This window comes from Pinus tabuliformis, chromosome 4_2 (genome assembly GCF_031772625.1).
Source record: "Pinus tabuliformis cultivar Carrire ecotype Pingquan chromosome 4_2, CPIR1, whole genome shotgun sequence".
NCBI classification, from domain to species: domain Eukaryota; kingdom Viridiplantae; phylum Streptophyta; class Pinopsida; order Pinales; family Pinaceae; genus Pinus; species Pinus tabuliformis.
In genome coordinates this window covers 107,812,038-107,884,126 of record NC_142304.1, presented here as the reverse complement: position 1 = coordinate 107,884,126, position 72,089 = coordinate 107,812,038, and positions in this window count along the sequence as shown.

Below are 72,089 nucleotides of genomic sequence, written 5' to 3'. Positions count from 1 at the left end.
CGAGGATTTCTTGGGTTGACAGGGTATTATCGCAAGTTTGTTAAGAATTATGGGAGAATAGCAGCACCCCTAACAACATTATTGAAGAAAGATGCATTTTCATGGACTCCGGAAGCAACAAAGGACATTTGAACATCTTAAAGAGGCAATGTGCCAAGCACCGGTCTTAGCTACACCGGACTTCACAAAAACCTTTATTGTGGAATGTGATACTTCAGGAAATGGAATTGGTGCTATTCTAATGCAAGATGAAAGACCCATTGCTTTTGAAAGTCGTCCAATCAAGGGAAAGTTTCTAAGCAAAGCTATTTATGAGAAGGAAATGTTGGAAATACTCCATGCACTTAAGAAATGGCGACCCTACCTAATGGGAAGACACTTGAAGGTAAAAAAGGATCATGATAGCCTTAAATAATTTTTAGAACAAAGATTATCCTCTGAAGAGCAACAAAAGTGGGTCACAAAGATGTTGAGTTATGACTTTGAAATCATCTACAAAAAAGGGAAGCAAAATGTGGTGGCAGATGCACTCTCAAGGAAGGATGAGGATGTGGAAGAGTTCTTGTGCACTATTTCTATCATCCAACCAGATTGGATAAATGAAGCAAGGGAGGAATGGAAGAATGACGAAGAAGTGTGGGCACTTATTTGAAAGCTACAACAAGATTCCAGTACGTCTGATACATTTAGCTGGAAAAATGATTCGTTATGGTACAAAGATTGCTTATACCTCTGTAAGAATTCCCAGCTAAAACAAAAGATTCTTATGGAATTGCACACTTCTCCCTTAGGAGGTGTTGTTGGGAAAAGTATCTATTCAGAATGCCCCTATCCCACTCTAAGGTGTGATAGTGCCTTAGCAACAAACAAGGAAAACTACTTGAGTATTCTTCTTTATGAAATGTAAATGAAGAGAAAGGATGTAACTAACCTGTGTCTTTCGCTAGTTTGTTGATCCAATCGCTCCTCTCTTCAATAGCTCCCAGCTCCCTTACCGGCCCAGCTTCACCGAATTCCTTCAAGATAACAAGAGAGGGAAACTACACGAAGATATAGATATACATTCATAAAAAAGCTCAGGATCAGATTAAGCTAAACATGCAAATATAACAAAACATCACTGATATACAAGCATGTAGAAGAAACTCAAATAATTTTATTGATATGATAAGAAAGTCTAAGAGGAGATACAACCAAGTGAGTCCCGATCCAGCATCTACCTCCCAGCAAAGGAATCCCATCCTCACCTCCAACAAAGCATAAATCACCCAATGCACTAATCTCAATCTCAAACCAACAACAATTCTCTGCAAAGTACAAAATTCCAACCCCCTGGATCTCTGGGATGAGGGATCCATATATAGATGTAAGCAGAGAGGATGAGTCAGCTTATTTTTTGACTTGTGGCTTCTCTCTTTCAATTCTTGCTTCCACTTGGAGGCTGAGAGCCTCTTACTCATCACTGGTCGAATTCAGTGAGGCAAGTGTCATTGGAGAAGATTCTGGAAGCTGCCATTGTCTTTCCACCTCGTTGAATGACTTTGCCATTTGTCATTTCCCACTCAAAGCACCCTGGTAGTGCATTCACCTTCATTGAAATGCACCTAGCCAGTGTATTTGGGTGCTTTGCAACGCAGGCAGCTAGTGGAGCATCTGAATTGATCCTGATTTGACTAGTTTTGAGCAGTTTCTGGTGGAGAACTTTTGGGAGAAGTTGTAATTTGTTGACCTTGTTTCTTTAGGAGCCGGAACAACATCTTTTAGGGACTTAGGATCCCTTGGTTTATGGACATTTGATGCTTATAGCTGTAAGGCACAAAAATGTCTATAACAGTTGCCCCCTAAAGTATGAGGCCGTTTATCGGGTGAAATGCTTTATTAGGAGGATCCGAAGTTCTTTCAATGCTGCGAGGAGACCTGTAATAAGATACAATACAATACATCATCTTCATACTATTTTCATTATCTAGCTGAGGCGGGCATTCCCATGCTCAGCTTTATAAATTATTTTTTATGTACATAGGACAGACAATCGTTTGATGGTAGACTGATGATTCCGATGAAATCATCATCCTTTTGGTAGGATGATTATCTGTTTTGCAATGTTGTACATGTCAATGTCTTTATTTTTCCTGAATATATATCGCAGCCCGTATGGATGAAACTAGATACGGGGTCTTCAATCTCGTCCGATCTTCACTCGAAGTACAAGTCGACCCATGTGAGAAATGTTTTGGAGTCGAACATGGAAAGACATCGCTTGATTACCAGTCAATGATGTAAACTGTTAACAAGTGCGAGAGGAATCACCGATAATGATGATGACCCTCAAGGTACCGCAGTACAATTCACGTGGTGTGAATAAAGGACTTGGCGTCGAACACCACGCAAAATCTTTCGGTCGAAGGTCTTTGATGTATACCTGTCGCCGGAAGTGAGAAACTTGCCATTGAGGCATGCAAGCTTCAAAGTGCTGAAGGGGGTGTTCCTAGATCAACTTCTTGGATAATGAGATGATGTCGACAAGAAGTGATCCGTCAAAGGAGGGCCTTAATGTATCCCACATCAGTGACACGGAACGGAGCAAATGATTTTGATGGAGGTGAAAACGATCTGATGATATATGGTTCAGGGTGGCGGTCATGAAAGAATGAAGTATAATGTATGGTAATGGATGGGACACGGTTGACTTCTCTGGATGACTTCTCTTGAACATATCGGCGACACTTATATGATAGATTGGTGGCATTTACCCCAAAGGTGGATGGTATGGCGAGACCATGGTGATGTGACCGGTGAATGAAACAACCCAACCCGACTCAGGCATGGAGTGGAAGTGTCATGTTCAAGAGCGACTTGCTACCAATAAAAGTTCTTTGAGTTTCTTCCCAATTTTTCCCCAGTCATTTTTGACCAGTACCTCTTTATTTTTGTCAAGCTTGAGGAGGATAACATATGCTTGTTCTATAATTTGCCCTTCGGGCAAACCCATCGCTATGTTTTAACGAGCCTAGCGATAGTGAAACTCTTTCTCGTCTAAAGACAAGTTTGTCGCTATTAATGTTTTTAACGAGTCTAACGACAAAGATAACTCGGTCCTTTTCATTTTTAGAGAGTCTGAAAAGGTACGTAAAGTTAACTCCGAAAGTCCTTTTTCATCATCTAATCCCTTAATTTCGAAAAAGTATAAAACAATACAAAAGGGATGAATTTTCAATAGTTTTAACGAGCCGAACAAAACAAGCGCTCGATATTTTTGTGCAATAATCCCTCAGGTCCAAAAATATTAAAATCTAGAGGAGGGATAGCTCTTCCGGTCGCTTTAACGAGCTGGAAGGCCAAAACTCGGCAATATTTTCATATTTTACGAGTCAGATGAAAAGAGCTTAAAGAAGACTCGTCTTTTGGGGAACGAGTGATAAAATGGCTAGCAGCTAATTCCAGGTAAGGGTTGGAATTTTCCAAGCATGGCAGTGTCACAAGGATGGCTAGTGAAATCACTCTTCACAGCTGTTCCTCAAAATGGGTAAACAATCATATGGAGGTGAATGATCGGCCAATGGAAAAGTGGAGGTGACGGGGCAAACACGACCAAGGCTTTAATGGCTGATAATGTTACATTCACAGTGGTTATTTACCAGAGGATAGTTCATTTTTTAATGAGCTTAAACGCGGGTTGAAACACTTGCTCGATCTTATGTTTATTTTTTAACGAGCATGAACTATGTGCTAAAACTGCTCGATCTTATGTTTATTTTTTAACAAGCATGAAATATGCACTAAAACTGCTCGATTATCCAGTCGTATGATAATAATGTCTCATGTAAGATGCCATTTTTTATGGAGCTTGTGCCTTACAAAGCTTTGCCCTGCATCCTTTCGTTATGCAAGTTCGGAAACGACTAATCCTACGAGTTTAAAGGGTTAGAGGTCCTAAAAATTTAAAAAATAAATAGCCACCCCTTGCTTGCACTCCAAAAGGTTTGCATGCCCCTAGGTATAAAATATGATTTCAAGGTTACCTCTTCTTTAGTCCGTTAAAACATTTGTTTTAATGAGAGAGGCCTACCTCTTTCAGGTTACCAAAGATTGTCTCATTTGTGCAGCAAACAAAACACTTCTTCGGCGATGTCTACCGAGATAGACAAAGGTGAATGACAACGAGCGCCAAACACATAACTTTGACAAAAGAATCTTGTTCTAGAACAACCCCTCTTCCAATCACGGATGGGGTACGGACTAGTCATATTCTCCCGCGGAAACCTACCCTATACCCAAAGTTTTCATGCCGAAGCAGACCAGGACGCATGCCCCCTGGGTTCCAGTCATATCCTTCCGAATTACTCACGCTCATCGGGAGGACAGACCGTGGGTTGAGACATTTCTTGCGTGAAGAGACCATTTAGGGATGGTATATGACTATTTGCGATGCATGATCCGGGAAATGAAAGGTGGTCCACGAGCTTGACCACTCTTCCTTCGTGCGGAAAACACATTACTCTAAAGAGTGAGGAGACGATGGCTCCCATGCAATAAATATAGTCCCGTCCAAGGAGTAGGTTGTAATCCAAGGGTCCTTGAACGACCATCACGTTCATTTGAACGGTCTTCCCTTTCAATGTTATGAGTACATTGGGGAGGATCCCTAAAGGTCGACTGGTTCCTTTATCAAAGTCTGTCAGATTTCTCATTTCAGGCAAAAGCGATGGCGAACCAAGCACTTTCCAAGAAATAGAGGAAAGGATACTCACAGATGCCCCCTCATCAATGATGGTGCCAGCCATGACCATTATGTATATTTGGACGATAATTCTGAATGGTATGCTTGCTGGCAAATGGGGTCTGCCTAGTTGGTTCCAGTCGAAGGATACAACTAGGTTGCTTGGTGGTGGGACCGAGTAGACGGCCGGGTATCGCTCTGACGAACTTCCTTCCTGCGATAAAGGAATGGGTGGATTGCCCCCGTGCTCGTCGGAGTCTGTGTTGATGAAGAGAATTTGGATGGTGTCATCTTTATCCTCTGCAGTGACTGTATCATTCGAAGATAAAACCTCTTAAGGCAAGACCGGGTCAACTGTCGCCTTGAACTTTTGACTTTCGTCGGGTATGGATTCAGCTGGTTCATCTACAATGACCGGCGCTTCAGCTGACCACTTGAGCGGGCCAGCTGGATTTTCAACTAACGAAGGACTCGGCAAGAGTTTTTTATATCCAGGAGGACGTCGTAACGGTGATACCGGATGATCATCCAAAACTCTTTTAGCTTCGTCTAAAAGGGACAACGGTGGATGGCGTGATCGCCTTCGCACAGTTTACAAGGAGATCTAGCTCTCCCTTTTTGTCCAGGGACTTCACTTTCGCTAGTTGACAGTGTTCTTTCAACATGGCTATCAGAGGTTGACACCACCGGATTGTGCAAACGGGGAGACCAGTCCCTTAGTATCCGAGGGATGCAGGGACAATCTCTGTGAAAGTGGTCTCCCTTGCAAATGACACATGGTGATTTAGGCCTGGTCAGTGTAGTGTGTGGATTTTCATTAGACGACACTCGTTTGCCCCTAGTCGCTTTTGGCTCCTTCTTCTTCTTCTTTTCCTTCTTCTCCTTAGGAACTTGACTTTTGGCTTTGCCAGCCTCATCAAGCGAAGAGGAAGGAGGAGAGGAAGAATTAGAGGAAGTAGAAGGTTGGTGGGTAACTCTGGACTGGTCTAACTTCTGATTCGACTGTTCAGGAATAGTGGTGTTCTGAACGACATTGGTTGAGAAGAGCCAGACCGGCAAGCTGATTGTCAGTCCTAGAAGCGACAATGTAGCCATATGTGGCGCACCAACATCTCCCCAAGAGGAGAAGGGACTAGGATTTCCACCAAGGGGAATTCCTTGGTTGGTAGGCTCCATTTTCTCAACCTAAATATCAACGCAGGAAAAAGGGTATGAATATTCCGTTTAAAATAAATTTTAACGACGCTTGGACACAACTTGCTTTTTCAATTTTAAAGAGTCGAGAAAAATCAAAAATCAATTTTAGAGGGTGTGTCAAACCAATTGCAAAACCACAGAATACTTTTTAAGGTACGGGTGGTCAATCTTCCCGAATGTTGTGTTCAATGCATTGCAATCAGTAGGGCAGCCGACACGACTTCCTATGGATAAAGGTTTTATGCCTATAGGGGTCTCCCAATATATACTCGATGGTACGTGGGAGCACAATCCGTACTGGCACTTTTCGTCTCTCAGGAGGAATCACCCAACCATCAGTGAGGCCGACAGTAACCCGGTTTTACAACACCGGAACACGTCTCTAGCCTAGACCTCTATGTTGTGCGTTAAGTTACAAAGCATTGTTAAGTTCATTCAATTTATTTTAGGTTGATCTTTCTTAGAATTTTTCCTTTTTGGATCACCACGAGATGTAGATACAATTCCTAAATGCAGTCTAAAGATGATAAGCAAGCTTTTATCTCTTTTCAACAATGAAAATCCTAGCTACAAGGGGAAAAGAAAGACACAATCTTTTCTCAAAGAGCATAGAGCACACTGTAAATGCACTTTTCCTAAATCAAACCATACAAACTATCAATATGCAAATGCACAAATGCATGTATTTTTTTTCACTTTCTTAATATTGATGCCTAAAAAGAAAGCTGTTGTACAAATTTGAATTCGATTTCAAGTGAAAAACACAAACAAGCTTCTTTTTGAAATCAAAAAGACGATAACGACACTTTATGATTTTGAAGTAAACACTTGTTTCGACACTAGAAAAAAACAAAATCATTTTCAAGTATAAGAATACTTCCAATGGAGCCATGTGCACATCAAGATTAGAGAAAAAATGATGTGGAGGCTCGAAATGCATGCTCTGACAGGTATCCAGATCTCAGAGACCAAATGATCTTACTTTGAAGGGATCAAACATAGTTGAGGAAGAGAGTACTGCTGCAACTTAGTGACTGTCTGGAACCATGTCTCAATATAGCTTTGATATCCTTGGTCCCTTTGCTGATCTGAATCATTCTTCATGTCACTTTCTATCATGACTTTCTCATCTTCCTCCTTTTGCTGATCTTTCTCTTGAATACATGGAAGATTTGATGGTAACCATGAGGGAGCTTTCTCCATCTCTGATTCTGATCTCTTCTCTTCATCAAGTGCAGCCCATGGTTCTTTGATCTTTTCTTTTGGATCTTCTTTTGCCTTTGGTCCTTCAATGCTTTCAAAATGATCTCTTTTTTGCAACACTCTTCCTGAGCTTTGGTGAAGATCATTGGGCTCAAGAGGAGTTGTTTGGATATGTTGTGCCTCAGATTTGCAATGGAGTTGAGCTACTCCATTGCATGGCTTTGGAAATGGTACGGGTAGATGAGTGGAGGTGTGAGTTTGAGATGGAGATGGATGACATTGCGGTTGGGTAGGCATTTGGGGTTGCCTTGGTGGAGGAGGAGGCGATGGTTGTGGATGAGCAGGTGGTGGAGAAAAATGAGTAGGATGAGAGTTATACTGGGGCCTCCACTCCTGGTAAGGTGCGTTCCACTGAGGTTGTGGCTAAGCATAAGAGTGAAATGAATGAGCAACTGGTTGGGCATAATATGGATCTGTGAAGGAACAAGGAAAACATGACCAAGGAGGAGGTGTAGACCAGGAAGGATGAGCAGGGGGATCCCAAGAAGGCATGAAAGTGGCTTGATAAGGGTCATAAAAGGTCTCGGGTATCCCTTGCATCCCCTGCTGGTAAGATCTAGGTCCATGTGGCCTCCTTTGGTTCATATAATAGAGTGATTCAGTGGATCCCTTGGCTCTCTGATATGCAGCTTTGATTCTGGGCAAGGAAGGGCACCGATCTGTAGGATGGTATTCTTCACATACAAAACACACTTCTAGGAAGTGCATTGGACATTCGTTCCTAGGATGCTTTTTAAGGCACCTAGGACAAAAAATGACCAAAGCCCTCTTGGCTTCTTCTTGCTTCTTTTGGATCCGCAAGGTATCCAGTTGCATGGCAAGAAACTGCCTCATATCACTCTTGAAACCTTCGATCTGATTTTCAAATTCATCTTTGGACAAGGGACTGCTCCAATCATTTCTGCTTGTAGCCATTTGCTTCAGAGGAGTGTTTTCTTCTTCTTCTCCCCTAGAGGTTCTTCAGATATGTCTTGATGTCCACCCAGGGGTTCTTCAATCACAGCCATCGAAGAAGAGAGAAGGATGTGTGAAGCAGTGGGGGTGTTTTGCAATCATTTTTCTAACTTATCTCTACTCCTACAAGGCATGAAATAGATTGAACTGCAACTAACTATCTTGCGAAATTGAAATGAAAGCAGGAAAGGACTAATCTATTTTGCTCAAATGAAATTGCAAGAATGAAATGCTAGTCTACGCTTGCGGAATTGAAATGCTAATCTACGCTTGCAGAATTGAAATGTGGAATTGAAAGGCTATTCTAGGAAAGCAGGAAATGCTAATCTATGAAAGCAGGAAATGCTGATCTATGAAAGCAAGAAATGCTAATCTCTGAAAGCAAGAAATGCTAATCTACTTTTGCATAAATGAAATTGCATAATGGAAATGAAATAAACTACTTAGCAGAAGGTTGTAGTAGAAAATAGAAGAATAGCAACAATCACCAATACTCTGCCGCTTCCCCGGCAACGGCACCAAAAAGATGGTGAGCTCCAGTATTGTAGCAATAATGCTACAACTCCTGGGGCTTCCTGTCTCTTAATTTTATCAACCCGGTAGTTCGTACAAACTTGGAAGCGGCGGTGCTATATGCACAAGTACTAGCTCTTGTCGCAGCTGTCACTTGGTCAGCTGGCACAAGTCCGCTAGGGCTCAAGCCAACTTCTATAGGCTCTCAGAAGAAGCTTGCTAATTGATGGACGAAAGCTATTCTCAAAGGAAAGCTACTTTACTTGACAAAAATGAACTGAAAGCAAATCAAAGCATGTAAACCTAGGAAACCCTAATTTGACTAGTCTAACCTCTACAATGCAAAGAATGTGAATAGAACTTCTACCAATGCTGTCATTACCTCTAATAAGTGAAAATGCATGGATCTAAGCTACTTGCATCATAAAAGACATGTTTTTGTATTTTTCCTTTAAGTGTATGGAATGATTGTGATTTTGTGCTAACTAGGGTTTGGTTGTGCAGATGGGATGGAGAAGGAAGGAAAGCATGGGAAAGGTTGGGGAGGTTAGGAGAGGTCCCTAGGGATCCTTAGCATCCATCCACAGAGGTTCCTCACGTTCAGAAGCTCAGCAACCGAGTGAGTGGCCTCCTACAGGATGTCTGCAGGGGATCCTACAGGATACTCAGAGGTTTCTACAGGAAGGCTGTGCAATTCTACAGGATGATTGGCCGTGGAGGTTTTGGGAGATGATGGAGTGTTGGAGTGGTGTGGGAGGCTAAGTGAGATGGAGATGGACCTGATGATGGCTCAGGAGCTGGAAAATCAGATGAAGGAAGAGTGTATGCAATGGTTTGATGATTGGAAGGATGGAACCAACGAAAGTTGAAGGAGATGGAGCTATGTGGGAAATGAGAGAGTTGGAGGGTAAATGAGTGAGACAGAGGTTAAATAGAACTTGAGGAGATGATGAAGGTACCCTGCATATTGTTTACAACTGAACCAACAAGGACATGCAAGAAAACAAAGATCTAGTTATGAAACCTATGACCTAGTTACTTTACTCTAATCTGCCCTAACAGCAAAGGAAATGAACAGAAGTTTATTTGCAGTGAAACCATGTGAAACAATTATGAAACTAAGAGATTATAAACCTAAACATGCATCCAAACTGATATCAAGTTCTGCAAATGAGATTCAAACACTAATGATTGCATGGTGAAGCAAAGAAAGTGTTTTTGTTGGCAGCAAGGTTACATTGGTCCCAGCTCATGATTCCATTGAAGGGGAGGTGAGATCCAAAGTACTTGGTAGCCTTTTTCTGAATATATTCCCTGTGATTAACCTATCAAGCAAATCTGAACATTAAAAACCTTTTCTAATCATCAAAAGCAACCTAAACAACAACACAATATTTAAATCTAAATAGCAGATTTTATTATGAGAATGCAGCAAAGACACATAAGGATGAACAAGGGAGGTACTGGGCGCTTGAGATGGGCCCAACCCCAAGAACTACAGCCTCCCAAGAAATATTTAGAGCTGGTGCAAAGCTGGATCCATCTTTATTAATCGAGAAATGAAAAGTACATCAAAACTGTCCATAAGGAGAGCTTGAGAATGAGCTGAAAGCAAAGCTAATCCATGGCCTAAAATTTGAACTACAAGCTAGCTAACTAATGGCTAAAACAAAATGACTAACTAGCTACAAAAATGACTACCAACTAGCTAACCAAAATGAGGCCCCAAGCCTTCTTATTTATACAATTTGAGGACCCAACAGTCCTCCTAAAAGTTAGGGACTTGGCTGCCCAAGACTTGTAGTTAACAGCAGTCCAACTTGACTTGCTTGGCTGCCCTTGTGCTCATTGATTTGGTGGCCTTTGAACTCCAAGCTGATGGTGGAGAATTCGAGGTAAGGGCCCATAAATGAGGGGGACACCTTCCTACAAATCCTCTAGCTTGTTCTCCCACGAATTTGGCTGCCAAGTGCTCATTAAGACCTTCAAATTTGTCTCCAAGTTGACCAACAAGGCTACACAAAGCACCCATTAGGCTTGTTGGCATAATGACTAACCAAATTCACTCTATTAACATAAAAATAATCAAAAACATGCAATAAACAAATGAGAATGGTGGATTAAGTCAAATTAGGAAGTTGAATGAGCCCAAATAATTGTACATTGTTGGGGCTCATCAACAATACGACTAGTTTACTTCTGTAATGGGAAACTGCAAATGATGTAACAAATACACAAAAACAAATACAGTTTCTTTTATACAACTGAGGTAGAATTAAGGCAAAGAAAAGGGGTTTTCAGATAGGTACACACACTTATAACAGGCTGCAAAAAAGAGAGATAAAACTGAACACAAGGATGCAAAGAACCACAGCTGCATAGGGCAAAGGCTGATCAGCGCACCTGTTGCACAAAGAAACTGAATTGCAGCGCAGGTAGCCCTCTCGGGACCTGCGTTGAAATGCAGAGTCTCTTCACAGAGCCTGCGCTGAAGCAGAAACGAGAATTGTCTCTGGGTTCTGGGTCACGGTTTGCAGTTTGATCTGAGGTTTTTGGCCGGATAAAAGCTATCAATAAGGTACAATTAGAAGGATGATTTAAAGGAGGACTAAGAGCTATCACAAAGGGCAGTTAGAGCATTTGTGGATCAGCTTGTTCAGATCATAAACAGGCCCAGTGAGTGGACTAGAGTGGCAGATCTCTACTTTGCATTTGTAAATGGCAAATGCAGTTCGATTCGCCACTCCTAAGTTTATGAGAAGAACAACAATAGAAACACAAATAAACTAACTAGATATGATCCCCAGCGGAGTTGCCAATTTGTTGTTGGGAAAAGTATCTATTCAGAATGCCCCTATCCCACTCTAAGGTGTGATAGTGCCTTAGCAACAAACAAGGAAAACTACTTGAGTATTCTTCTTTATGAAATGTAAATGAAGAGAAAGGATGTAACTAACCTGTGTCTTTCGCTAGTTTGTTGATCCAATCTCTCCTCTCTTCAATAGCTCCCAGCTCCCTGCTCCCTTACCAGCCCAGCTTCACCGAATTCCTGCAAGATCACAAGAGATGGAAACTACACGAAGATATAGATATACATTCATAAAAAGCTCAGGATCAGATTAAGCTAAACATGCAAATATAACAAAACATCACTGATATACAAGCATGTAGAAGAAACTCAAATAATTTTATTGATATATAAGAAAGTCCAAGAGGAGATACAACCAAGTGAGTCCTGATCTAGCATCTACTTCCCAGCAAAGGAATCCCTTCCTCTCCTCCAACAAAGAATAAATCACCCAATGTACTAATCTCAATCTCAAACCAACAACAATTCTCTACAAAGTACAAAATTCCAGCCTTTGGATCTCTGGGATGAGGGATCCATATATAGATGTAAGCAGAGAGGATGAGTCAGCTTATGTTTTGACTTGTGGCTTCTCTCTGTCAGTTCTTGCTTCCACTTGGAGACTGAGAGCCTCTTACTCATCACTTGGTCGAATTCAGTGAGGCAAGTGTCATTGGAGAAGATTCTGGAAGCTTCCATGGTCTTTCCACCTCGTTGAATGACTCTGCCACTTGTCATTTCCCACTCAACGCACCTGGGTAGTGCATTCAAGTGCGTTGCAATGCACCTAGCCAGTGTATTTGGGTGCTTTGCAACGCAGGCAGCTAGTGGAGCACTTGAATTGATCCTGATTTGACTGTTTCTGAGTAGTTTTTGGTGGAGAACTTCTGGGAGAAGCTGTCATTGGTTGACCTTGTTACTTTAGGGGCAGGAACAACACTTTGAGGGAATTTGGATCCCTTGGATTATGGACATTTCATGCTTAGAGATGTAAGGCACAAAAATGTATATAACAGGAGGGCACTCAGGATTTTAAAAAACTTACCACAGGGTTAAGAAGGAATTTTTTTGGGATGGCCTTAAATCAGATATTCAAAAGTTTGGGGCAGAATGTTTGGTTTGCCAACAAAATAAAGTTGAAACAATTAAGACACCGGGTCTATTACAACCTTTATCCATTCCAAGCCAACATTGGGAGGAGGTATCAATGGATTTTATCACAGGTTTACCCAAGTCTGAGGGAAAGAGTGTCATCATGTGGTAGTTGACAAACTTACCAAGTATGCACACTTTTGTGCATTATCACATCCAATTAAAGCTAGTACAGTTTCTAATGCATTTATGGAAACAATTCAGAAGCTACATGGAAACCCAAAGATTATTTTAAGTGACAGAGATCCCATTTTCACTGGAAATTTTTGGACATAATTATTTTCTTGCCTTGGTACTCAGTTAGCTCATAGCTCATCTTATCATCCTCAATCTGATGGGAAAACTGAGATAGTAAACAAATGTTTGGAAGGATATCTTCGTTGCTTTGTATCTGATAAACAAACATAATGGGTCAAATGCTTGCCTCTGGTTGAATGGTGGTTTAACACTTCCTTTCATACAACAACAAAAATGAACCCATTTATGGCACTTTATGGGTATCAACCACCATCCATCACATCATATTTAAGAGAAAATTCTAAGGTTCAGGCAGTGGAACATCACATCGAACATCAACAACAAGTCCTCCAACTCTTAAAGGATAACCTCGTGTTGGCACAGAATAGAATGAAACAACAGGCAAATCAACATCGCAGTGAATGAAGTTTTGATGTAGGTGATTGGGTATTCCTATGGCTACAACCATATAAGCAAATGTCCCTCAAGCAAGATAAGAAGGATAATAAATTATCACCAAAGTATTATGGTCCGTACAAGGTGTTGCAAAAGATTGGTACTATGGCATACAAATTGGAGCTTCCTGCAACTTCTCGATTACACCCAGTTTTCCATGTTTCATGCTTAAAGAAGGTTATAGGCGACAAGCTCCCAGTTCAAACAATATTGCCAGAACTTGACGTGGAAGGAAAAATTATATTGGAACCGGAAGCAGTTATAGAAACAAGAACTCGACAGCTACGAAATCGATCAATTTCAGAGTACCTTATCAAGTGGAAGAACTTATCCACTGAAGATTCCACGTGAGAGGATGAAAATTTTATGCAGAAGTATCCAGAACTACTCAAGCGTTGTGGACAACACTTTTTTGAAGGAGAGGGGCATGTTGGGTCCCTATAATACTAGTGATTACCCCATTACTATTGTAGTTATACCCCTTATTTATATTGTTGTGCCCCCATTGCCCCCATATTGTTATTAATGTGCCCATAGAATCCCTCTATTGTTATTTTTGTGGCTTTATATTATTATTGTTAGGTCGGCTGGATTATATTGTGACTCCTTAGACTCCTATATATAGAAAGGAGGTTTTTTCATTTGTATCATCCAAGAATTGTTCATTTATGTAATGCAAAGGAGGTCGCCCCCTCGAAGAGGCTGAATTCTAAGGCGTTGATCTATCTTTTCTATCTTTTCTTGAGCTAGTTTCATAACAATGTGTCCAAATTATAGGGAGCTCAACAAGCTCAATAATAAAGATAAATTTCCCATTCCTTTCATTAATGAATTATTGGATGAATTGCATGAGAAATTTACTTCACCAAGTTGGACCTTCATTCAGGATATCATGAAATTAGAATGAAGACATTCCAAAAACAACATTTAGAATTTATGAGGGCCATTATGAATTTTTGGTAATGCCTTTTGGCCTTACAAATGTGCCTTTTTCATTTCAAGGTTTGATGAATTCCATTTTCAAACCCTTCCTTAGAAAAATTGTGTTAGTATTTTCTGATGATATACTAATCTGCAACAAGTCTTGGAAGGATCATGTTCAACATGTTGATAGAGTGCTCAAACTATTGGGGGAGAAACAATTATATGCAAAAACCTCCAAATTTTTCTTTGGAATACAAGAGGTGGAAAATTTGGGTCATATTGTATCTCATGAAGGTGTTAAGGTAGACCCTAGCAAAATTAAATCCATTAAAGAATGGATAATCTCCACATGCATAAAGCATCTACGAGGATTTCTCGGGTTGACAAGGTATTATCGTAAGTTTGTTAAGAATTATGGGAGAATAGCAGAACCTCTAACAAACATTACTGAAGAAAGATGCATTTTATTGGACTCCAGAAGCAACGAAAGACTTTTAACATATTAAAGAGGCAATGTGCCAAGCATTGGTCTTAGCTACACCAGGCTTCAAAAAAACCTTTATTGTGGAATGTGATGCCTCAGGAAATGGAACTTGCGTCGTTTTAATGCAAGAAGAAAGACCCATTGCTTTTGAAAGTCGTCCAATCAAATCAAAGTATTTACAAAAATCTATTTATGAGAAGGAAATGTTGTCAATACTACATTCACTTAAGAAATGATGAACTTACATAACAAGAAGACACTTCAAGGTAAAACCGGATCATGATAGTCTTAAATAATTTTTAGAACAAAGATTATCTTTAGAAAAACAACAAAAATGGGTCACAAAGATGTTGGGTTATGACTTTGAAATCATCTACAAAAAAAGGGAAGAAAAATTTTGTTGCATATCCATTCTCAGGAAAGGATGAGGATGTTGAAGCATTGCTTTGTGCCATTTATATTATCCAACCAGATTGGATAAACGAATTAAGGGATGCATGGAAGAATGACGAAGAAGTGTGGGAAAAAATTCAAAAGTTTCATCAAGATACCAATACATTTGATACCTTTAGCTGGAAAAATGATTTGTTATGGTACAAATATTACTTATACATTTGTAAGAATTCCCAACTCAAACAAAAGATTCTTTTGGAATTGCACACCTGTCCCTTAGAAGGGCATTCAAAATTTTTAAAAAATTACCACAGGGTTAAGAAGGAATTTTTTTGGGACGACGTTAAATCTGATATTCAAAAGTTTGTGGCGGAATGTTTGGTTTTCCAATAAAACAAAGTTGAGACAATTAAGATCCCAGGTCTATTACAACCTTTATCCATTCCAAGTCAACGTTGGGAGGACGTTTTAATGGATTTTAGCACAGGTTTACCCAATTCTGAAGGAAAGAGATTCATCATGGTGGTAGTTGATAGAATTACCAAGTATGCACAATTTTGTGCATTATCTCATCCATTTAAAGATAGTACAATTACTACTGCATTTATGGAAACAATTCAAAAGCTACATGAAAACGAAACAATTATTGTAAGCGACAGATATCCTATTTTCACAGGAATTGTTTGGACATAATTATTTTCTTGTCTCGGTACTTAGTTATCTCATAGCTCATCTTACCATACTCAATATGATGGGAAAACTGAGATAGTGAACATATGTTTGGAAGGATATATTTGTTGCTTTGTATCTAATAAATAGACAAAATGGGTCAAATGGTTGCCTTTGGCTGAATGGTGGTATAACACTTCCTTCCATACTACAGCAAAAATGACCCCATTTATGGCACTTTATGGATATCATCCACTATCCATCACAACATATTTAAGAGAGAATTATAAGGCTCAACCAGTGGAAGATCACATCGAGCATCAAAAAAAAGTTCTCCAACTCTTAAAGGATAACTTGACTTTGGCACAAAATAGAATGAAACAACAAAGAGATCAACATCGCAGTGAATGAAGTTTTGATGTAGGTGACTCAATATTTCTAGGACTACAACCATACAAACAAATGTCCCTCAAGCAAGATAAGAAGGATAATAAATTATCACCAAAGTATTATGGTCCACACAAGGTGTTGCAAAAGATTGGTACTATGGCATACAAATTGGAACTTCCTACATCTTCCCCAGTGCACCCAGTTTTCCATGTTTCATGCTTAAAGAATGTTATAGGTGACAAGCTCCCAGTTCAAACAATATTTCCAGAACTTGACAAGGAAGGCAAAATCATATTGGAACCTAAAGTAGTCATTGAAATAAGAGTATCTCATCAAGTGGAAGAACTTACTCACTGAAGATACCACATGGGAGGATGAGAATTTTATACAGAAGCATCTAGAACTACTCAAGCGTTGAGGACAACACTTTTTTGAAGGAGAGGGGCATGTTAGGTCCATGTAATACTAGTGTATTCCCTTATTATTGTTGTCATTGTAGCCCCTTATTGTTATTGTTGTGCCCATGTTGTCCCCATATTGTTATTATTGTGCCCCATAGAAACCCACTATTGTTATTGTTGTGCCCCTACATTATTATTATTATGTCGGTTCTGATTATATTGTGACCCCTTAGACTCCTATATATGGAAAGTAGGTATTGTCATTTGTATCATCCAAGAATTGTTCATTTGTGTAATGTAAAGGAGGTTGCCCCCTCGAAGAGGCTGATTTTGAAGTCATTTATCTATCTTTTCTTCTATTTTGTGAGTTGGTTGCATAACAAATTGTAATATGAGCCTCCTCATGACAAATTTGACCAATAATATTAGGTTATTCGTAGAAGTTGGAGGTTCTCATGTAGATGTCAGATCAGAAGGGAAACCAGTAGACGAGGAAGAACAAGAGGGGGAATCTAAGAAATAACTCGAAAAGGAACAACTTAGTTCAAGTGTCGTGAACCATTCACAATACGTATTCAAAATGGAAGTGAAGGACAACATCAAGCCATATCAATGTGATATTTTTTCCATGAAGTTAAATCATTGGTTTCAACAATTAAAAGTTTATTTTATTGTTAAAATTATAGAGGAAGAAAATAAAATTTCATTTTCTTGATTGAAATTAGAGGGTCATGCTTTGACCTACAGGGAAAGCTACATGGTGAGATTGAGGTTGGAGGCAAATCCTTGAGTGACTTAGTGAGAGGATTTAAAAAACCTCATAAAGTATCAATTTTAACCTATTGGGTATTTAGAGGAACAATCGATTTGGTGGCATTACTTCAGGTAGAGATAGGGGTAGAGTGTACAAGAGTACACCATAGAATTTAGAAAGATGGCCATAATTCTGGGCATCTGTCCAAAATAACCAACCATACACATTAACTACACCAGGGGGGCCTATACAATCATCTATAGAAGCAAGTAATGTCATTAAGCCTATACCAGTGGAAAATATTGTGTACAGGAACAATACCTAGAGAATATAAGCTAGAAGAAAGGGCAATGAAGTGGGTCAAAGCAGGAGCATCACTAGGAAGATTCCAAGGAGGGGGAGAAGAAGTGGAAAGGGGGAAAGGAAGAAAAGAAAATAGTCACAACAAACCAAAATAAATGCCCCTAAAACCACTGCAACCACTTTAACGTTGAAGGTCATGTGGGGAGAAATTGTTATGAAACCAGCTCAAGAAAAGATAGAAAAGATAGATCAACGCCTTAGAATTCAGCCTCTTCGAGGGGGCAACCTACTTTACATTACATAAATGAACAATTCTTGGATGATACAAATGAAAGAACCTCCTTTCTATATATAGGAGTCTAAGGAGTCACAATATAATCCAACCGACCTAACAATAATAATATAAAGCCACAAAAATAACAATAGAGGGATTCTATGGGCATAGAAATAACAATATGGGGGTAATAGGGGCACAACAATATAAATAGGGGGTATAACTACAATATTAATGGGGTAATCACTAGTATTATAGGGACCCAACATGCCCCTCTCCTTCAAAAAAGTGTTGTCCTCAACGCTTGAGCAGTTATGGATACTTCTGCATAAAATTCTCATCGTCCCATGTGGAATCTTTAGCGGATAAGTTCTTCCACTTGATAAGATACTCTGAAATTGATCGATTTCGTAGCTGTCGAGTTCTTGTTTCTGTGATTGCTTCCGGTTCCAATATAATTTTTCCTTCCTCATCAAGTTCTGGCAATATTGTTTGAATTGGGAGCTTGTCACCTATAACCTTCTTTAAACATGAAACATGGAAAACTGGGTGCAATCGAGAAGCTGCAGGAAGCTCAAATTTGTATGCCATAGTACAAATCTTTTCCAACACCTTGTACGGACCATAATACTTTGGTGATAATTTATTATCCTTCTTAGCTTGCTTTAGGGACATTTTCTTATATGGTTGTAGCCGTAGGAATACCCAATCACCTACATCAAAACTTCTTTCACTGCGATGTTGATCTGCCTGTTGTTTCATTCTATTTTGTGCCAACACGAGGTTATCCTTTAAGAGTTGGAGGACTTGTTGCTAATGTTCGATGTGATGTTCCACTGCCTGAACCTTAGAATTTGCTCTTAAATATAATGTGATGGATGGTGGTTGATACCCATAAAGTGCCATAAATGGGGTCATTTTTGTTGCTGTATGGAAGGAAGTGTTATACCACCATTCAGCCAGAGGCAACCATTTGAACCATTGTGTCTGTTTATCAGATACAAAGCAACGAAGATATCCTTCCAAACATTTGTTTACTATCTCAGTTTGCCCATCAGATTGAGGATGATAAGATGAGCTATGAGCTAACTGAGTACCAAGACAAGAAAATAATTCTGTCCAAAAATTTCCAGTGAAAATGGGATCTCTGTCACTTACAATAATCTTTGGGTTTCCATGTAGCTTTTGAACTGTTTCCATAAATGCTGTAGAAACTGTACTGGCTTTAAATGGATGTGATAATGCACAAAAGTGTGCATACTTAGTAAGTCTATCAACTACCACCATGATGACACTCTTTCCCTCAGACTTGGGTAAACCTGTGATAAAATCCATTGAAACCTCCTCCCAACGTTGGCTTGGAATGGATAAAGGTTGTAATAGACCTAGTGTCTTAATTGTTTCAACTTTATTTTGCTGGCAAACCAAACATTCCACCACAAACTTTTGAATATCTGATTTAAGGCCATCCCAAAAAAATTCCTTCTTAACCCTGTGGTAAGTTTTTAAAAATCCTGAGTGCCCTCCTAAGGGAGAAGTGTGCAATTCCATAAGAATCTTTTGTTTTAGCTGGGAATTCTTACAGAGGTATAAGCGATCTTTGTACCATAACGAATCATTTTGCCAGCTAAATGTATTAGAAGTACTGGAATCTTGTTGTAGCTTTTGAATAAGTGCCCACACTTCTTCGTCGTTCTTCCATTCCTCCCTTGCTTCGTTTATCCAATCTGGTTGGATAATAGAAATGGAACACAACAATGCTTCCACATCCTCATCCTTTCTTGAGAGTGCATCTGCCACCACATTTTGCTTCCATTTTTTGTAGATGATTTCAAAGTCATAACCAAACATCTTTGTGACCCACTTTTGTTGCTCTTCAGAGGATAATCTTTGTTCTAAAAAGTATTTAAGGCTATCATGATCCATTTTTACCTTGAAGTGTCTTCCCATTAGGTAGGGTCGCCATTTCTTAAGTGCATGGAGTATTGCCAACATTTCCTTCTCATAAATAGCTTTGCTTAAAAATTTTCCCTTGATTGGACGACTTTCAAAAGCAATGGGTCTTTCATCTTGCATTAGAACAGCACCAATTCCATTTCCTGAAGCATCACATTCCACAATAAAGGTTTTTGTGAATTCCAGTGTAGCTAAGACCGGTGCTTGGCACATTGCCTCTTTAAGATGTTCAAAGGCCTTTGTTGCTTCCGAAGTCCATGAAAATGAATCTTTCTTCAATAATGTTGTTAGAGGTGCTGCTATTCTCCCATAATTCTTAACAAACTTGCGATAATACCGTGTCAACCCAAGAAATCCTCGCAGATGCTTTATGGATGTGGGGATTTTCCATTCCTTAATGGCTTTAATTTTGCTAGGGTCTACCTTAACTCCTTCATGAGATACAATATGACCCAAATATTCCACCTCCTGGACTCCAAAGAAACATTTGGATATTTTTGCATATAATTGTTTCTCCTCCAATAGTTGTAACACCCTGTCAACATGTTCAACATGATCCTTCCAAGACTTGCTGTAGATTAGTATATCATCAAAAAATACTAACACAAATTTTCTAAGGAATGGTTTGAAAATTGAATTCATCAAACCTTGAAATGTTGAAGGTGCATTGGTAAGGCCAAAAGGCATGACCAAAAATTCATAATGACCCTCATGAGTTCTAAATGTCGTTTTCAGAATGTCTTCAATCTTCATTCTAATTTGATGATATCCCGAACGAAGATCCAACTTGGTGAAGTAAATTGATCCATGCAATTCATCCAGTAATTCATCAATAAGAGGAATGGGGAACTTATCTTTAATAGTGAGCTTGTTGAGCTCCCTATAATCTGGACACATGCGCCATGATCCATCCTTCTTGTGCACCAATACTACTGGAGCTGAGAAAGAACTTTGACTTGGTTGAATTATAGCAGCCTCTAGCATTTCTGCAACCATACGTTCAATTTCACTTTTTTGGACATATGGATATCTGTACGGCCTGATGTTTGGAGGAACACTTCCTGGAATCAGATGAATAGCATGATCATGATCACGCATAGGTGGGAGACCTTTGGGAGTCTCAAATACCTTGGAATGATTGTCCAAGACATTTTGGAGATCTGGAGAAATAGATGATTCCAATGTGGAAACATCTAGCGAACATAATTGTGCAATTACACCTCTTTTCTCCTTTTTTAGAAGCTTTGTCATGCCATTAGAGCTGATTATCTTTCCTGGTTTCCCTACAATACCCCTTAATTCAACTTCCTTTCCTTCCACAGAAAATTTCATGAAAAGTTCTTGAAAATTAAAAGCTATTGTACCCAAGGATTGTAGCCATTGGACTCCTAGTAAAACATCAACACCTCCCATGGATAGCTTGATATTATGGCACTTTCTAGAACAATTTATTGTTCCTCCATTTGCAATCATCACTTGACACTCTGGTGCTGGATACAGGAAGCAATTCAATTCTTTTGCTACCTTACAATGAATAAAATTGTGGGTGCTTCCTGAATCAATCAACACTATTACCTTTTTCTTCTTGATTTGTCCTTCTATCTTGATGGTTTGAGGAGTGGTAATTCCCGCCAATGCATTACAAGATATGGTCGGATTTATTTGTTCTTCATCTAGGCTTTGTTCCTGGAATATATCCTCTTCTTTTGACCTTTCTTGCTCCTTTTCTTCTTCCTCTTCACAATCTATGTAGAATAATTTCTTCTCAGCACACTTATGACCTTTTGTGTATTTTCTATCACAATTGTAACAAAGCCCTTTTGCTCTTTTTTCTTCCAATTGTTGTGGCGTCAACCTTGTAGGTTGTGGAAGACTATGGGCAACAACACTTCCGTCTTTATAGTTGTGAATGGTATGCTTCCTAGTTGCCATAATTTTGCTTTCCATTTTTCTTGCTAACCTGAATGCCTTCTCTAATGAATCAGGTTCCCAAAGGCGCACATCATGTTGGATATTATCCTTTAAAGACCCTATGAACACATCAATCCTATGCTCCTCTGGAATATCTTTTACCCTTATGTTCAATTTTTGGAAATCCTCAATGTGCTCCATTATTGAACCCTTTTGTTTGAGACTTATCAATTGGCTAAAAAAAGTGTTGCTTTTTGTATCCTCATAATGTGCTATCAATTCTTTCGTAAAAATTGCCTAAGTGATAAATTGTTTACGAGAACAAAGCCATTGATACCATACAAACTGTTTTGGTTCCAAATATAAAGTTGCCATACGTATCTTTTGTGTGTTTTGCACATTATTGAGATCGAAGAATTGCTCCATCTGTAATATCCATGTGGCGGGATCCTTGCCATCAAACTTCCTCATATCGATTTTTGGAACATGGTGAGTCTTCGATCCAACATTAGAGTCTATGGAATCATGATTAACATTTCTTTTGTTCTCATAATGAGTTTCCTTTACTACCTTTTCACCATTAGTGACCCTTTCTTGTAGCAACTTCTTCAATTCTTCCATGTCTGTCTTCAAATCTATTTTCAAATTTGCCATCGAATCCTCCATCTTAGCTTCCATACCCTTTATCTTAGATTCCATGCCATTTACCTTAGCTTCTGTTAGCTTTTGTGAGCGTGGCATTTGTTGCACTTGTTCTTGTAATTTTGATATATCATGTAGCATTTCTTCCTCTTCTTCATGAGTCATGCTAGAGCTTTCAGTTTCCTTACTAGGTGTTTGAATTTTATTTCCTCGGGGCATCAGTTACAGATAATAATTCTTTACTATGCCCTTTGAATTCCGTTAAACCAAGCTTACACAAAAATTAAAAAAAAAAACTACACACCTTTTTTTCACTTTATAGAAGCCTGATATTGAATCTGATGTATCTCTGTAATCTCAGATCATCCAATTCTGAAATTTCTATCTATATTAGCCTTTTGTGTCCTCTTTCCAATGCCGCAAGTCTGAGCCAAATTGGATTCTCCAAGGAAGAGTTATGTGAAATCTCCCACAGTGACTTGCTTTTAGACTGGTTCAGTAGAGCGAACTTGTACGACGTGCCACGAGTCTCTGTTTCAACCTTTGAATTTGAAACACCCAGAAAAGAAACTACCGCCTGTTCTCTTTTTGTACCTTTTTACGAAATTTCAATATGATTCTCAGAGAGAGAGTTATGACGATTTTCCCCAGGTCACCTGTTTTGAATGTAATTCAGGAGTTTGCAAAAAGGCCAAATTCCTCAGATCATATCTCCGAAAATATCGTGCGAAAAGCTCTGAAATTCGGACCCAACGTTTAGCGCAAATTATTCTCAAATGGGTTTTGTTTGCGACTTCTGAAACGTCACAGAAAAAAAGTTATAGTGACAATTCCACGATGACCTGTTTGGAGCAGCGAAACCCTAGAATCCAAAGCTTTGATACCAAATGTTATGAAACCAGCTCAAGAAAAGATAGATCAACGCCTTAGAATTCAGCCTCTTCGAGGGGGAAACCTCCTTTACATTACATAAATGAACAATTCTTGGATGATACAAATGACAAAACCTCCTTTCTATATATAGGAGTCTAAGGAGTCATAGTATAATCCAGCCGACCTAACAATAATAATATAAAGCCACAAAAATAACAATAGAGGGATTCTATGGGCACAGAAATAACAATATGGGGGTAATAGGGGCACAACAATATAAATAGGGGGTATAACTACAATAGTAATGGGGTAATCACTAGTATTATAGGGACCCAACAGAAATGTTATAAGTTTCGTCTAGGGATCAATTCAAAGAACAAAAAGAAAGATGTTAAGAAGAAAATATCATAGCCACTGATTCAAACAATCAAGTTGAAATCAACTTGGATGTGGATGAGAAGATTATTTATACATCAATATAGAAGGGGGTTAATCTAAGTAGCCTTTAGCAACAAGAAGAGAAGGAAATGAATAAACTCTTCCTTATAAGGATGTAGTCCAAGAAGACAATGGTTGATGCTTTGTTCAACTCAAGATCATAGGAAAATATCATTACAAAAAATCTAGTCAAGAAATTGGGATTGGAAGTTTTTGATCATCCAAGCCCATACCCATTAGTATGGGTAAATAAGGATGCATAAATAACGGTAACCAAATAGTGCAAAATATATATATATATATATATATATATATATATATATATATATATATATATATATATATATATATATATTATCAATGTTGATTTTATTGATAAAGTATAACTAGATCTAGTTCCCATTGATGTATGTGGAGTGGTTTTGGAAGTCCCTATATGTACATGCGAGTTGCAAACTACATGTGGAGAGATAACCAATGTTGTCTCATCAAGGATAGAAAATTCATCACCATCAACAGACACAAGGGAAATTCTAAATTTTGTTGGTAAGTGCCAACCAAGCCAAGAAATTGATTAGTTCTAACAAGAAGTGTGTTTTAATATTTTCTTAGAGAATATCAGTCTATAAAAGAGTTAGTGAGAGTAAAGTCATCCCTATATGGTGTGATAAGGGACATAAGCAACAACTGGAAGAATTGCTACAATAATACAAGGGTGTCTTTTAGGATCATAAAGGGATACCACCCAAGAGGGAAGTGGTGCATGAGATCCAATTGTTTCCAGACTCTTCATTGCCAAACATTGGGCTATAGAAGAAGTCCTTTATAAAGGAAAATGAGATGAAGAAGTAGTTTTAACAACTATTGGAATAGGGTGTCATTTAACCAAGAACCTCACCATGTGGGTCATCCATTATCATTGTTCCAAAGAAGGATGAGAATTGGTCGATGTGTATTGATTCTAGGCAATTAAAAAAAATTACGCTCAAAGAAAGCGCCCTTTACCTAGGATAAATGATCTACTATATCAATTGCAACAAGCCAAATACTTCACTAAGGCATACATAAAGTTTGGATATCCCCAAGTTTATGTAAGAGAAGAATATACCTAAAAGACCACCTTCAAAACTAGGAAAGGCTTGTATGAGTGTTGGTCATGCTATTTGGCCTATGTAATGCACCAAAAACATTTATGAGGTTAATGAATTATATATTGCACCCTTTTATAGATTCATTTGTTATTGTTTATTTGGATGATATATTGGTATACAATGCTACCTAGGATGATCACATTTCATATTTGATGTAGGTGATAGAGACATTAGAGAAGCACACACTACTAGAAAATATCAAGAAGTGTGAGTTTGCACAAAAGTCTCTTGCGTATTTGGGATATGTGATAGGTGGGGGAGAGATAAAGATAGATCCTACCAAGATGGAGGCCATCATGAAGTGGCTGATGCCTAATAATATTTCTTCGACTAAGATTTTCTTTGGGGAAGCATAGTACTTGATGAAATTCATAACCTCATTTTTAGCAATAGAAATACCACTCCATGCCATAAAAACAAGTGGGAAAAGTTTCTAGTGGGGCAAGAGTTAGCAGTGGTCCTTCGAGGAGTTAAAGAAGAAGATCAATCAAGCACTAGTTGTGGCATTACTAAACTTTAAAAAACCCTTCAAAGTGGATACATATGTGAGTGGGTATGCTCTAGGTGCAGTATTGATGTAGGGAGTAAATCTTGTACGATACCATTATGAACTATTTCATGTGCCATTTCTCAACAACCCTACCCATGACAAGGCAATCTATGGCTTAGTGCAAGATGTGAAAATGTGGAAAAAATATATGATGGGAAATAAATAGTAATCAACATAGATTACTAACCATTATAGTACTTATAAGCCCAAAGTAAGCTACAAGAAACTAGGAATTACAAGTTGATGGGGTTTATATAATAGTTTAATTTAGTGATCAAGTACACAAAGGGTAACAGAAACAAGTTGGCCGACATGATTTTAAGGCCACCCACATCAGAGATCACATCTTTGGGAAATATTATGCACATAAATATTTCACCCATGATGAATATAAAGAGGCATACACAGAGGATGAGACTTGAAGGAGAATTTTCAACAATTGCAAAGCTAGAGTCATGTGCACAATGATGAAAACATAGTTGAATACCATCTCCAAATTGGGTTACTCTACATGTTAGATAAGTTATGTGTTCCTAAAGGTGAGTGACTGCAATTGATCAAAGAGGCTCAAACCTACAAGGTTGCAAGGAATTTTGGTCTAGGGAAGATAATGGCCAACTTATGTAGGTATGCGTATTGGAATAGGATATAAGAAGAGGTAGCCAGATTCATAAGTGAATGCGTTCTTTTTTGTACCAGCAAGCCTATTAACAAAAAATTGGGTCTATATCATCTATTTCCCATACCCATTCATCCTTGGAAAATCATTTCCATTGACTTTGTGGGAGGTTTACTAGTAACCAAGAAGATACATGATTGCTCGTTCATGGTAGGTGATAGATTCAATAAGATATGTGTTCTAATTCCTTGTAAAAATACCATTACTAGGAAAGAAGCAACAAATTTATTCTTTGGATAGGTCTAGGTGCACTTTGGGATACCAATGAGCATCATTTCAGATAGGGACACAATTTTTCTCACTATATATTGGATTACATTGTGGGAGAATATGGGCTTGAAGTTGAATAGGTCTACATCATTCTATCCACATACATATTGGAAAATAGAAGTAGTCAATAGGACTTTAGTGCATATGAGGGGTTAGAAACAAAAGAATCTAAAGACTTGGGATAATATTTATTGTATATACAACACTCTTATAATAAAGTAGTTCACACTTTTTAAAAAGTCCCCATTTAAAACTTATTTTGGATATTTTCCACCTTTACCTTTGGATATTGTGTATAGGCAACAAGGAGTGAGGTAGGATCCTACATGGGATGCCTTAAGGGCCTTTTTATTATTATTGAGAGGATCAAGAAAATCCATGTAAATGTAAAGGATACACTACAAAATCGATAGGAAAAATACAAAGTCCAGCATGATTAACATATATCAAATAAGTCGTTTAAGGTGGGAGAGAGAGTATGGTTATAGTTGAATAAGGAGAGGTTATATGGCCATGGTAAGAATATTACGGATTTTTGATATGGTCCCTTTTACATACTAGAAAAGGTGTAATATAATGCTTATAAACTTAGTATACCCCCATATATATGCATTTACTCAGTGGTGAATGTAGATAATGTGAAGCTCTATGAACCTTCTATGTTGGATCAGGAAGAGGAACAAGTCACACATTTTGTATAGGATTTGGCATCAAATGATCAAGTAGAGTGAGAAGAGGATACTATTTTGTAGAAGAGGTTCATTACTACAAGACATGGGTAGCATGACTTTAGGTAGATTAGGTTGAAATAACAATTTTGAGGCAAGGCTAAATGGTACACCTAAGCGAAGGTGGAGGAAAATTTTCCTCACCTCATGTAGTAGAAGATTTTGGGGAAAAAACCTCACAAAATGGGGAGTATGATCCATATTGGATCATTATATTAATTTTCATCCATTTTGGTGGTTTTAGAGTGGAAAAAGTGAAGGAATAAACTTATAGGACCATTTTTATTAGCTTGTTCCAGTTTGGGAAATTGGGGTATGAAAACTTTCAAAAGCAATTTGGGGCATCAAATGGTGTTTTTTGGGAGTACAAATTTTCAATTAAGGTATTACCCGTGACACTATTCTATAGATATATAACTTTTCAACAATGCAATAATCACCTCAATCATAGCCTTATGCAAAATTGATTCCACCTCAAAGAATTTCGTATTTTGACCACCATGGTTTGAGAGGATACCATGTCATCCCCCAGTTTTCATGGAAAAAGAGATAGCCAGGCGTCAATGATGAAAATTGATCTAGAAGAGTTGAAATTGTAACCCTAGTTAAGAGTAGAGGGAGTCAAACTTAACCACTAGTGGGATATTGGGTTGTGTTATAATCAATCCATTATGAGGAAAAGGAATTCCATTCTATTCAAGTGCATTTTGTTGCATATATGAGTAGAGTATTTGTGAGTGGATGGGGAGAGAGAAAACAAATAGGTTTATGTATTATAGCACCCCATGGGCCATAGGTCTCACCCATTTGTACTTGCATATACTTCCATTAAGGGGAAGAGAGAGTGGATAAACCTCACCTTCCCACTGGGTTTTCTCCCAAAAGGGTTTCCTAGGCCATATCTTATGTTATTGTTATTTGTGAGTGTTTTCTCTATTTTTTCTCTATTTTTTGCATAATTATAATTTGCATGCATACACAATAAAGAGTAATTAACATATACATAAATATAAGGATAAATTATCCCTCAGAGTGTGTATTTTTTTTTTCTAATATATTTCAATAGATATGTTATGATGAACTATCCGATGGAATATCCATGGGATTTGATGGATCATCCCATGTCTCTTTCTTCATCCATGGGTTTCGACCAAATTTTAACCTATGTTGGGTCAACTTCCTCCTCGACTGACTTGGGTTTAGTAATAGTGGTGAATAACAAAAAAAACATATTAAAGACCTTGTTGTGTATACCTTTCAGGTTCTTTCCTTACTCAACCAGACCTCCTCAAAACCATAGTCTATTGTTCCACCTCTTCATCTAACTTAGTTGACTCATCTGAGTTACTTTCCTTTGACTTCAAGTTGATTACCAATGTTTGCTTTCCTTTCTTAATATTGGGAGTCTCTTTAGTCCTGGAAGTACATCTAACTTCCTTGAAGATCAAATCTCGACTATAAAATGTCTTCCTTATCATTAGATCCCACACCTTACATCCATTCATTGCATCCTTCTAGCTAATGAAGATACACTTAACTACCTTGTTATCTTGCTTCGTCCTCTTTTCCTTTCAAATATGAATAAAATCTCGACAACCAAAAACTATGAGATGTGTGATGATTTATTTTTACCAAACAATACATTAGATGGAGTTTTTTCAACCAATACCAATGATGTAGACCTATTTTCTAGGTAACATACAATGTTGACTACTTCTTCCCTAGATTCTTGTGTCAATATTACACTATTGAGCATGACCTCTGCCTTGTCCATCAATTTCCTATGCCATTCCACTTAGGAGTGTATGGAGTATTCATTTGGTTTACTATCCCGTGTTTTTTTTTAAACTACTTAAACAATTTACTATAGATTCATCTCTGTTATTAATTTTCAACACCTTTATCTTCTCATCTGTCTAGTTCTCCACAAGAGGCTTGAACTCTTAAAATTTTGCAAAAACCTTATACTGCTTCCTCAATAAACAAAACCATGTCATCTTGGATAAATAAAAATGAAGGAAACATAATATATAGATTCACCTAGCAACTGCATTGGTACTAGCCAAACACATCACTATGAACTAGCTCCAGAATTATTTAGTGCCAAAAGATAATCTAACATGATCCTGTTTCCCATAAGTACAACATTCGCTGAAATCGACTTCTAGAGAGTTACAAGGTAAGAATTTGTCCATACCTTTACTTTATATAGTTAAATTTAATTTATCGCCAATGTGTCCCATCCTTTGATGCCACACCATGGTCATGGTTGGCTGGACAAGAGGTTAACATTATGGTTTTAGCAAGGACTACAAAATATTGCATCCACTCAGGTTGATGTGCTATGAAAACTTGTGCAATGTTTTAATCCAAACACCTCTCATCAACACCATTGCACCACAAACCATCTTACATGAATCCTTCTTGAATATGGTAAGCACACCTCCATCCCCAGGATAGACATCCCATCCATTATATTTTTAATATTCGTAGAACCACTCCTTGTGAGCTGCATATGATAAGATTCTCCTGAATTGATCAACAATGCTTGGTGATCTAGCGATACACTAGTTGATAATAAATACACATCCCATGATTCATCCAAATAAGTTCTTTGTTTAGGTGACATCTCATTAGATCCCTTTCTTTATTCAACAATCCTTGACCTACAATATCTTTTGTATGTCCTTCTGACGGGTGTTCAAATTTACATGTTTTCAACACCCATCCAAAACCTTTTTCATCTTATTCTCATACCCTTTTCATCCATAATGGTGCATTTTTGGTCAAGGTATAATTATTCTGTAAAAACAACACTTCAATACTTATTCTAATGCATTTTTAGGAGATTACTGCATTTTTTAATAACAGTGGTATACAAGAACAAAGTTTCATAGGTACTTTCTGAGTGCGAGTGTTGTAAATTTCTAAATAGTTGTTTTTGTAGCTCTTTCCTTGAGTATAGTTGTTGCAACTCTGAGTTTCCACTTCCCATGCTGCAAATCTACATTGTTGCTACCATTGCTACAACTCCCCATTTCTATGGCTCTCAACTTCTTGTTGTTGTAACTCTCAATTCCATGTTTCTACAAATGTCACCTCTTTGATGCTACAACTCTTACTTGTTGTGACTCTCACCATTACTACGACTCACGCCACATGGCCATTGCCAAAAATCACATATGACTATTGTTGCATCTTCGAGGAAGGATGTTGTTACTCCACGCAGTTATAATAGTACATCAGTCAGCCAAAAGATTGTCATCTATCGATCAATTAGGTAGACAAAAACCAATCTCTTCATGCAAGAAAGTGACAAAGGAAAATGGGCTGTAGGAAGGGATGAAAAAATAAACCAACATATATCATACATCTGATTAAGTCAACATGTGCCTGATTTTTTTTATGTTTTGGAAAAATGACGTAACGGGATGGAACAACCTACTTGTCATGAATATCCATCAAATACTTTGATTAAAACTTATGTTCTCTTCGAGCTAAGTGGGTTAGAAATCAAGTTGATTGATTAATCATAATAAATTTCTTTATTGTAATTCCAAGTTTATTCAATTTAAAGTTCCTTTTAATATGATCCAGTTAATGGTGTACTAGGTATTTAGCACCTTACTGCTTTTGTAAACTAGTGCCTCATTTAAGGGCGTAGTGCCCGCTAATTAGAGAAATATTTCCTGTACTTTATAGAGTAGTTGTAGTGTCTTTTATATATTTGTTTTATTTCCAACAATTCCTTTAATCAATATTTAGCAGTGACTATGATATTTCCTTTGGTACAACTCTAAATATTGATTGTTGTATGATATTTCCTTTGTTGAAACTATGAAGTTTGATTGTTGGACCACTTTAATTGTTGCAACTCTAAATCTCAATTTCCATAACTCTAGATTTTTTCATTAATACAACTCTCATCATTTGCACTGTTGTAATTATGGAACATGGGTTTATTGTTGCAACTCTAATAATGTATACTGCTTCAACTCTATAAAATAGATTTATTTCTATAATCTGCTCATTAAAATTAATGTTAATTTTGAAATAGTAATTGGGTTTACATAAATGTTATGATTTAAGTCATTGCTACAACTCTGTGTTGACACTAAAACTTTGTTTGTTTTCCAGAATTTCAATTATTATGTTTTCTTTTGAGTTTTGTTAACAACATTTGAATTATAATCTTATTTTCTTTATGAGAAAGTGTGGTTTTAAGGTTTGAAAATTATTGCATCATATTACAAGTGAAACTTTAGTTCTATTCCAATGACTAATATCATCTTAACAACTAAAACAAGTCACCTTAGATGCGCATGTGATTTATTTTTCTACAAGTGTGGTTACTTTCCTACAAGTGTGAAATTTACTTTCCCGCAAGTGTGCTCTTTAAATTCTGGTAAGCATGGATTGTATTGAAAGTAGATTTATTTCGGTGACTTGTGTAAGAATCCCAATATATTGTTCTATGAAATTCATTTAGGTTTCAACAACTTCAGATTGTACTAGCATAGACATTGCATGAAAATTTGCAACTTCCATACAAACCTTGGTTTGACAATTAAATATATAGAATTTGCGTTGTCTATTTTCTCAATTAGAAAGGTAATTCAAAGGACCATAATTTTTGGTTCCATTGAAGGGAAAATATCAATAGTATAATTAACTATGAATAGTATAACCATTATTCTATTGCTTTATTTTTATCTTTGATTGTTTATTTTAACAAAGAAGGTTTATGTTGTTAGTAAATTAACTTAATTAGTTTCTTTTAAAAAAAGTTTACCTTAGAATTTCTTTGTAAACATTCATGCCCATAACAAGAGATTGACTAGGTACATTTACTAGAAATCCCCAGAAAACTAACATTACAGGATTGTCCCAAGATGAGAAATGTCATGGTCAACCAAATTATTTGATTTCCATTGCAAAATCTCTTGCTAAAAAGAACCCTAAAATCTCAAATAAAAAACCCAAGGTTTCACAAGCTTCATCTTCCACACCAATGAAAGCTATATTTTTTGAGGATCTAATCAGTGAGTAGTTCCACTATGAGGATTTGACTTTTCTAGATTCTCCTAAGGCACCTTTGGAGGAGGAAGACAAGCCTCAAGTAGAAATGGCCCATGTAATTAAGAAGGAAGCAACCACCTTGAAATCTCCCATCCTTGAGTTAGATGAACAATTAAATATGAAAAACATTCCTCACTTAGCTCTACCCAACTTCCATGGTTTTTTGAAGGAGTATCTCGATACCTTCCTTTTCAAATTTGATGTACTTTGTCGAAACTGTGACTACATGTTAGGTGCTCAGAAGTTAAAATTATTCCTTGCCACACTCAAGAATGCATCAATGCACTGGTTCATGAGCCTTCTAAAGGTAACATTTACATGTGCGACTAGATAAAGAAGAAATTCCTAGAAAAATACCAAGACTACTATAAGAATAAGGAAAGAAGGGAAAATGTCTTTTGAATGACCCAAAACTAGGAGGAGAGCCTTAAAGACAATGTAAAAAAGTTCAAATACAATATTCATAGAGTGAGACAAGAAAACTTAGCTCCCGAGACACTATGTGTCCTATTACTAAGAGGAATTCAAGATGATCATAATAAGATACTCAATTTGATGGGAGGTGGAGATGTCTCTCAACTACCTTATTATGCCATTATTGAATTATGTTGAAAATATTCCATTGACATTTTGAAGGTTAGTAAGAGATATAGAGACATACTAACACGAATTGGAAAAGTTGTTGGGAGTGGGGTGACAAGAGAAGAGTTAGGGAAGATTATCAAAGACTTAAAGAATAATATAGTTGGTTTCTTAAGCTTCAAATTGGACACATTATAGATGAAAAATAAGAGGGAAGAAAAAAAACTAGCCCTAGCCATGTTCTACCTTAAATATAGAAGAAAACACCCACTGAAAAAATTTCCCTTGGATCATATTGAGGTATGTGCTATATGAAACAAAAAACATGAAAAAACTAATTTCCCATCTCTCCTTGGTTTGAAATATGTTTTTCAAGAAGTAGAAGAACTAGAACAACTTCTTTTTGTGGCCCAAAAAAACCATTGCGACAAAAACCACAAGGTATGATTCAAGAAAATTCTCATGTTGATTTTTGTAACTATGGTTGGCCTTCATCATGTATGTTTTGATTCTGGATGTATTTATAGGCATGATATTCATGCTTGAGAAAAAAATAAAAATGTAAAAGGCCATGTTCTTCATGTCCTTTGGAAAAGAAAATTTTAATTTTTACGAATTTAATTTTGTAAAGATGACCCTCCTCCTAGATCAAGTTGGCTCCTTGAAATGTTAAAGTTATCCCCAGTTGAAAGGCACCCCTTTGGCATCAAAGAAGTCTATATATTGACAATGGCTCTCAACTGTTTGGCAAGAAATTCACATATCCTATGTTGAATATATTTCATATGGTCTAAGGCTGATCTCTGTGATTGTAAGGATGAAATTTTGTGATGAGTCAAGGATGTAATTCCTATCTTTGTGATGATTCTAGGGCAAGACAAAATTTTTATGATGATGATCTATATGGGAAGGACTAAAATTATTTGAAGAAATAATCTCTGTGGGAGTAGAACCAAACTTGTTTAGAACTTATGCCTTTGTTGAAGCAGGTTAGATCGAAGGAGATAGTTGACTTGTGTAGGAGGATGGACTAGGTTTGACCTTGTTTTTAACTAAGATATATCTCCATTGAATTGAATAATTCTCTATTGAAAATGTTGTTGGATTTTTCCCCAGGCGGTTTTCTAATATCTTGTGTTCTTTATTTGGTTGCCTCTCCATGATCCTATTGTTATGTATATTGTATTGTTGATGTATTTTTTTGTAATTTATTAATGATGGAATCATGGATTAAAATGTGTAATATAATTAATTTCATTAGAAGCAATTATCAGTTTAAAAAGACCATATGAAAAATCAACATCTCAAAGTTATAACTCTTATTTAAATAACTCTTCTGTGTAATATGCTTCTTAGCCATGGTATCTACCATCACAACAATTAATGGATGCTCCTCCCCTAAATCAACTTTGGGAATATGAGTGGAGAAACCTTACTTATGGAGGACCTCAATAAGCCATTATATAACCACCCATGCAAATTCTACCTTGTTCACAGATGCAGGCATACACACTAGCCCCTCTTCATCCACAATTATTTGTAAAAACTATTCCTAACCCCAATAATGGGACGACATCCCAACTAGCATAGGTTTTTAGATTTGCCACCTACCCTCCTATTCTATCTCTTCATTAGACTACCAATATATTCAACTTCACTCTGGGAAGACACTAACCCCAACCCATCCTCTTGTTCACATTGAAGATTTGAATGAGGATGTCCAAAATGAAAAAAAAACAATAACCATCTCCTCAGACTTTGAAAGTTAATGCATGACCTTAGCCCCAAAATCCACCTTTTCTAGAGATATTAACCCAAGAGAAACCTATTAATCAATATGAGTTTGATTTCTTGGGGAAACTCAAGAATGTGTGTGTTAAAACTCTGTTGTTCCAAGCCCTCAAGGATGTGCTCATTTATTCAAAAGAAGTAAGGGAATTTTTTTAGAAGGCCTATTCATAGAAGGAAGGATCCTAAAACTATCTATGTCACGAGAAAAATGTCAGACTTATGATGGGGTGGGGAAGCGGGGGGGTGGCTCTCGCAATGAAATATTATGATCTTAGGAGCTCAATAATTAATGTACAAATCAATAATAAAATTATATAATATAATCATTCCTAACACATGATTCATCTAGCCCTTTCCATTAAAGTCATAAATCATGAAACTTTTAAGGCCCTATGACTTTATTGTCTTAGGAAAACCCCTAGTATGCTCCAAATTTTTGACATATCCATGATTAAACTAGAGGGAATATTAGAAGACATAGTGATCATTGTTGTCTCATAGGAATATCCCATTGATTTCATGGTATTACAACCTAAATCCTCTCTATATGGGTATCATTTAATCTTGGGAAGGCCATGTATGGCCACCATCGATGCTTATATTGGTTGCTAATCTAGCAACATGACCATCTCTCATAGGATTTATACTAAGAAACTAACTTTGTATCCTCCTGCAAACCCAACATAGATTTTGAAACACTAATCTAGGTTGACTGAGAGGATAATGATGAAGAAAAATAAGTTTACCAAGTCCTTTCTATAGACCAATATTTATCCCTAAGAGAAAAAATAGAGGATGATGAATGGAATTCCCTTTCCCCATATTTACCCACTTTTACAAGCCCTCCAGGTAAATGTGAAATAGAGTGCTACTATGATATGACTCAACCTCCTAGATGACCTTAAGGAAATAGAGTCAACACAACAAACCCTTACTGATTTTCCTCAGGTGTTACAGGACCCCTAAGGGTTGACCCACCCTTCCTAGACCTCTGTCCCTGAGACAACTTACATTTTTTATGAATTAGAGCCCCAATCACTCCCTTTCATAGCCCTCCAAGTGGCTGAGAGTCTCTAGTCACTCCCATGAGCCTGCTTGAGTGCAACTGTAGCCCTTTTGTGCCAGTTCTATGCCAATGACTACGAGATTTTAAGGCTATTTTCCAAGGCTAGGACATAGTCACTACCCATAAATCCATGAAACTTCCACAACTATAAAATACATGAAGAAAATTCTTTTGATAACAAACTTGATCAAGGATTTTACCAAATCGATCTAACCATAACTATCATTTTTTCAAACACTTGATAAATATGCAACCTATAGGTCATGAAAGCAAGTCTGAACATAAGGAGCTGAAATCTTATCTAAGGTTTAATAAGAAGGATCAATGCCTTCTCACATTAGTTTTAATAACATCAATTAGATCTTGCATTCATTATTCATCTAGTTACAAGTAAAAGCATGGAAACAACCATGACTAAGAACTATCAAATAACCATACCTATAAACAACATATAACTAGATAAATAACTATGAGATAACAACCATTAAAGACGAATAATAACAAGTAAATTTACTCATTAAAAGGAAGTGAAACTTAACTCTTATTAAACATAGGAAAAATCCAACTAGATTCGAGACTTCCATGTACCACCTGACCATAGATTGGCTAAACCAAATCTTTCTTTTAGCCAATCTCCCCCATGCCATATTGCAATCATGAATGTCGGATCTCATGGGATAAACCAATCAATAAAAACCAAGGGAATCTAGAGGCTAAGCCACCTCCAACCTCACCATACCATGATCTCACCTAAATCAATGTTGAGATGATCCAGGTGGATATTGGTGGCCACCCGCTAATTCCACTTGGATCCCCTCTAGTGCTTCTTACAGTTTTTTCAGTTTCCTTAATTATCGCACAATTTACTATTTTTAGCAGTTTTTCGGGTCCTAAACTTCTAGAGCCGTTTTGAGGCCCTAAACGACGTTTTTTGGGAAATCTTCTGCCAGCGATTTTTCTTATAAAAGTCCTCTTTTTCGTCGTAGTGCTCGGAGAGATCTTTCCAACGGGCTATCATGCACGTCAAACGGAGATAGTACGGCCAATTTGCGACCCCGGGAAGTTGATGTACCAACTTACCCAAAAATGAGGCCCACAATTTGGCGTTTCATCTTCTAGGGTTAGCTTTTGGAATGTGATGGGTTTTTCCATTGTTTCTAAACAATAAATAGGCCTTCGAGCCTCATTGTAAGACAGTTTAGAGGCATGTAGCCACCACATCTCTTATCAGAGATAAGCTACCATCGCCCTAGCTGGTTTATTTCCATTTCTGTTTGTAAGCATATTTCAGTATTTTACAGTAATGAATTGAGGTATTATTTCTGTTGCATATCTGTCTTTTGTTGGAAATAATACTGAGGGGGGGGGGGTGAATCAGTATTATCAGATCAGTAAAACCTTTACAAATTTCATGCTCAGAAACATATACGCTATTTCAATTAAGTGAACCCGCGTGTACACGCTACTGTGTCTAAAGCAACTAGCATATATCCAGAAATCTTATGATTCAGTTAGCTTATCTCCAGTAATTGCATCAGAACATTATTAACCATATTAATAGTAAACAGGTGCAGTATAACAGAACAGATCATCACACAAAAGCCACACACATGAACACCATGATATAAGGTGGAAACCCAATGTGGGTGAAAACCACCTGCTGCAATTCGTCTTTTTCTTCTTTAATAAAAAACTTCTTTTACAATGTACTGGTGCAGTCCTTTACCAGCACGCAGGCTACAACCTGTAGAGGGCTACAACCCTCATAGCTCTTGTACTAGCCGATCCATTTACTAGTACGTAGGTGCCAACCCTACAGAAGGCTATAACCTTCAATCGTTTTCCAGCTGCTCCTGGAAGGGAGCTACAACTCCATGGCTCTTGTACTGGCTGATATGTTTACCAGTACGTAGGTGCCGGCCTACGATCTTCCCGGGACCACGTTTCATACATTTTCATACTGGATCCATGAAACTATCACCATTGTAGTACAACCTGCATCATCAATCTCTGAATCACCTAATAATGAATCACTGAAACCCTGTCAACAACAACCAGACAACAACCAGATCCAACTCCATCTTCAAATATCATACTTCACATTGTATACGCTACTTGGATGAACCCAACCTCCGTGTATACGCTCTTTTACCAAAACCAACCTGTGTATAGATCTGCAAATTCAAGCTTAAAACTCCGCAGTTATATCAGACATCAAAACATACCCATATCATAATAATAAACATGCGTCAGTAGATCTAGTCTATCCACAGTCAAACCATATGAAGATAATCATTCCAAGCCTTGAGATCTCGATCCATCATCCTCCACATGAGTGAAACCTTGGTTCAGATCACCAACCCATAACCAGCATTTGGTTCTCACACTTCCTCAGATTTTCATCCCTCACTCACACTCACTCACTCACCAATCTGGCCTAATGATATTCTCCTTATATAGGCTTAGGCCCTTCACAATACCACGGTCCAAAACCATAGTAACACAATACCATCAACTTCAAAACTAGGGATCAACACGTCCGTCGAGACACCATGGTCCAAAACCATAGGCACAACTTCCAAGGACTAACCGCCACGGACCAAAGATAAGTTTTCCACATATACGCGCTTTTACTGAAGCCAACCTGCGTGTACACGCTGATTTTCCTTACTGAACCTGCGTATATCGCTTTCTTGTTCTGCTGTACTAAGATCTGTCCTCTGATTAAGTTGTCATCACCTGTATCTGCCTCTGAGTGAGTTTCCATCAAGGACAACACTTGTATCATAATTTCAACAATCTCCCCCTTTGGACTTGATGGAAACCACCACACCAAGTCACTCTCCCCCTTTGACATCAAGGGCAAAGGACGGACCAAGATATTCTCCTCTTTGGTATACCTTTTGTTGTACATACTCCGCCTGAGTACCTGCTGAAATCTCCAAATGTGTTCCCTCTTTGTATATGACAAAGTGTACCAATCTGTCCATGCTCCCCCTGAGTACATGCTGAAGTTTCTGATTTGACTCCCCTTGGTATTAATCCATCCATGCTCCCCCTGAGCAGATGCAGGTTCTAAGACCAGCCATTCATTCAAGACCATGACTATCATTCATCATATATGATCTGTACCATAAGCAACAGCCTGCAATACCATTCCTTTGATCAAACAGCAAGATGTATCATTTAGCTTCATAGACTTTAACAACAACTTCTAACCATAATGCCAACAATGCATTATTTGAAGTATATGCTCCCCCTAAGCCTGTGCCATCTGTAGTTAGATCTGATAATGCATACATCAGTAATAAGCATCAAGACATCATCATCATTAAGTTAGGATTAAAACATTTCTAACATCTTACAAGTATCAAGACATTTCCAGACATCCTCAGTAGACTGTAATTGTTAACCAATAGAGCAAATACTGGACTGAATCATATCAGACCCCTTTTTTGAGCCTATCCCCACTGATTTTCTTCAGACTGACCTATACGCTCTTTTGCAGTGTGAAACTCGTGTGTATACACGGCTTCCCTTCATTAAACTTGCGTATGAGAATTAGAACACTGAAGTTTTACACCTTCAGCTCCCCCTGAGTCTGTTATGTCTGTGCTGTGCTGAGTACACTGTGTTGTGCCACATCTTTCTGACCGAGCTTCCTTCTTCTTCCATATCTTCAAGCATGTTCATGATTTCTTCTTATCATGAGCTTTGTTCCTGCAATCTTTTTCTTTATGTCCAAACTTGTTACATGCATAACATCTTACATGTTTCATATTCCTCCTATAGCAATCAACAACTTTGTGGCCAAACATATTGCAAGAAAAGCAATATCCATTAAAGTACCTTGAATGTGATGATCTTTATGCATGATGGTCTTGAAACCTTCTTCTTCTACATATGGCTGCAACATGTCCAAGATTATGATAGACATGGCATTCAACATTATTCATGCGAGGAGTAAAAGATTTTCTTTGAGGAGTCCCTTTCCTTGATTGTTGATGGAATTGTCCTTTCATCTCCTTGTTGAGCCTTTCAGATTTTGCATTAGAGATTCTTGTCTTACTTTGTGAACCAGACTCATGAAAACCAAGACCAGTTTTGATAGCAGGGGACCTTTGACTACTAAGAATATCATCCAAGATCTTAGTACTATCTTGAAATCGTAATAGTTTATCTTTTTCTTCTAATTTACTTTTCAATATTTTTACCTCAACTTGATGTTGTTCTTCTTTTTCCAGAAATTGCTTCTTCAAGGTATCTTCAGCTTTCCTTCCTTCATCCAGCTGATGCCTTAGTTTGAGGATCTCATTTTCTTGCTCTTTATTCAACGCTAGAAGCATTTGTCGAATTCTGGAGGCACATTCCAACTGATCTTCTAATCTGATGATTTCTTCTTTGAGGGCATTCTCCTTTTTTCTAGGTAGATCTTGCTGATCTATGGTTTGATCTGATGCTTCATTTGTTTTTCCATCTTCATTCTGAGGTGATTCAAGATCTAAATTCTTTCTTCCACTCAACGTCAGGTTGTCATTGTTCCTTTGAGCTGTCTTCTTCTTCTGACGCGCTTTCTTCCCCATTGTTCTACGAATCTCCTTCAAGCGATCAAGCTTCTCTGAAGGACCCGCTCTGATACCAATTATTGGAAATAATACTGAGAGGGGGGGGGGGTGAATCAGTATTATCATATCAGTAAAACCTTTACAAATTTCATACTCAGAAACATATACGCTACTTCAGTTAAGTGAACCCGCGTGTACACGCTACTGTGTCTAAAGCAACTAGCGTATATCCAGAAATCTTATGATTCAGTTAGCTTATCTTTAGTAATTGCATCAGAACATTATTAACCATATTAACAGTAAACAGGTGCAGTATAATAGAACAGATCATCACACGAAAGCCACACACATGAACACCATGATATAAGGTGGAAACCCAATGTGGGTGAAAACCACCTGCTGCAATTCATCTCTTTCTTCTTTAATAAGAAACTTCTTTTACAATGTACTGGTGCAGTCCTTTACCAGCACGCAGGCTACAACCTGCAGAGGGCTACAACCCTCATAGCTCTTGTACTGGTCGATCCATTTACTAGTACGTAGGTGCCAACCCTACAGAAGGCTACAACCTTCACTCATTTTCCCGCTGCTCCTGGAAGGGAGCTACAACCCCCTGGCTCTTGTACTGGCTAATATGTTTACCATTACGTAGGTGCCGGCCTACGATCTTCCCGAGACCACGTTTCATACATTTTCATACTGGATCCATGAAACTATCACCATTGTAGTACAACCTGCATCATCAATCTCTGAATCACCCAATACTGAATCACTGAAACCCTGTCAACAACAACCAGACAACAACCAGATCCAACTCCATCTTCAAATATCATACTTCACATTGTATACGCTACTTGGATGAACCCAACCTGCGTGTATACGCTCTTTTATCAAAACCAACCTGCATACAGATCTGCAAATTCAAGCTTAAAACTTCGCAGCTATATCAGACATCAAAATATACCCAGATCATAATAATAAACATGCATCAATAGATCTAGTATATCCACAGTCAAACCATATGAAGATAATCATTCCAAGCCTTGAGATCTCGATCCATCATCCTCCACATGAGTGAAACCTTGGTTCAGATCACCAACCCATAACCAGCATTTGGTTCTCACACTTCCTCAGATTTTCATCACTCACTCACACTCACTCACTCACCAATCTGGCCTAATGATCTTCTCCTTATATAGGCTTAGGCCCTTCATAATACCACGGTCCAAAACTATAGTAACACAATACCATCAACTTCAAAACTAGGGATCAACACGTCCGTCGAGACACCATGGTCCAAAACCATAGGCACAAATTCCAAGGACTAACCGCCACGGACCAAAGATAAGTTTTCCACATGTACGCGCTTTTACTGAAGCCAACTTGCGTGTACACGTTGATTTTCCTTACTGAACCTGTGTATATCGCTTTCTTGTCCTGCTGTACTAAGACCTGTCCTCTGATTAAGTTGCCATCACCTGTATCTGCATCTGAGTGAGTTGCCATCAAGGACAACACTTGTATCATAATGCCAACATCTTTATGGTTATCTCTGTATTTTATTGCGTTCCTGTTTAAATCCGGATCAGTGGTATCAGAGCGGTCTGCTTTTCTTCTCTGTTTTTCTTTGCATGTCCCCAACAATGTCGGGATATAAGGAGTTAGGGCTTGAACTGGTCGAACCTTTGCAAGACCAGCCTCGCAAATCCCGACAGCCTCCCATGGCGGATGACAAGAAAGATGAGGGGGCAGGAGATCCCATCAAAATCTTGCTCAAAGAAGCCCTCGAGCGACAAAGGAACACGATGATGGACAACTTTTCCCAAATCCTTCAGCGGCTACCCAGGGGCGACACATCGTCTTCCAACAGCAACTCTGGAAACGCCACACCATTTAAGGTACAAGTTAATTTTGAAATCCCCATATTCGAGGGTCAGATAGATGCAGATGCCGTCGATAAATGGTTAAATGTGCTAGAGGGTTATTTTTCTATTCATGATTTTTCCAGTCGGGAAAAGATTATTTTCGCTCTTCTCAAAGTAGCCCCCCACGTCAAGGATTGGTGGGAAACCTACTGCGAGCAGAAGGATGAAAGTACAGGCTCACTATTTTCTGTCGCACCAACTTGGGATTCATTCCGAGATGCCATCAAGGAGCAGTACTACCCTGTCGGAAGCTATGAGGATCAATACATAAAGTGGACCACGCTATGGCAGGGAAGGGACCAAGACATACCAGAGTTTACCAATATTTTCCATACCCTTCGCACAAAGTTGGGTATCAAGGATACAGAGCAGCATTTGGTACTCAAATACCGTGGCTGCCTGCACAAGTACATCGAAGAAGAAATAGAATTCTTGAACATCTCCTCGCTCGGCACGACATACCGATATGCCGTCAAGGTCGAGCAAAAGTTTAAACAGAAGAAGCGAGACTTTGGGTCTGCGAATCCGGGACAAGGGAAAGGTGCCCCCAAACCACAGAACAAAGGACAAAGACAAGGCGGGTTGGCCCAAGACAACCCGCCAAAGCTGCAAGCAAAGAACAGCACCGCGAAGCCGAAAAAGGACACGGAAAGTGGTGTGAGTTCCATAAGAGCTCCACTCACAACACAAGTGAGTGTCGGGCCAAGCAGTCACTGGTGGCCAAGCTAAAGGTTTCAGAATCAGATGCATGTTTTGACTCTGACTCAGAACCCGATAAGGGGAATGACAAAGGGAAGAAGATTATCGATGTGGAGCCCAACGCCACCGTTGCCACCACGAAGATCCAGAATGAGGAACCTGAAGATCCAGAGGAGGAGGAGCATCTCTTCCACTCCTAGATGTGGGTAAAGGGCTCCCCACTACAGTTCATTCGACAGCGATAACCAAAAGAACCTCATTTCGGCAGAGGTCGTGAAACGGCTGGGCTTACCAATCACAGCACATCCACAACCATACACCATTGGGTGGCTGCACCAAGGACGAGATCTTCACGTGAGCCAACAGTGTCGCCTTCCATACAACATCAAGCCCTTCACGGATGAGGTATTGTGTGACATTGCTCCCCTTGAAGTTTGTGATGTGTTATTAGGACAACCATACTTGTGGAAGCGACATGCTGTGTATGAGTCAAGGCCCCGTGGTGTTATTGTTATTTTGGGAAATAAGTTGTACAGGATACCAGAGGTAGCACTGCCTACCGCCATCTCTTTGGTTACTGCAAAACAATGCAGCAAGCTCATTTCCAAAACCGGGAAGTTTGTTTTCTTGATGATACGCCCTCAAGAAAAGAAGAAGACGGTGGCCATGACCTCCAGACAGGGCCCCTCCGCACGACAACTACAGATGGACAAGGTCGTCGAGGAGTATGAGGACATCTTCACATCCCCCGTGGAGGTTCCTCTGCACTGTCAGGTCAAGCACTCCATTGATCTGACCCCAGGTTCGCCGCTGCCCAATGGACCAATCTATCGGCGCTCTGTTCTCGAGAGTGATGAAATCAAGAGGCATATTCAGGAGCTGTTGAAAAAAGGTCACATCCGCCCGAGTTCATTGCCCTGTGGGAGCTCGATCGTGCTGGTACAAAAGAAGGATGGGACTTGGAGACTCTGTATTGACTATCGGGCGTTGAACAAGATCACTGTCCATAATAGGTACCCAATCCCACGGATTGATGACCTCCTGGACCAACTAAAGGGGGAAAAATATTTCAGCAAGATCGATTTGAAGTCAGGATATCACCAGGTACCAATTGAACCCTATGGTGTGTGGAAGACTGCCTTCAAAGCCAAGGAGGGCCTTTTCGAATGGTTGGCCATGCCTTTCGGATTGACAAATGCTCCTACAACCTTCATGAGGCTAATGGACGACATCTTGTGGCCATTCACCAACTCATTTGTAGTGGTATACTTGGATGACATCTTGATCTTTAGCAAGACTTGGGAAGAGCACCTCCACCACATTCGACAGGTTCTCCAAACATTGCGACAACACAAGTTATGTGCCAATTTGGACAAATGCACTTTTGGCATGACCCAGGTTCAATATCTGGGATACATTATTGATGAACGGATACTCCTAGGCCTTCCATTGACCCACCAAAACCTACTCTTGGCCCACCCACTGATGGTGTGGTGCATGTGGATCCAGCCAAGATCCAAGTCATTCGGGATTGGCCATCTCCAACCACTCTGACAGAGCTTCGTAGCTTTCTAGGCCTTGCCAACTTCTACCATAGGTTCGTGTTGGGATTTTCTCATATCACTTGGCCCTTGAGTTAGGTCACCAAGGGAGGAGCGAAAGCAAAATTTTTTTTGGTCTGAATCTCAATAGAAGGCATTCACAGAGTTGAAAGATCGATTCTGCACAACACCAATTCTTGCATTACCAGACTTGCAACAACCATTTGAGGTCGAGACAGATGCCTCTGACTATGCTATTGGGGCCGTCCTTACTCAACACGGGCATCCAGTGGCATATCACAGTGAGACACTTTCAGACACAGTCCGGAAGTATCCCACTTATGACAAAGAGATGTATTCCATTGTGCAGGCCTGCCGACAATGGAAGCATTAAATTTTGGGGAAGGAAACGGTCATCCACACGGAACACCGACCCCTGCAGTTCATACAGACCCAAGGGAAATTGCTGAACGATCGCCATTAAAAGTGGTCCACATACCTGCAACAATTCCATTTGAATATCAAGTATAAGAAGGGTAGCACCAATAATGTGGTAGATTGCCTCAGTCGACCACCGATCATGGCGTTAACCACCGTTCTCAACTCTTGTGGGCACGAGACTTTTGATTGGCCACTGCTCTACAAAAGTGACTCGGAATTCGGCCACACATACCAGACACTCTTGGAGGGTCAGCATGTTCCAAATTTTCACCTCCAGGACGACTTGTTATGCCACCTGGGTCACCTTTGTGTTCCTTCAAGTGAGCGTGCCAAGATGATCGGGGAAGCACACTACAGTTGGGCCGTTGGGCATTTTGGGGTTGAAAAAACCGTGGCAGTACTGCAGAAATATTTCTATTGGTTGAATCTTCGATAGGACGTCAGGAAGTACATCAGATCATGCACTGCTTGCGCCATTGCCAAACCGACCATCAAGAAGCAAGGCCTCTATACCCCACTGCCTACCCCTAGTCGACCTTGGGAATCCATCTCCATGGATTACATGTCAGGCCTCCCTTCCACTAGGCATGGAAATGACTGTGTTTTTGTGGTCGTCGACAGGTTCTCGAAGATGGCCATTATGGCGGCCTGCAAGAAGAATATCACAGCAGAAGCCACTGCCAAACTCTTCTTTGAACGAGTATGGGTACACTTTGGGATCCCACAGTCTATCATATCAGATCAGGACAACAGGTTCCTCAATACATTTTGGTCTAGCCTCTGGTCGATGCTGGATACCAAACTCACTAAGTCCATAGCCTTCCATCCTCAAATTGATGGCCAGACTGAGGTCGTCAACAGGATGATCGTACACATTCTGTGCATGTACAACTGAAAGCATCCATGCACATGGGATGAGAGCCTCCCCTATGTTCAACATAGCTACAACCCGGCTCTCCACAGCTCAACTGGCCACAGCCCTTTCTAGGTGGGATTGGGATTCCAGCCACTATGTCCCATCGATGTGGCCATTCCATTTGCAGCTACTCACGCAGATTCTGCTCATGTCCAATCAGAAACAGATAAGGCAAATAGCTTCATTGAGCACATCCAACATATTCGCCAGTAGGTCCATGACATTCTGGAGAAATCAAATGCCAAGTACAAGCAGCGAAATGATCAACATCGGGTGCCACACAAGTTTCAAGTGGGCGACAAAGTCTGGTTGCATTTGCAAAAGGAACGCCTTACCGGAGCCTATCGGAAACTTAGACCACTCCGATATGGCCCTTACACCATTACCAAGGCTGTGGGAGACAATGCTTTTGAGCTCAGCATTCCCCCATTCCCTGGCCTGCACCCGGTGTTCAATGTCGACCGCCTTCGGCCATACTTTCCACCATTACTAGACATGTCCGACATTGCAGAACAACTCACACCCACAGAGTTAAATCCAGCTTGCATGGAACAAGTTGAAACTAATCGGATCATGGACACACATATCAAGCACACTCTCCAACAGAATATCCAACTATATCGAGTTGTCAAAGCAGGACAACTCCTTCACCAGGGCAAGTGGCTCACCAGGGACTAAGTGCAGCAGAAGTTCCCTCATCTCATGGAGGAACTCAACGCAATGGGGACCATTGCTTCCTAAGGGGGGAGGAATGATCCAGGTGGATATTGGTGGCCACCTGCTAATTCCACTTGGATCCCCTCTAGTGCTTCTTATAGTTTTTTTCAGTTTCCTTAACTATCGCACAGTTTACTATTTTTAGCAGTTTTTCAGGTCCTAAACTTCCGGAGCCGTTTTGAGGCCCTAAACGACGTTTTTTGGGAAATATTCTGCCAGCAATTTTTCTGATAAAAATCATCTTTTCCGTCGTAGTCCTCGGAGAGATCTTTCCAACGGGCTTTCATGCACATCAAACGGAGATAGTACGACCAATTCGCGACCCCGGGAAGTTGATGTACCAACTTACCCAAAAACGGGGCCCACAATTTGGCGTTTCATCTTCTAGGGTTAGCTTTTGGAATGTGAAGGGTTTTTCCATTGTTTCTCAACAATAAATAGGCTTTCGAGCCTCATTGTAAGACAGTTCAGAGGCATGTAGCCACCACATCTCTTCTCAGAGATAAGCTACCATCGTCCTAGCTGGTTTATTTCCATTTCTGTTTGTAAGCATATTTCAGTATTTTACAATAATGAATTGAGGTATTATTTCCGCTGCATATCTGTCTTTATGGTTATATCTGTATTTTATTGCGTTCCTGTTTAAATCCGGATCATGAGATCACAAAAGAAAATTGATCTTGGATGCCTCAGGATTTCTTCCCCAATACCTTGAGGAATTTTCTTGTCCCCATCCTTAGGATTTACCATGTATCCCACCATTACTGATCAAGGGATTCCTAGGAATTTCTGAATTTTCTTGAGACCACCTCACCTGTAACCAAAATATTCCGGCAATCCAAGGCTCAAACAAAGAAAAATATTATCACACCATGGCTATTCGGAAACGGAAAGGCAAGGCTAAAATACATGGTCAAAACTTGACAAAATCCATGCCAATGAAAACAAAAGAACCAAATACCAACATGCACATACCATGCATGTCAAAACCAACTGGGAAATCATACATGCAACCTATTACCCACAAGTATTCTCGTTGAAGCTGCTTGATCCAACTTTTCCTTGCTTGATTCTTACTTTCCATTTCTCTCCATGTACTTCCTTTGCTTGCTTGCTTTCCTTCTCCTATTGGTGCTATTTTCCTCTCTGAGACTAATTCCAAAACTGTACTGAAAAAATGCTACTAACTGATCCTTTGATGTATTTTTATTATTGATGCCTCTCATTTCTTCAATTTTCCATTATTTTCCTTGAATTTCCTCCTCATATGTAACCTGTGACCTTTCACCTCCCTTTTCTACTAGTTTCCTTTATTTTCATAAATAAAATACCAATAATGCCTTTTTTTCCTTTTCAAATCCTTTTCCATTGCCTTTGCCAATTTCCCATTAGCCATAAACACAATAAGTGATGCCCACTAGGATAGTTTTCCAACATTCAACTTAGAATTAGTGTCCCTTGACCGTGGTCTTATTTGTCCTCTATTAACTTTTATTACATGAACTTTTAACCGAGGCTTTTACAGAACCCTCCCCCTTAGGGGAACATCGTCCTCGATGTTAAATGATACCTACAACCAAAAAACCATTGAAAACCAAAACATAGCGCTTATGGAGATTTATAAATAATCTCATTGTAGTATTTACAATGATCAATCTACTCAAAAGTAATGCCATCATGACAAACATGACATGACAACCATATCGCTTATTGGAGATTTATAACACAACTCGTGGTGGTATCTACAATATCAACAATACATAAATATGTACAAATACCAAAACTAATTTGGCTCAAATGGCAAACAATGAAATATACATAACCCACATTTGATCAACCATCTCCCATGCAGCTTCATCGGGCCCAAAGTGCTTCCATTGCACTTTAACTTGCTCGATATCTCTATTCTAGAGAATTAGTTATTTCCGCTGTAATATGCACTGAGGTTCTAGCTATAATTCTCCTTTTGGTTCCACCTACAATACAGACCAATGAATAACATTATCAACATCCTTTACATATATTTTAAGCAATGAAACATGGAAAACATGATGAAATTTCATCATCGGAGGCAATGCAAGTATGTAAGCCACTCGTCCAATCCTCTCAAGGATCTCTAAATGCCCGTAGTACCATGGTGCCAACTTGGCACATGATCCAATCCTGTTGGGAATAGGTCCCCTAGGGTCAATTTTGGGGTTAAAAGCCCAATTTTTGGGGTTAAAGGCCCAAGTTTTTTATAAAGAATGTAAAGTCTATGCATTCTGTGGTCATGGAGCGCGAATATGTAAAGAGTCATCAAGGGTTTGCTCCCTTAGTTTATGTAACTTGTGTCGGCTTTATGAGTTCCACCATTGGTCCACAGACCATGGAATTGTATAAAAAGGGAAGTCTTAGAAGAGTCTAAGGCAGTTTTAGTTCATTTCAGATATGTTTTGAAGAGTTATTGATGTAATGGGTCTATGAGATCGAAGAGTGAAGAGTCTTAGCATAGGGAAGAGGCTCTGTAGCTATGTGTGCAAAGGCCTAGGGTAGAAGTCAACAACTGAGTGCGTGGACCCCTGCAGCTATGTGCACAGGGTAGTTAGAGTCTGTAAAGGAGATTTGAACATCAATAAAGATAATTGTTCTATGTAGGTTTTAACCCCTTACATAAATCACCTGCATACGAATTCTAAAACACAGAAAATAAACAATGCGAGAGCATAACACATAAAACACATATACCCAAATATTTTCCCCTAGATCCCAAAACCGAGACTACCAGCTTGATTTTTCATTATATTCCTTTCAATGTTATAATACATATTTATACATGTTGAAGCATCCAATACCATGGACCAAAAACCATCGCGTCCAAAACCATGTGCAAAAATCATGCACAAAACCATAGGTAGGTCCACCCAACCTAATATAGGGTCAAAAAACATTATTTTTCAGGGCGTTGCCCCAGACCCCATAGACTGGGGTTACCTGTACCCCTCAAACCCCCTGTGACTCGCCCCACTATGCAATTGGTGCAATGAAGGGGGGGGGGCTCCGCCTCCTTCTAACCCTCGATTAACTACGTAGGCTAGTCGTGGAAAGGATATAACACAACCCAACATTCTCCCACTTGTTTTTATCCTTCCACAGGGGCGAACAAGAGAGCTTACTCATTTATCCTACCCTGCAACGCCCATTGTTTCTCTACACCAAGAGAACTTCTCAGAGCTCACAGATTTTGTCAATGCATTTGCAGTATTCTTCAAAGTGTCCACCTTTATGAGCAACACCCTTTTGTCTTCTATCATAGCCATCAAAAAGTGATATTGAACATGAATTTGCTTGGTATTTGAATGATATGTAGGGTTCTTTGACAAGAAAATTGCACTTTGGATGTTATAATCTATCCTTATAGCTCCTTGTACTAACTCCATACTTGAACACAATCTCTACAACCAAACTGCTTCCTTGCTTGCATGGGTGGCTGCCATGTATTCTGCCTCTCTAGTTGATAGTACCACTAGAGATTGTTTCTTACTCATCCAACTGACTGCACCTCCAAATAAGTTAAACACATACCCACTTGTAGCTCTTCTCTGGTCCAGATCTCCAGCCCAGTCTACATCAACAAAGCCATGAATATCCAACACTCTGTCCATCCTAGTCTTCCTTGGTAGCACAAACCATAATCACTAGTGCCACACAAATACCTGAAAACCCGCTTCACTGCTATCTAGTGCTCCTTCCATGGTTTTGACATAAACCTGATCAATACTCCCACTGCATATGCAATGTCTGGTCTAGTACAGACTATTGCATACATCAGGCTACCGACTGCACTTGCATATGGAACACGAGACATGTCCTCTTCCTCTTCTTATGTCTTGGGACACCGTTCAACAGATAACTTCACACCTACATGAGTAGGAACCTTCACCAGTTTACTATCCTGCATGTTAAACCTCTGCAGTATTGTCTCGACATACTTCCTCTGGTTTAACGAAAGCTTCCTCTTTTCCCGATCTCTTTTAATTTCCATGCCCAAAATATAGTTTGCAGCACCAAGATCTTTCATCTCGAATTTGGAGGACAATTGGGTCTTAAAATCCTGGATAATTTCTTTGTCATTTTCAACCAACAACATATCATCCACATACAAGGCCAGATAAATAACACGGTCACTAATTAATTTAAAATACACACAAATATTTGCTTTTCTTCTGGTGAAGCCAAGTCCCAGTATAAATCTATCAAATTTCTGATACCACATCCTTGGTGACTCTTTTAACCCATACAAAGAATTCTTTAACTTGCATACCAGTTCTTTCTTACCCTTCACCGCAAATCCTTCAGGTTGCTTCATGTAGATCTCCTCTTCCAGATCCCCATGAAGAAATGGTGTCTTCACATCCATCTGTTATACCTCAAAATCAAAAGCAACAACAACAAATAAAAGTAATCTAATAGAAGTTACCTTGGCAAAAGGAGAAAAAATATCACCCAAATCAATTCCTTGCACCTGGGAATAACCTTTTGCTACCAACTGAACTTTTTATTTCTCCACCTTTCATTCTGCATTTTTCTTCTTTTTTAACACCCATTTGTTGCCAATGGGTTTCCTTCTAGCCGACAACTCCACCAGATCCCAAGCCTCATTTTTGTGCAAAGATGCCATTTCATCAACCATGGTCTCTTTCTAGAGTTTTCCATCCTTTGAATCTACTTCTTCCTTCATAGTTTTGGGATCATCATCAGTAACAAATAAAGAAAAATTTGAATATAAGGTAGATGGACTATACCTGTTTGGTTGCCTTCTTTCTTGAACTGATCTTCTCAAAGCCGAAGTTTGTGGCTCTTCATCTCCTGATTCCTCCTTTGTTGTAGAGTCTGATTCTTCCTCCTTAAGCTCAAACTCTATCTTCTCAGATTCCTTTGGTTGGACTTCATGTTTAACAACATCTTTTACCTCTTTGAAAACCACATCTTTGTTGTACACAACCTTCCTTGTTATTGGGTTCCAAATCTTATAACCCTTTAAACCATCCTTATACCCAATGAAGATGTACTTTTCAGATTTACTATCCAACTTGGTTCCTTTCTCCTTTGGAACATGTACATATGCATCACATCCAAATAACCTGAGATGTGAAAGAGAGGGTTTCTTACCAGTCCATACCTCTTGTGGAGTCTTATCCTCCAACGTTGATGAAGGTGATCCATTGACTAGGTAATATGCTGTCTCCACTGCCTCTTCCCAAGAATTCCTATCCTAACCTGGCATCGCTAAGCATGCTTCTTGCCATTTCCATCAACGTCTTGTTCATTCCTTTTGCAAGTCCATTTTGATGAGGTGTATATGGAGTAGTCTTCTGCCGTGCTATACCACACTTCTTATAGAATTCTTCAAAATCCTTACTGTAAAATTCTCCATTGTTAGCTGTCCTCAACACCTTTATCTTGTTCTCTGTCTAGTTTTCCACTAGAGCCTTAAATTCTTTAAACCTGTCAAAGACTTCAGATTTCTCCTTAAAGAAATATATCCATGTATTCCTTGAGAAGTCATCTATAAATGATACATAGTACACAAACTTACCTAATGATGGAACCTTCACAGGTCCAAACACATCACTGTGCACAAGCTCTAATATCTGTTTCACCCTCTTACCACCAGAGGGAAAACTCACCCGATTCTGCTTCCCATATACACAATTTTCACAGAAATCAAAATCCAGAGAGATATTACTCATACCTTCTACCATGCCTTTACCATGAAGTATTCGAAGGCCCTTCTCTCCAATATGTCCAAGCCTTTGATGCCACAACATGGTCATCTCTCCCTAGACCACTAGATTTTATGCTCCACTTTCAGGAGCCATGGAATTGTTGCACCCATCAACAACAGTGATACCTTGAAGCTTGTACAAAGTTCCAATTCGAACTCCCCACATCAATACGAGTGACCCCCAAACCATCTTTCAGGTATCCTTCTCGAACACTATTTTTACACCTATATCATCCAGCTTGCTTACAGAAATGAGATTTCTGGCTAATGCACGAATACGCAGAACACCCGGAAGTGTTCTAACACTTCCACCTTGCAACTTCAACTTTACTTTTCCACGACCAACAATTCTAGCCTTCCTGTAATCCCCCAAGAAGACATCACCACCATCATATTTCTCATACTCATAGAACCGTTCTCTATGGGGAGTGAAGTGAAAGGATGCACTTGAGTCAATCAACCATGCCTCATGATCTACATGTGTACTTGAAGAAGCCAAGTACACATCTCCACCTTCATCTGATGTGGTTTTTGCCTCTTCAGAAGGAGCATCATCAGATCCCTTTCCTTTATCAGGAGCTTTAGAGCTTTAGATTTGTCCTTCCTTTTCGCATTTCCAGCACACCACCTTTACAGGTTTTCCTGGAGATTTAGATTTCCCACTCGATGGCTTATTTTTGTTTCTGTTCTGGGACCGTCCTTGTACAAACAAGGCATCACCATTTTGGCTCTCCATATTTTTACGTCTCATCTCCTCCATCAGCAAGGATGAGACTATTTCATCAAACTGCAAGGTAGTTGCATTGCTAGCTATTACAATAACCAGACTATCCCACGAATCTGGTAGAGAACACAACAAACTAATGCACTTATCTTCATTTTAAATTTTGATATCAACAGATGATAACTGACTTGCCACACTATTAAACACATTTAGATGCTCTGTCATCGAGTCTCCATCTTTCATCCTAAGGTTATACAGATTTTTTTGTAGGAAAACTTTATTCACCAGAGACTTAGATTGGTACAAAGTCCCTAACTTGTCCCACAAATCCTTCACCGTAGCTTCCCCTGATACATTCAACAATACTGAATCTGAGACATACAATCGTATTGTGCTCTTTGCCTTCTGATCCAACTTCTTCCATTCTTCATCAGACACTCCTGTTGGTTCAGTACCCGGATCCACCATGATCCACTAATCTTTATCCACCAACAGGTCCTGCATATGAGTTTCCACAACTCAAAACTATAACCATTAAATTTCTTGATCTCTATATTTCCACGGCTCGTCATCTTCTTTCACCACTAGAATTGATCTCACAGATCTCCGACTAAACAGGATCTACCACAAGTCCGAGAGAAACCCCTCAACAACAAAGGCATCCCCTTGAAGCCAAAAATAGCTCCGACACCAAATGTAGGTTTTAACCCCGTACAGAAATTACCTGCATACGAATTCTAAAACACATAAAATAAACAATGCGAGAGCATAGCACATATACACTGATATTTTACCATGGATCCTAAAATCGGGACTACCAACTTGATTTTTCATTATGTTCTTTTCAATGTTAAAATACATATTTATACATGCCGAAGCATCCAATACCATGAACCAAAAACCATTGTGTCCAAAACCATGTGCGAAAAACATGCACAAAACCATAGGTAGGTCCACCCAACGAAATATAGGGTTCAAAAACAATATTTTCAGGGTTCTCCCTCGGACCCCATAGAGTGGGGTTACTTGCACCCCTCAAAGCCCCTGTGATTCCCCCCACTACACAATCAGCACAACGAAGGGGGGGGGGGGCTCTAATCCCCTGGTTAACTACGTGGGCTAGACGTGGAAAGAATATAACACAACCCAACATTCTGGAATTACTTGTGTATGAGCTATTTTACTTCTGTTATGAATGCATGTGATTACTTTATGTTGAATACTGGGTTTATGATTTAATGCTACATTGATGCATGAATATATGTGTTTTACTTTGTTATATGAAAGCAAGTAGGAATATCTGGTTATGCGAGGATAACCATAATGCATGTTGAATTTATCCACTACTTAAGCTAGTTTGGGTAAATACAGTAGTAAGAATAATTACAAAGGCGCGTAATTGTCTGAATCACCTATTTAGGGTATGTAAATGATGATCGTAGACCTTCACGAAGGTCTCAAATTCGAATAAGAGAAGTATATCGATAAGCCATAGAAAATCTTATCGATCTTTGTGAAGGAAGGATTGGGGTATAAAACAACGTCACTAACATCTCTGGGTGTGAAAAATTGGTTCTTGCATCCCCCCATACTGCTTCGGGTGATACTTCAGTCCGCACTCCATGAATTGATGTTGAAAGGGGCAGTAGTGTAGGGATTTGCTTGGCTAATTAACGCTGAACCTGGGTCAGGGCCCATCAAACCAATAGCTGGTTCCATTTCTGGGACTAGGATTAGCATAAAGAGATGTGTGATGTCACATCACTGGAATCCAACTAAGAAGGAGATCGAAGACTGGCTAGATAGAAAGATCCACAAATTCACGACACAAGAGAAAAATAATATGCAATTGACGAAAGAACAGTGGTTGGACAGATATTTGTACACAGAGATACACGAGATCTTCTTCTATTCCTTCCCAGTCGAGTTGTACGAGTGGATTTCAAAATTGGCAGATGACCAAGGAAGGTGGAGGCTTGACATTCTAATAGTCTGGACCCCGAAGTTAGTGTGGAGAATAGAAGCCTCTGAAGATAAGATCACACATGTTTTCCATCATTGGCTCGATGATATCATAGGAGGGTTCGTGACAGAGTTCGTGGTTGATACCTCGATCAGTTACAATGAAGTAGATAACCGCTTCTTCAAGGTATCGCGAGGTAAGTATTTAAAGTCTTTAAATACCTAGATTAAGATGGTCTTGTGTGAATGATCTAGTTCTAGGTGTGACAAAGGACACTTCCAAGACCTTTTAATTTTGTGATGTATTAAATTGCATTTTTAAAAGAACATAAATGAATAGATCTGCATACTGTAAATAAGAGGAACATGTCAATCATCAACACATGAAACATAAGCCGTTGATAATGGAGTTCGTCTAGGAGGGACTACGTATCTAGACCCTGGTGTCAATATGGTGTAGGCCGTTGCATTAAGTGATGCCAATAGTGATGATGTACATATAGGTGATGTCGTTATCATACAATGAAAATTCCCTCACGCAGGAGTGGCTCCAAGAGATGTTCCACTACATGAACTCTCAGTCAAAAGGCTCCTATCAGTATGGAACAAACTCATGCATGATGAGCATCCCACCAACATGGCATAAAAGGGATCTCAATGCAAACATACATGACGACAACCTGAGTATCCCATCAACATACAACAAAGGGATCTCAAAAACATAACATGATGAATTATGACAACAAGTACATCACATAGAAGATTCCTCGTCACATCAAACAGGGATTTGTGAAACATAATGTATAGCAAAAGAAGTACATGAACACACTGCATATACCTCACAACCAAGGGCCATATGAAGAAGCAAATATTAAACTGCTGAAGTTGTTCGTGCCATCAATCACACGACATCAATTGCATGGAAATCACTAGTCGCACATGAATGATGACACCTGATTCCACATAGAAAAGTGGCTGGAAAATGAAATGAGAAAATGAAAAATATGAACACACCATTAGATTTGTGGCATCAAATAGTGCAAAATCCATTGTCAAATTTCTGAATTCTGAGAAATTGAGAATCTGGAGCTCAAGGAATCTGTTAGATTTCCCCTAGATTCCTCAAAGGTTCCCTCCTTCGTGTCCTCTGCAAATCGGCTGCTCAGATTAGGAAACTGATTTAGACCATAGGGTTTGTGTCAATGAGAGGTGTAAGATCAACATAAAACTTGTCCAATTTGGACACTGCAAAAATTTCACCCTCCTGGAAATTTCGCTCAGTCATGGTTCCACTTGCATTAAAAAAATTCATTAAAATTAACTATCACTCCATGAGAGAGTGATATGGGGAGAGGGCTAGTCATGGAAAGGATATAACACAACCCAACATTCTCCCACTTGTTGTTTTCCTTACACAGGGGCGCACAAGAGAGCTTAGTCATTTGTCCTACCCTGCAATGCCCATTGTTTCTCTACAACAAGAGAACTTCTCAGAGCTCACAGATTTTGTCAATGCATTTGCAGTATTCTTCAAAGTATCCACCTTTACGAGCAACACCCTTTTGTCTTCTATCATAGCCATCAAAAAGTGATACTGAACATGAATGTTCTTGGTATTTGAATGATATGCAGGATTCTTTGCCAAGAACATTGCACTTTGGATGTCACAGTCTATCCTTATAGCTCCTTGTACTAACTCCATACTTGAACACAATCTCTGTGACCAAACTTCTTCCTTGCTTGCATGGGTGGCTGCCATGTATTCTGCATCTCTAGTTGATAGTGCGACTACAGATTGTTTCTTACTCATCCAACTGACTGCACCTCCAAATAGGTTAAACACATACCCACTTGTAGCTCTTCTCTGGTCCAGATCTCCAGCCCAGTCTACATCAACAAAGCCATGAATATCCAACACTTTGTCCATCCTGGTCTTCCTTGATAGCACAAACCATAATCACTAGTGCCACACAAATACCTGAAAACCCGCTTCACTGGTATCTAGTGCTCCTTAAGTGGTTTTGACATAAACCTGATCAATACTCCCACTGCATATGCAATGTCTGGTCTAGTACAGACCATTGCATACATCAGGCTACCGACTACACTTGCATATGGAACACAGGACATGTCCTCTTCCTCTTCTTATGTCTTGGGACACTGTTCAACAAATAACTTCACACCTACATGAGTAGGAACCTTCACCAGTTTACTATCCTGCATGTTAAACCTCTGCAGTATTGTCTCGACATACTTCCTCTGGTTTAACAAAAGCTTCCTCTTTTCCCGATCTCTTTTAATTTCCATGCCCAAAATATAGTTTGCAGCACCAAGATCTTTCATGTCGAATTTGGAGGACAATTGGGTCTTCAAATCCTGGATAATTTCTTTGTCATTTTCAACCAACAACATATCATCCACATACAAGGCCTGATAAATAACACGGTCACCAATTAATTTAAAAGAAACACAATGATCTGATTTTCTTCTAGTGAAGCCAAGTCCCCATATAAATCTATCAAATTTCTGATACCACATCCTTGGTGACTCTTTTAACCCATACAAAGAATTCTTTAACTTGCATACCAGTTCTTTCTTACCCTTCACCGTAAATCCTTCAGGTTGCTTCATGTAGATCTCCTCTTCCAGATCCCCGTGAAGAAATGTTGTCTTCACATCCATCTGTTCTACCTCAAAATCAAAAGCAACAACAACAAATAAAAGTAATCTAATAGAAGCTACCTTGGAAACAGGAGAAAAAATATCACCCAAATCAATTCCTTGCACCTGGGAATAACCTTTTGCTACCAATCGAACTTTGTATTTCTCCACCTTTCATTCTGCATTTTTCTTCTTTTTTAACACCCATTCTTCTTCTTTTTTAATACCCATTTGCTACCAACCATGGCCTCTTTCTAGAGTTTTCCATCCTTTGAATCTACTGCTTCCTTCATAGTTCTGGGATCATCATCAATAATAGATAAAGAAAAATTTGAATACAAAGTAGATGGACTATACCTGTCTGGTTTCCTTCTTTCTTGAACTGATCTTCTCACACCCGAAGTTTGTGGCTCTTCATCTCCTGATTCCTCCTTTGTTGTAGAGTCTGATTCTTCCTCCTTAAGCTCAAACTCTATCTTCTCAAGTTCCTTTGGTTGGACTTCATGTTTAATAACATATTTTACCTCTTTGAAAACCACATCTCTGTTGTACACAACCTTCCTTGTTATTGGGTTCCAAATCTTATAACCTTTTAAACCATCCTTATACCCAATGAAGATGTAATTTTCAGATTTACTATCCAACTTGGTTCCTTTCTCCTTTGGAACATGTACATATGCATCACATCCAAATAACCTGAGATGTGAAAGAGAGGGTTTCTTACTAGTCCATACCTCTTGTGGAGTCTTATCCTCCAACGTTGATGAAGGTGATCCATTGACTAGGTAACATGCTGTCTCCATTGCCTCTTCCCAGAATTCCTGTCCTAACCCGACACCGCTAAGCATGCTTCTTGCCATTTCCATCAATGTCTTGTTCATTCTTTTTGCAAGTCCATTTTGATGAGGTGTATATGGAGTAGTCTTCTGTCGTGCTATACCACACTTCCTACAAAATTCTTCAAATTCCTTACTGTAAAATTCTCCACCGTTAGCTGTCCTCAACACCTTTATCTTGTTCTCTGTCTAGTTTTCCACTAGAGCCTTAAATTCTTTAAACCTGTCAAAGACTTCAGATTTCTCCTTAAGGAAATATATCCATGTATTCCTTGAGAAGTCATCTATAAATGATACATAGTACACAAACTTACCTAATGATGGAACCTTCACAGATCCAAACACATCACTGTGCACAAGCTATAATATTTGTTTCACCTTCTTACCGCTAGAGGGAAAACTCACCCGATTTTGCTTCCCATATACACAATTTTAACAGAAATCAAAATCTAGAGAGATATTACTCATACGTTCTACCATGCATTTACCATGAAGTATTCGAAGGCCCTTCTCTCCAATATGTCCAAGCCTTTGATGCCACAACATGGTCATCTCTCCCTAGACCACTAGATTTTATGCTCCACTTCCAGGAACCATGGAATTGTTGCACCCATCAACAACAGTGCTACCTTGAAGCTTGTATAAATTTCCAATTTGAACTCTCCACATCAATACGAGTGCCCCCCGAACCATCTTTCAGGTATCCTTCTCGAACACTATTTTTACACCTATATCATCCAGCTTGCTTACAGAAATCAGTTTTCTGGCTAATGCGAGAATACGCAGAACACCCGGAAGTGTTCTAACACTTCCACCTTGCAACTTCAACTTTACTTTTCCGTGACCAACAATTCTAGCCTTCCTGTAATCCCCCAAGAAGACATCACCACCATCATATTTCTCATACTGACATAACCATTCTCTATGGGGAGTGAAGTGAAAGGATGCACTTGAGTCAATCAACCATGCCTCATGATCTACATGTGTACTTGAAGAAGCCAAGTACACATCTCCACCTTCATCTGATGTGGTTTTTGCCTCTTCAGAAGGAGCATCATCAGATCCCTTTCCTTTATCAGGAGCTTTAGAGCTTTAGATTTTTCCTTCATTTTCGCATTTCCAACACACCACCTTTACAGGTTTTCCTGGAGATTTAGATCTCCCACTCGATGGCTTATTTTTTTTTCTGTTCAAGGACCGTCCTTGTACAAACAATGCATCACCATTTTGGCTCTCCATATTTTTTCGTCTCATCTCCTCCATCAGCAAGGATGAGACTATTTCATCAAACTGCAAGGTAGTTGCATTGCTAACTATTACAATAACCAGACTATCCCACGAATTTGGTAGAGAACACAACAAACTAATGCACTTATCTTCATTTGAAATTTTGATATCAACAGATGATAACTGACTTACCACACTATTAAATGCATTCAGATGCTCTGTCATCGAGTCTCCATCTTTCATCCTAAGGTTATATAGCTTTTTTTGTAGGAAAAATTCATTCACCAGAGACTTAGATTGGTACAAAGTCCCTAACTTGTCCCACAAATCCTTCACAGTAGCTTCCCCTGATACATTCAACAATACTGAATCTGAGACAGACAATCGTATTGTGCTCTTTTCCTTCTGATCCAACTTCTTCCATTCTTCATCAGACGCTCCTGTTGGTTTAGTACCCGGATCCACCGTGATCCACTGATCTTTATCCACCAACAGGTCCTGCATCTTGAGTTTCCACAACTCAAAACTCTAACCATTAAATTTCTTGATCTCTATATTTCCATGGCTCGTCATCTTCTTTCACCACTAGAATTGATCTCAAAGATCTCCCACTAAACAGGATCTACCACAAGAACGAGTGAAACCCCTCAACAACAAAGGCGTCCCCTTGAAGCCAAAAATAGCTCTGATACCAAATGTAGGTTTTAACCCTGTACAGAAATTACCTACATACAAATTCTAAAACACATAAAATAAACAATGCAAGAGCAAAACACATATACACAGATATTTTACCATGGATCCAAAAATCGGGACTACCAGCTTGATTTTTAATTATGTCCTTTTCAATGTTAAAATACATATTTATACATGTCGAAGCATCCAATACCATGGACCAAAAACCATTGCGTCCAAAACCATGTGCGAAAATCATGCACAAAACCATAGGTAGGCCCACCCAACCAAATATAGGGTTCAAAAACAATATTTTCAGGGTGCTCCCTCGGACCCCATAGAGTGGGGTTACTTGCACCCCTCAAAGCCCCTGTGATTCCCCCCGCTACAAAATCGGCGCAACGAAGGGGGGGGGGGCTCTAACCCCCTGGTTAACTACATGGGCTAGTCGTGGAAAGAATATAACACAACCCAACATTCTGGAACTACCTGTGTATGAGCTATTTTACTTCTGTTATGAATGCATGTGATTATTTTATGTTGAATACTGGGTTTATGATTTAATGCTACATTGGTGCATGACTATATGTGTTTTACTTTGTTATATGAAAGCGAGTAGGAATATCTGGTTACGCAAAGATAACCATAATGCATGTTGAATTTATCCACTACATAAGCTAGTTTGGGTAAATACAGTAGTAAGAATAATTACAAAGGTGCGTAATTGTCTGAATCACCTATTTAGGGTATGTAAAGGATGATCGTAGACCTTCACGAAGGTCTCAAAGTCGAATAAGAGAAGTATATCGATGAGCCATAAAAAATCTTATCGATCTACGTGAAGGAAGGATTGGGGTATAAAACAACTTCACTAACATCTTTGGGTGTGAAAAATTGGTTCTTGCATCCCCCCATACTGCTTCGGGTGATACTTCAGTCCGCACTCCATGAATTGATGTCGAAAGGGGCAGTAGTGTAGGAATTTGCTTGGCTAATTAACGCTGAACCTAGGTCAGGGCCCATCAAGCCAATAACTGGGTCCGTTTCTGGGACTAGGATTAGCATAAAGAGATGTGTGATGTCACATCACTGGAATCCAACTAAGAAGGAGATCGAAGACTGGCTAGATAGAAAGATCCACAAATTCATGACACAAGAGAAAAATAATCTGCACTTGACGAAAGAACAGTGGTTGGACAGATATTTGTACACAGAGATACATGAGATCTTCTTCTATTCCTTCCTGGTCGAGTTGTACGAGTGGATTTCGAAATTGGCAGACGACCAAGGAAGGTGGAGGCTTGATAGTCTAATAGGCTGGATCCTGAAGTTAGTGTGGAGAATAGAAGCCTCTGAAGATAAGATCACACATGTTGTCCATCATTGGCTCGATGATATCATAGGAGGGTTTGTGACAGAGTTCGCGGTTGATACCTCGATCAGTTACAATGAAGCAGATAACCACTTCTTCAAGGGATCGGGAGGTAAGTGTTTAAAGTCTTTAAATACCTAGATTAAGATGGTCTTGTGTGAATGATCCAGGTCTAGGTGTGACAAAGGACCCTTCCAAGACTTTTTAATTTCGTGATGTGTTAAATTTCATTTTTAAAAGAACATAAATGAATAGATCTGCATATTGTAAATAAGAGGAACATGTCAATCATCAACACATGAAACATAAGCCGTTCATAATGGAGTTTGTCTAGGAGGGACTATGTATCTGGACCCCAGTGTCAAGATGGTGTAGGCCGTTGCATTAAGTGCTGTCAATAGTGATGATGTACATAGAGGTGATGTCGTTATCATACAAGGAAAATTCCCTCACACAAGAGTGGCTCCAAGAGATGTTCCACTACAGGAACTCTCAGTCAAAAGGCTCCTATCAGTATGGTAGAAACTCATGCATGATGAGCATCCCACCAACATGGCATAAAAGGGATCTCAATGAAAACATACATGACGACAACCTGAGTATCCCATCAACATACAACAAAGGGATCTCAAAAACATAACATGACAAATTATGACAACAAGTACATCACATAGAGGATTCCTCGTCACATCAAACAGGGATCTGTGCAACATAATGTATAGCAAAAGAAGTACATGAACACACTGCATATACCTCACAACCAAGGGCCATATGAAGAAGTGAATATTAAACTGCTGAAGTTGTTCGTGCCATCAATCTCACGGCATCAATCGCATGGAAATCACTGCTCGCACATGAATGATGACACCTGCATTCCACTTAGAAAAGTGGCTGGAAAATGAAATGAGCAAATGAAAAATATGAACACACCATTAGATTTGTGGCATCGAATAGTGCAAAATCCATTGTCAAATTTCTGAATTCTGAGAAATTGAGAATCTGGAGCCAAAGGGATCTGTTAGATTTCTCCTAGATTCCTCAAAGGTTCCCTCCTTGGAGTCCTCTGCAAATCGGCTACTCAGATTAGGAAACGAATTGCACCATCAGGTTCGTGTCAATGAGAGGTGTAATATCAACATAAAACTTGTCCAATTTGGACACTACAAAAATTTCACCCTCCTGGAAATTTCGCTCAGTCATGGTTCCACTTGCATTTAAAAAATTCATTAAAATTAACTACCTCGTTTTCCATGCCCACTCCTAGTTCCTCCATCTTGGGTGCACTGGGAAAATGCTAGGTTTATATTAAATTTGTGGTGGATTAACCAATGAGTTGGTTGGGCGCAATGGTTAAGTTAAGGCATTAGTTGAGGAGGGGTCGAGTGGTCATACCCCGCCCCTCCTTTTTTTGCACATTATAGTTTGGGTTTTGCAACGAAATGTATTTGAAATGGGGGTCGGGTCCACATTGGGTGGCCTACCCCATGCCTCCTACACCAACAGAAAATACATTACTTATTTGCGGTTTGCGTTGTGTTACGGGCGCATTAAGGTTGGTGGTATGTTATTAGGTGGTATCGTCCTTTATGGGGTTGCCCGCTTGGGGGCCAGCCACGTGGTTCGGGCGGGTTCGACCTCCGTCGACCCCTCATTATATACGACATATGTGGTAGTACGTTTGGGGGTGTGGGCCGAGTCCACTAGAGGTGGCCTGTGCCCACCACATTAATAATATATGTATATATTTTGGAGGGCTTTGAGCCATGTTTCAACAATGTTTTACAAGGTTGCAGTTAGGCCGGCAGGGGTTATGGCCCGTCGGCCTTTTAATGAAAGTTTTGTTATGGAATAGTTTTGGGGGTGGCGGGGGTTGTGGCCCACCACCATAATGTATATATATATATTTAAATTTTTATTTAAGATAAGGGAGGTTTTCAAATATTTAGAAAATAAGGGATACTGGGCAAATTAACGAGGCCATAATTTCGACCGATTTCAGGAGCTAGGTTTCATGTCTCAGGGTCGATCAAATTGTAGGACACTTAAACCTAGCCCACAGCCCAACTTTGACCAAAGATTTGACTGGATCGTTATCCCTCATACGAGCTCAGATTGATGAACCATTCGCACCTTCGTGATCAAGATGACGAGATCTATGCTCTGGTCCTGGTTGAAATCATTCCGATCAATTTGATTTTCGAGTGTTCATAAGCCCTCTTTGTCCTGTGTGTCTCTGGAACCACCTAGATCAATGAAAAGTGGGTTATGCAGCTACCTTGATGTTTAGCGCTACGTGAAGTGGAAATACCTTTAGGAACAGAAGGAAAATAGGCCTTGAATATAGCCCGCTAATTGAACCCCCTCTGAGTGATGACGAGGAAGCAGCATAGGATTCTCCACAAAGCGTTGTTCAGTTGATAAAGCAAGGATTCCCGTGAATACCCCATCCACCCACACCGCTTCCATCTTCACCTCCGCGGCATACACCTTTGCCTACACCACCGCCACCTCTGCCAGTGTTCAGTATGGCAAACTTAGTAAAGCTACCTGCATTCAAGGGCTTGGGAAATGAGGATCTAGACCAGTTTTCGTTCATCGCGAAGGATGTATGGGAAGCTCAGGGTATCATAGATGATCAAATGAAGAAAGTAACATTGGTTAGTGCTTTGTAAGAATGAACCCTAACGTGGTACATTAAGTACTGCATAGATAACCCGATGTTTGCACTAGTAGATATCCAGACCGCACTGAATAAGGAATTCAATAGACCTAAGTCTGAAGTGCAATCAATTATGGGATTCAAAGAGATCATGATGAAGCCTTGCGAGACACCCTGGGATCTGGATCATAGATTGAAGTGTACAATCCACGAAGCTAACATGAATATGACAGATGGGAAACATCGCAAATGGTTTGTGGCTTCGATCCTGCCTCATCTAAGGGTTGCACTCTTATAACAAAATATTGGGACCTAGGTAGAAGACTTGGAAATTGGGATGAAATTGCATGAGACACCGATAAAAGATGCTAATCTAGGGGTTCAACAAATTCATGCGCAGTCGCAGAACCCTTGTCTAGAAATGTAGAGTTTGAAGAAAGATAGAACAACTCAGCCAAAGGTGCATAAAGAAGTTTGGTGCCTGAAGTGAAAATGTCAGGGGCATGACAAGGATCACTGTCTGGTCTTCACAAATTATGTTGCAATAGGGTAACCAATGCCTCTAAGGCCAGAAGCTCCAGCAGGGCCAAGTATAGGGCCCACACTATGGTGTGCTATTTGTTAGGTAGTTGGAAAACATGCAACAGACAATTGCCATTTGCTACAGAAATTCGTACAGACACCGCAACAAATCTTCTGCAATTTCTGTCAATCGGTGGGTCATGATGAATGCAATTTCCATAGTTATGAGTTAATGATGGATAGAACACCCGCATATAGGGTTCAAGCAGAAACCCAACCTCTGGACCAAGGTGCTAGGGGAGCGCGAGGTGAATATCAGGGGTGCGGATGAGGCCAAGGTGGAGGAGGACTTGGTAGAGGTTGGGGACATGTCATTTTTTACAAGTGTGGAGAATTGGGACATTACACGCGAGACTACTTCAATCTGGTGTGTCTGTCATGTCGCTATTGTACTCAATTTTCTCATGCAACTGAAGATTGCTCAGTATTTCTGGCTAAGATACGTGAAAAGGGGGCACAACCTCTATAGCTGACTTAGAACCTATAGATGATGAGGGTTGAGCCTCACAAAGAGGACCCCAAGGTAAATATTGTGTTGCAGAGTGGGATGATGACTAGCGAAGATAAGGGGAAGAAGCCTGAAGAAAGTGAATGGGTCCTAAAAGCTCCATAAAAGGAGGTCAAGGTTGGTCTGAACCACGCACAGGAAACATTTATGGAAGCAAAGAAAAGCTTCGCTGAAGCCTCTACCTTAGGAAGTCAGGATAAGCCAACTGAAGAGATGGACCCTTCCATGCTTACTACTTTCTTGGAGACCTATATGAAGCTGCTACATGGTAGCAAGGCTATGAAAGGACTACAGGAACTGATAAATAAGTGTGTCGGGAAAGAAAATGCTCCTGATGGACCATGCGTAGTTAGGAAGATTGGTAAGAATAAGGAAGGAACGGGGTGCGAGATGAGGCTCAATGCGCAGATAAGGGAATATGAGATGGATCAAGTAATTTTGGATCTGGGGTCAGACATGAATGTCTTACCTAAATAGACCTGGGAGAGGATGGGGAGATCTACACTGCAGTGGTCTCCGATTAAGTTAAGAATGGAAAATCAACATAAAATCATCCCCATGGGAAGATTGCAGGGAGTGACAACTGATATTGAGGGTGCGACTGCATTGGCTTATTTTGAAGTGATAGAGATTGTGGATGACAACAATCCCGACCCTGTGCTCCTTGGGATCAATTGGGCCATGAACATGAATGGGGTAATCAATTTGAAGAAGTGGAAGATGATATTTGAGAAGAAATCACTCCGCGTAATAGTGCCCCTGGACCCTGCAGAAGGACCGCGATATACTGAACCGGTCCATGATTATGACAGTGATGATGATTTGGACCATATTTATAAGATAAGGGTGTGAGATTAGGATTGGGTGAAACTGACAGAAGATGGACGCATTTCTTGGGACCGCAAACTTCTTGCACATCAGATTCAGATGAAGAGTTGGAGCACTTGCAGAATCGACTGCATGAAGTATCTACGCTACACTGTAATATGATGACCAAGTTGTTGCACTATGTATCGTCAAAGGTAATAAATTTGCCTTACTATGATGGTCTAACTGATGTCGATAAATTCTTGGATGAATTCGAAAGGGAAGTACCAGAGAATCATTGCTTGCAGGCCTTGGATTGGGCGTTGTGTGCTACACCCGTGAGATGGTGAGGTATGCACAAAGACAATTTTGATTATTGGTGCATGTACAGAAAGATGATGAGATTACGGTTTGGTCAGCCACAAGTATGGCTAAGAGATAAGTATGATGGAATGAATGACCTATGTTATCACCTGGCCAAATGGACTAAGGATTATGGAGCAGAGCCTAAACCTCAATGGGTGCACCTATTTTATCATACATTGGATGTAATACCGATGACTTGGTACTTGGAGATAGAGCTCTGCCATGGCACTGAAGAATGGGATGTTTTGTGACAGGGATTTTTGATGATGTTTAGTTTTGAGGATGGGTTTGAAATTATTAACGAGGCATTGCAGGAAGTTAAGGCAACAATCTTCAAAGTACTATAGGATCCCTTGGACTTAATTCAACCGGATTAGATCACCTAGCTGAGCTAAGGAACATTAACATCCGATAGACTGAAGGTCACTGCGAAGTTGAAGGACCGCAAATTGAAAATACGGATATCACCGCGCCACTTAAAACAAGACAAGTAAACATTGGGACAGAGGCAGAACCGAAGTTTGCAAAGATTGGGGACTATAGGGATGATGCAACCATAGATAAGGTCGCTGAATTTCTCCATGAATACCAGGACTTGTTCCCTATGAAGTCCTCAGACCTAAAGGGGATAATAGGAGACCTGGGGGTTATGAAAATTACACTAAAAGTGGATGTGAAGCTGATCAAGCAGAGACCTTACCACCTCAATCCGAAGTATAAGGAAAGGGTCCTCTTAGAGTTGGATAAAATGCTTGCCGCAGGTATTATTGAACCAGTTGAAGAATTTGATTGGGTAAGCCCAATAGTAGTTCAAGACAAGAAACAAAAGGATGAAATAAGGATATGTGTAGATCTTGGGAAGTTGAATGATGCCTACGTACATGATCCCTTTCCAACTCCGTTCACTGATGAAGTGCTGGATAATATAGGAGGACAGGAGGCATACTCGTTCACGGATGGGTTCTCGGGGTACCATTAGATCAAGATCGCGTCGGAGGATAGAAGTAAGACGACCTTCGCCGGGGGTGATTCGAGTATACCATAATGCTTTTTCAGTTGAAGAACGCGTCAACGATATTTTCGCGTGTAGCCATTGCGACGTTTAAGGAATTCATTAACAAGTTTCTTGAAGTATATTTTGATGATTAGATGATATTTGAGCTAGCGAAACACCATGTAGCTATTTTACACTTGATGTTGGATACATGCTGGAGGTATTATATCACGTTCAATTTGAAGAAATGTTTTTTCTCTGTCCCTTTTGGGATCTTGCTAGGTCACGTGGTATGCAGACAAGGCTTAATGGTAGACCTTGCTAAGATCGCAGTTATAATTAATTTGGAGGCACCACGAAGTGTGAAACAACTACACGTAACATTGGGGCATACAACATACTATATAAATTTCATCAAAAGCTATACCTATATTACTGCGCCGATGGAGAAGTTGCTAAAGAAGGATGCCACGTTCTCTTGGAATGAAGAGTGTAAGCAAAGCTTAGATGTATCGAAGGAAAATATGGTCATTGCATCGATCCTAGTCATACCGGATTGGAAGAAGGAATTTCATGTGCATGTGGACATGTCATGTATTGCGCTTGGGGCAGTACTGACACAGGCCGGTGAGAGAGAGTTGGATCACCCTATAGCGTTCACGAGTAGGAAGTTGTCTAAATATGAGAAGAATTATTCAACAACAAAGTGAAAAGATTTGACTATGGTGTACGTGCTCCAGAAGTTCAGACACTACTTGCTAGGCAGACACTTTAAGATGTATACAGACCATTGTACATTGAAGTACTTGGTTAACTAGGCTGTGTTGGGGGGGAAGGTATGTCGATGGATGTCGCTGTTTTAGGAATATGATTTCGAAGTTATTGTGAAGCTAGGATGATTGAATGTTAGAATAGATCATCTATCGCGCATTGAAATAGGAGAGGAGCCTACTAATTTGGAGGAAGGACTTCCTGACACACAACTCTTTGCAGTACGTGTTGCGGACAATCATTTTGTAGATATCATACACTTCCTGACAATAGGGATGGCTCCATAAGGGTATACTAGTCAACAAAAGAAGGAGCTAGTGGTGCCTACCACAAACTTTTCTATTATTGCAGGGCATTTATATAAAATGGGCTCAGATGAAATTCTCTGACGTTATGTACTTGACTTTGAACGAAATAACATCCTTGCTGAAGCTCATGGAGGAGTTGCCAGAGGAAATTATGTAGGAAAAGCAATAGCGCAAAAGATTTTACATGTTGGGTTGTGGTGGCCGACACTTCATAAGGATTCCAAGGCTTATTGTAAAGAATGTGATTCATGTCAAAGGATGGGCAAGCCATCATAGAGGGATGAACTGCGTCTCAATCCAGAGATGTCATTACAGCCATTCAAAAAGTGGGCGATTGACTTTGTAGGACCAATTCATCCTCTAGGAAAGAATATGGGTGCTCAGTACATCATCACCGCGACTGAGTATTTGAATGGATGGGCAGAGGCATAGCCTGTGAAGGACTGTACAAGGGAAACAACATCAAAGTTCATCTTTGAGTATGTACTGACTAGATTTCGTTGCTCGAAGATCTTGATGAGCGATCGCAGTGCACATTTCCTTAATGAGGCGATCAGTGCGCTAATGGAGTTGTAGGTTTATCATCAAAAGAGTATGCCATATCACCCATAGGCTAATGGGACGGTGGAAGCGTTTAATAAGATATTGGAGAAAACACTGGCTAAGGTCTACAATGCACAAAGGAATGACTGGGATATGCACATACACACGATGATATGGGCTTACAGAACAACTTGCAAAAAGCTAATTGGACGAACGCCTTTCTGGCTGGTTTATGACATAGAAGTTGTGATGCAAATGGAGTACATTGTACCTAGTCTGCGCATAGCAGCATTTATAGGTATGGTAGATCACGGAGCCATGGAAGTAAGGCTAGCGTAGCTGGAAAAGCTAGAAGAAGATAGGTTTTTGGTTGGATTCCATCAACAAGTTCAAAAGGAGCGCGAAAAGGCATGGCATGATCAACACATCAAATTGCACACCTTCAAGGTAAATGATTTAATATTATTGTATGACAGCAAGTTTGATAAATTTCTAGGTAAAGTTTGGATGCATTGGCTGGGGCCTTATGTCATTAAGGAGACTACCGATGGTGGAGTAGTTCAGTTGGTGAATTTGAATGGAGAGCCATTTCCAGGGAAGGTGAATGATAGCCAATTGAATCCATACATGGGGATCTGACCAGATGACTATATGGTGGAGGCATAGTCTTAGCGCTCCAGGTAGCTGAAAGGAGGCACATGACTATAAGATACACTGCCTGTGTTGTAGAGCTGTGCCATTGGGGAACTGCGTGGAAGGAGTAATGTCACAGTATCAATAGAAGCACGAAGGGAGCTACACTATAAAAGGAGAGATCATGCAGGGTAGCCAAAAAGTGATATTATGGTCATTATTCATGAGTTGACAATGGGAAAACGACTATGTGGAGTGGGGGGGGGGGCGACATTTAAGTTAGAATTTAAGAGCAAGATCTATGAAAATTTGCCTCCAATATAGCATTTATGAGCATATTTTGGGGGGAATGGTCAGATTCAAATTCTAATTTTCCTATAAATTATAGATGGACACCCAATGAAAAACACTTTGCATTCTAAGAATTGAGGTTTTGAGCTATCAGGCGCACATGAACCTTAACTATTTCAAGGCTTTGGTGGCTAGTTCAGTATTTGATAAGTTGCCTAAAGCAACCCAGGAGATTCTTACTGGAATCATGTCGATGCCCGTGGAAACCACAAGTGTTGGAGGATTGATGGCATCTGAGGGAGCTGACCCTGAGATTGCAAGTGTAGAGTTGCCCGCAGAAGTACCAAAATTTAAGAGGTTTCCCATGCTGAGGCCTACGCTGCCCAAATAGGGTCCCAAGACAAAGAAGGATAAGAAGAAAGCAACACAGCCAATGCGTGAGTTGCCAAGAAAGCACCAGAAGGGAAATGTCACCGTGCAGGAGAAAGGGAAGGTGGTAGACTTAGAATCTGAGGAGGTCACCGAAGATATGGATATGGGCACAAAGGAAATTGACATAGAGGGTGTAGACCCTATCTCAAAGTTACCCGAGTACATCCCCCCGTGCCAAGGTAAGGTGAAGGTCCTGAAGGACCTAGACGCGGGGAAATTTTTGCTAAATACCCCATTGCTACCAGATTAGATCGCATTTGAAGGGTCACTCTTGGTGAGAATTCCTACTCTGAAGCTTGAGGATTGGGACTTGGTGAACACAGAGTGATTCCCCAACATGGCAACTGATCCCTTTATGACCCATGTGTTTTATAAAGATTCTAGTGTCACTGCACTGGAGCTATGGCTGTGGATAAAAGGGGCAGACAAGGCAAGACTGTTAAACCTGCTATGGGTGCCGCATTACTACCACGCGCCCATAACCTTGATGGTGTTCAAACAGTGTCTATTCTTAGTGCACAATGGGTGCTTGTGGTTAGGAGAATCAATACCCATCACATATATGTTGATCCATAGGGTTATGTTGTTACTACATTTAGGGTTGAATCCGACGATGGAATTTGGTGGAAAGACGGGTGAGCGCGACCTCGCCGTGAGAATGAAGGACAAATTCAAGCTCGCCAAAAAACCAAATAGATAATCAATTGCCAGCATAACCGACCCCGCGGTTAAGGTTTCCACCAAAATTTCAGCTAGGAAAATAATGACGAAGTGTCATGCAAATGAAGTGCCGACACCTGTTGTGTCATTAGCGGCCTGGTGCATGGAGGGTGTACAGTTTAATTAGGCATGCTACCTCTATGGTGAGTTCGTCACGAACTGTAGAGAAGCATAAGATGAGAGTAAGACCTTCCATTATGCATGGCTCTTAGTCTCAATTGTACTAGTTGCATGGGAATTACTGGAGGGCAGCGAGTTTCCTCCGGTTGCATCAGGTCTACCTGAAGTAGCAAAGTTCGCTTTGCTCTCAGCCACCAAGGACACCACGAGGGTCAAGGACACTAAAATATTTTGGGTGCTGATGGAGGCAAGAAATTACACCACGATAAACCACAAACTGAGGTTATCCCCAACTGTGATTGAGCAGTTGTCAGGTTATGTGGAGTTCAAACAAAACTTCCACTGTGTCTCCATTTAGGTATGGAAGGACCCCGAGAAAAAATGGTATGATATTCCATACCTATAAATAGACGATGCAATCACAATGGTCCTAGAGAGTTGGCCATTATAGTGGTGCACAGATTCAAATTTGTTAGCTAGGTCTAGTAAGTCCACTGCGAAGTAGAAGAAGGAAGAGGCCTGGCTGAAGATGTAGTAGTTGGCCGACAGGAGGAAAACAGAAGCTGAAGAAAAAGCTAAGGTAGAACGTGCTGCTAAGAAGAAGGTCAAAGAGGATGAAGAAGAGGAAGAGTGTGATTCTGATAGAAGTTAGAAGTCTCCTTCACCGTAGATGGAGGAA